Source organism: Haliotis rufescens, unplaced genomic scaffold (genome assembly GCF_023055435.1).
Source record: "Haliotis rufescens isolate VD_foot unplaced genomic scaffold, xgHalRufe1.0.p SCAF_1, whole genome shotgun sequence".
Classification (NCBI taxonomy): domain Eukaryota; kingdom Metazoa; phylum Mollusca; class Gastropoda; order Lepetellida; family Haliotidae; genus Haliotis; species Haliotis rufescens.
In genome coordinates this window covers 43,875,927-43,948,015 of record NW_025963779.1, presented here as the reverse complement: position 1 = coordinate 43,948,015, position 72,089 = coordinate 43,875,927, and the positions used below count along the sequence as shown (strand labels likewise).

At 39.9% G+C, this 72,089-nt stretch overlaps 1 long non-coding RNA gene across 1 annotated transcript; it reads left to right on the top strand.

Moving 5' to 3' along the window:
* Positions 1 to 51,515: 51,515 nt before the first annotated feature.
* Positions 51,516 to 65,454, top strand: LOC125372360. The gene is made up of 4 exons (XR_007218092.1): positions 51,516 to 51,652; positions 57,570 to 57,665; positions 63,544 to 64,009; positions 64,683 to 65,454. It is a non-coding gene; the product is annotated as an uncharacterized LOC125372360 (long non-coding RNA).
* The last annotated feature ends 6,635 nt before the right edge of the window (positions 65,455 to 72,089 follow it).

Genomic DNA, 72,089 nt, shown 5'->3' with positions numbered 1-72,089 from the left:
AAATGTACTTCAGACAATGGTAGTCGTAAATCAGTCGCTATGACAACTTCCCTCCGTTCCGTGAAGCTTGGACCCCAAGCTTATGTAGCAGGGCGTGGAGTTATCCCACAGATGACATCCTTACCTTGTCAGCTTGCTGACGGGGTTAACCTCTTTGGTCATGTGGACAAGGCGTCCGACCTCTGATCAGAAGCTCCGTGGTTTGAATCCCATCACGGGACTCGGAAATTTTATGGCCGCTACACTTACATGAGTCCAAATTGATATGTGTGACACGTTTTCACCAACGAAAACAACAGTGCAAAATGTTAACATAATCAGTTAGATGAGTTCAGGATATTGTTGAAATACGTGTGCACATATACCTATCCAATGACGGTATGAAAGTTATCATCTAGCCAGTTTGATTTAGTGCCAGTTTGAAAACTAACCAAGTATTGAGCACACAACGATATAACAAATATAACATTTGTTACATCAACCAAGTATTCTTTGTAATGTGCAATTTCTCTACGAGGTAATACAACTTTGCACAGATTCAATAAATATATCACCAAAGGTTCTTTGAATTCAGGAGTCTGGCTTGGAGGTGCTACTCAGTACCGAATAATGATAATGAGTAATGTCATTAAAGTACGAATTAAACATCTCAGCAAATATTTTGCATAAAGAAATTTGAAACCAGGAGTCTAACTTTACCGCGCGACTCAAACGGTACTTGTGGGTACGTTTGCCCGTTTCAGTACAATGGGTGCTCTTCCCGTGTCTTTAACGGAGCTTGCCCATATGTTATGGGTGCTATGCCCAAGGAAAATAATAATCCTTAATTCCGACATCAAAATTCTGAAATGCTGAATACCGCTGTGCTGTTAATTACTTAATACTGACATACAATATACATGTGTGTGGGTGGATAACCCAAGAAAATCCCTAATCTGAATTCAAAGTCCAAGACAATACATTCAATTTTGTACCAAACTGTGCACATTAAAAACTTGTAACGAATGACAAATTTGGTCGTTTAGATTTTTGAAATTACGAGTCTAACTTTCAGGTGTGACTCGATAACCCTGCAGCTTAGGTTTGTCTGGGCCCTAACTGTATCCATATGTCTGGCGTGGCCTAGAGACATTTCAAAGATTCCCTACACAATAACTTCAAAGATCTAGCTTGACTTAACATGGAATTGGAGTATATTGCACATATAAAAATTAATTTTGGAAAGACACATTTTGGCATTAATATACTGGCTTTGATTAAACATACCTGGTTGCACTTATCAACAGTCACACATCATATATCCTGGATTGAGTCCATGTAAGTAAACACAAATTAGTAAGTCCCAATGAGATATCTTGTACACAGTGTCCATCTTGTAGGTGCCCGTGAGGCGGTTTCTGTATGATCTGCATCATGATGGCTGTGGTCAGGATCACTGTGGGATAGGCGTTTATACTTCCTTGGTCCTGTGTATGAACGAAATCTTGAGAGATTCGGAGAGATTCCTGTTGTTTTCTTCAATCTTGTTTCTTCATGGCTGGCGTTGATGATTGTTCTTCAGGGTGGTAGGCATACAGAGAGGTTACTAGATCGGGAGTTAACTCAAGAGTTACTCCAGCCGGATTCTAACACCAGTTGTCAACGCGCATGTTGACGGGGAATTAGCTCTTGGGGGAATAAAGGACAAAATCGACATCACTGTCCCGGAACGCTTTATGCACAACATGTTAACAATAAACAACAACTGCACAATGAGCGGAATACCTGCTCTGACAACACAAACACAGCGATGAGCGGACCTTCCAGCTCAGGCGTACAAGAGGTGAGCGGAGCTCCAGCTCACCTCAGGGCGTTTCCTACGAGCGGCACATCCTGCTCGAGGTCGTCCCTATGCCAGCACTCGGAATACCGAGCCTGACTAACACCGTAGTAACTGTGTAATGGTAGCACATATATAGTAACGAACAACAATGGACAGACAAAGAGACAACGACGTTGCTTTGGACATTGGACATGTGGGCGTGATTAACCAACACAGTTCATGGGATGATCAATTAGGGCAATAAATGCCATACTATAAAAAGCAGTAGTTAAAGGGAAGTGATATGCTAGTCCAGGCCGACTGACAGTCAAAATACAATGAAATGTTGGTGAGGATTAACAACGGGGATTAGTGTCTTATAAATAATGACAATTAAGTTACGGAGACATATACATGTCATGGCTACAGGGTAATTAGCGTTTGCAATCAAATGTACTTCAGACAATGGTAGTCGTAAATCAGTCGCTATGACGACTTCCCTCCGTTCCGTGAAGCTTGGACCCCAAGCTTATGTAGCAGGGCGTGGAGTTATCCCACAGATGACATCCTTACCGTGTCAGCTTGCTGACGGGGTTAACCTCTTTGGTCATGTGGACAAGGCGTCCGACCTCTGATCAGAAGCTCCGTGGTTTGAATCCCATCACGGGACTCGGAAATTTTATGGCCGCTACACTTACATGAGTCCAAATTGATATGTGTGACACGTTTTCACCAACGAAAACAACAGTGCAAAATGTTAACATAATCAGTTAGATGAGTTCAGGATATTGTTGAAATACGTGTGCACATATACCTATCCAATGACGGTATGAAAGTTATCATCTAGCCAGTTTGATTTAGTGCCAGTTTGAAAACTAACCAAGTATTGAACACACAACGATATAACAAATATAACATTTGTTACATCAACCAAGTATTCTTTGTAATGTGCAATTTCTCTACGAGGTAATACAACTTTGCACAGATTCAATAAATATATCACCAAAGGTTCTTTGAATTCAGGAGTCTGGCTTGGAGGTGCTACTCAGTACCGAATAATGATAATGAGTAATGTCATAAAAGTACGAATTAAACATCTCAGCAAATATTTTGCATAAAGAAATTTGAAACCAGGAGTCTAACTTTACCGCGCGACTCAAACGGTACTTGTGGGTACGTTTGCCCGTTTCAGTACAATGGGTGCTCTTCCCGTGTCTTTAACGGAGCTTGCCCATATGTTATGGGTGCTATGCCCAAGGAAAAGAATAATCCTTAATTCCGACATCAAAATTCTGAAATGCTGAATACCGCTGTGCTGTTAATTACTTAATACTGACATACAATATACATGTGTGTGGGTGGATAACCCAAGAAAATCCCTAATCTGAATTCAAAGTCCAAGACAATACATTCAATTTTGTACCAAACTGTGCACATTAAAAACTTGTAACGAATGACAAATTTGGTCGTTTAGATTTTTGAAATTACGAGTCTAACTTTCAGGTGTGACTCGTTAACCCTGCAGCTTAGGTTTGTCTGGGCCCTAGCTGTATCTATATGTCTGGCGTGGCCTAGAGACATTTCAAAGATTCCCTACACAATAACTTCAAAGATCTAGCTTGACTAAACATGGAATTGGAGTATATTGCACATATAAAAATTAATTTTGGAAAGACACATTTTGGCATTAATATACTGGCTTTGATTAAACATACCTGGTTGCACTTATCAACAGTCACACATCATATATCCTGGATTGAGTCCATGTAAGTAAACACAAATTAGTAAGTCCCAATGAGATATCTTGTACACAGTGTCCATCTTGTAGGTGCCCGTGAGGCGGTTTCTGTATGATCTGCATCATGATGGCTGTGGTCAGGATCACTGTGGGATAGGCGTTTATACTTCCTTGGTCCTGTGTATGAACGAAATCTTGAGAGATTCGGAGAGATTCCTGTTGTTTTCTTCAATCTTGTTTCTTCATGGCTGGCGTTGATGATTGTTCTTCAGGGTGGTAGGCATACAGAGAGGTTACTAGATCGGGAGTTAACTCAAGAGTTACTCCAGCCGGATTCTAACACCAGTTGTCAACGCGCATGTTGACGGGGAATTAGCTCTTGGGGGAATAAAGGACAAAATCGACATCACTGTCCCGGAACGCTTTATGCACAACATGTTAACAATAAACAACAACTGCACAATGAGCGGAATACCTGCTCTGACAACACAAACACAGCGATGAGCGGACCTTCCAGCTCAGGCGTACAAGAGGTGAGCGGAGCTCCAGCTCACCTCAGGGCGTTTCCTACGAGCGGCACATCCTGCTCGAGGTCGTCCCTATGCCAGCACTCGGAATACCGAGCCTGACTAACACCGTAGTAACTGTGTAATGGTAGCACATATATAGTAATGAACAACAATGGACAGACAAAGAGACAACGACGTTGCTTTGGACATTGGACATGTGGGCGTGATTAACCAACACAGTTCATGGGATGATCAATTAGGGCAATAAATGCCATACTATAAAAAGCAGTAGTTAAAGGGAAGTGATATGCTAGTCCAGGCCGACTGACAGTCAAAATACAATGAAATGTTGGTGAGGATTAACAACGGGGATTAGTGTCTTATAAATAATGACAATTAAGTTACGGAGACATATACATGTCATGGCTACAGGGTAATTAGCGTTTGCAATCAAATGTACTTCAGACAATGGTAGTCGTAAATCAGTCGCTATGACGACTTCCCTCCGTTCCGTGAAGCTTGGACCCCAAGCTTATGTAGCAGGGCGTGGAGTTATCCCACAGATGACATCCTTACCGTGTCAGCTTGCTGACGGGGTTAACCTCTTTGGTCATGTGGACAAGGCGTCCGACCTCTGATCAGAAGCTCCGTGGTTTGAATCCCATCACGGGACTCGGAAATTTTATGGCCGCTACACTTACATGAGTCCAAATTGATATGTGTGACACGTTTTCACCAACGAAAACAACAGTGCAAAATGTTAACATAATCAGTTAGATGAGTTCAGGATATTGTTGAAATACGTGTGCACATATACCTATCCAATGACGGTATGAAAGTTATCATCTAGCCAGTTTGATTTAGTGCCAGTTTGAAAACTAACCAAGTATTGAACACACAACGATATAACAAATATAACATTTGTTACATCAACCAAGTATTCTTTGTAATGTGCAATTTCTCTACGAGGTAATACAACTTTGCACAGATTCAATAAATATATCACCAAAGGTTCTTTGAATTCAGGAGTCTGGCTTGGAGGTGCTACTCAGTACCGAATAATGATAATGAGTAATGTCATAAAAGTACGAATTAAACATCTCAGCAAATATTTTGCATAAAGAAATTTGAAACCAGGAGTCTAACTTTACCGCGCGACTCAAACGGTACTTGTGGGTACGTTTGCCCGTTTCAGTACAATGGGTGCTCTTCCCGTGTCTTTAACGGAGCTTGCCCATATGTTATGGGTGCTATGCCCAAGGAAAAGAATAATCCTTAATTCCGACATCAAAATTCTGAAATGCTGAATACCGCTGTGCTGTTAATTACTTAATACTGACATACAATATACATGTGTGTGGGTGGATAACCCAAGAAAATCCCTAATCTGAATTCAAAGTCCAAGACAATACATTCAATTTTGTACCAAACTGTGCACATTAAAAACTTGTAACGAATGACAAATTTGGTCGTTTAGATTTTTGAAATTACGAGTCTAACTTTCAGGTGTGACTCGTTAACCCTGCAGCTTAGGTTTGTCTGGGCCCTAGCTGTATCCATATGTCTGGCGTGGCCTAGAGACATTTCAAAGATTCCCTACACAATAACTTCAAAGATCTAGCTTGACTAAACATGGAATTGGAGTATATTGCACATATAAAAATTAATTTTGGAAAGACACATTTTGGCATTAATATACTGGCTTTGATTAAACATACCTGGTTGCACTTATCAACAGTCACACATCATATATCCTGGATTGAGTCCATGTAAGTAAACACAAATTAGTAAGTCCCAATGAGATATCTTGTACACAGTGTCCATCTTGTAGGTGCCCGTGAGGCGGTTTCTGTATGATCTGCATCATGATGGCTGTGGTCAGGATCACTGTGGGATAGGCGTTTATACTTCCTTGGTCCTGTGTATGAACGAAATCTTGAGAGATTCGGAGAGATTCCTGTTGTTTTCTTCAATCTTGTTTCTTCATGGCTGGCGTTGATGATTGTTCTTCAGGGTGGTAGGCATACAGAGAGGTTACTAGATCGGGAGTTAACTCAAGAGTTACTCCAGCCGGATTCTAACACCAGTTGTCAACGCGCATGTTGACGGGGAATTAGCTCTTGGGGGAATAAAGGACAAAATCGACATCACTGTCCCGGAACGCTTTATGCACAACATGTTAACAATAAACAACAACTGCACAATGAGCGGAATACCTGCTCTGACAACACAAACACAGCGATGAGCGGACCTTCCAGCTCAGGCGTACAAGAGGTGAGCGGAGCTCCAGCTCACCTCAGGGCGTTTCCTACGAGCGGCACATCCTGCTCGAGGTCGTCCCTATGCCAGCACTCGGAATACCAAGCCTGACTAACACCGTAGTAACTGTGTAATGGTAGCACATATATAGTAATGAACAACAATGGACAGACAAAGAGACAACGACGTTGCTTTGGACATTGGACATGTGGGCGTGATTAACCAACACAGTTCATGGGATGATCAATTAGGGCAATAAATGCCATACTATAAAAAGCAGTAGTTAAAGGGAAGTGATATGCTAGTCCAGGCCGACTGACAGTCAAAATACAATGAAATGTTGGTGAGGATTAACAACGGGGATTAGTGTCTTATAAATAATGACAATTAAGTTACGGAGACATATACATGTCATGGCTACAGGGTAATTAGCGTTTGCAATCAAATGTACTTCAGACAATGGTAGTCGTAAATCAGTCGCTATGACAACTTCCCTCCGTTCCGTGAAGCTTGGACCCCAAGCTTATGTAGCAGGGCGTGGAGTTATCCCACAGATGACATCCTTACCTTGTCAGCTTGCTGACGGGGTTAACCTCTTTGGTCATGTGGACAAGGCGTCCGACCTCTGATCAGAAGCTCCGTGGTTTGAATCCCATCACGGGACTCGGAAATTTTATGGCCGCTACACTTACATGAGTCCAAATTGATATGTGTGACACGTTTTCACCAACGAAAACAACAGTGCAAAATGTTAACATAATCAGTTAGATGAGTTCAGGATATTGTTGAAATACGTGTGCACATATACCTATCCAATGACGGTATGAAAGTTATCATCTAGCCAGTTTGATTTAGTGCCAGTTTGAAAACTAACCAAGTATTGAACACACAACGATATAACAAATATAACATTTGTTACATCAACCAAGTATTCTTTGTAATGTGCAATTTCTCTACGAGGTAATACAACTTTGCACAGATTCAATAAATATATCACCAAAGGTTCTTTGAATTCAGGAGTCTGGCTTGGAGGTGCTACTCAGTACCGAATAATGATAATGAGTAATGTCATAAAAGTACGAATTAAACATCTCAGCAAATATTTTGCATAAAGAAATTTGAAACCAGGAGTCTAACTTTACCGCGCGACTCAAACGGTACTTGTGGGTACGTTTGCCCGTTTCAGTACAATGGGTGCTCTTCCCGTGTCTTTAACGGAGCTTGCCCATATGTTATGGGTGCTATGCCCAAGGAAAAGAATAATCCTTAATTCCGACATCAAAATTCTGAAATGCTGAATACCGCTGTGCTGTTAATTACTTAATACTGACATACAATATACATGTGTGTGGGTGGATAACCCAAGAAAATCCCTAATCTGAATTCAAAGTCCAAGACAATACATTCAATTTTGTACCAAACTGTGCACATTAAAAACTTGTAACGAATGACAAATTTGGTCGTTTAGATTTTTGAAATTACGAGTCTAACTTTCAGGTGTGACTCGTTAACCCTGCAGCTTAGGTTTGTCTGGGCCCTAGCTGTATCCATATGTCTGGCGTGGCCTAGAGACATTTCAAAGATTCCCTACACAATAACTTCAAAGATCTAGCTTGACTAAACATGGAATTGGAGTATATTGCACATATAAAAATTAATTTTGGAAAGACACATTTTGGCATTAATATACTGGCTTTGATTAAACATACCTGGTTGCACTTATCAACAGTCACACATCATATATCCTGGATTGAGTCCATGTAAGTAAACACAAATTAGTAAGTCCCAATGAGATATCTTGTACACAGTGTCCATCTTGTAGGTGCCCGTGAGGCGGTTTCTGTATGATCTGCATCATGATGGCTGTGGTCAGGATCACTGTGGGATAGGCGTTTATACTTCCTTGGTCCTGTGTATGAACGAAATCTTGAGAGATTCGGAGAGATTCCTGTTGTTTTCTTCAATCTTGTTTCTTCATGGCTGGCGTTGATGATTGTTCTTCAGGGTGGTAGGCATACAGAGAGGTTACTAGATCGGGAGTTAACTCAAGAGTTACTCCAGCCGGATTCTAACACCAGTTGTCAACGCGCATGTTGACGGGGAATTAGCTCTTGGGGGAATAAAGGACAAAATCGACATCACTGTCCCGGAACGCTTTATGCACAACATGTTAACAATAAACAACAACTGCACAATGAGCGGAATACCTGCTCTGACAACACAAACACAGCGATGAGCGGACCTTCCAGCTCAGGCGTACAAGAGGTGAGCGGAGCTCCAGCTCACCTCAGGGCGTTTCCTACGAGCGGCACATCCTGCTCGAGGTCGTCCCTATGCCAGCACTCGGAATACCAAGCCTGACTAACACCGTAGTAACTGTGTAATGGTAGCACATATATAGTAATGAACAACAATGGACAGACAAAGAGACAACGACGTTGCTTTGGACATTGGACATGTGGGCGTGATTAACCAACACAGTTCATGGGATGATCAATTAGGGCAATAAATGCCATACTATAAAAAGCAGTAGTTAAAGGGAAGTGATATGCTAGTCCAGGCCGACTGACAGTCAAAATACAATGAAATGTTGGTGAGGATTAACAACGGGGATTAGTGTCTTATAAATAATGACAATTAAGTTACGGAGACATATACATGTCATGGCTACAGGGTAATTAGCGTTTGCAGTCAAATGTACTTCAGACAATGGTAGTCGTAAATCAGTCGCTATGACAACTTCCCTCCGTTCCGTGAAGCTTGGACCCCAAGCTTATGTAGCAGGGCGTGGAGTTATCCCACAGATGACATCCTTACCTTGTCAGCTTGCTGACGGGGTTAACCTCTTTGGTCATGTGGACAAGGCGTCCGACCTCTGATCAGAAGGTCCGTGGTTCGAATCCCATCACGGGACTCGGAAATTTTATGGCCGCTACACTTACATGAGTCCAAATTGATATGTGTGACACGTTTTCACCAACGAAAACAACAGTGCAAAATGTTAACATAATCAGTTAGATGAGTTCAGGATATTGTTGAAATACGTGTGCACATATACCTATCCAATGACGGTATGAAAGTTATCATCTAGCCAGTTTGATTTAGTGCCAGTTTGAAAACTAACCAAGTATTGAACACACAACGATATAACAAATATAACATTTGTTACATCAACCAAGTATTCTTTGTAATGTGCAATTTCTCTACGAGGTAATACAACTTTGCACAGATTCAATAAATATATCACCAAAGGTTCTTTGAATTCAGGAGTCTGGCTTGGAGGTGCTACTCAGTACCGAATAATGATAATGAGTAATGTCATTAAAGTACGAATTAAACATCTCAGCAAATATTTTGCATAAAGAAATTTGAAACCAGGAGTCTAACTTTACCGCGCGACTCAAACGGTACTTGTGGGTACGTTTGCCCGTTTCAGTACAATGGGTGCTCTTCCCGTGTCTTTAACGGAGCTTGCCCATATGTTATGGGTGCTATGCCCAAGGAAAATAATAATCCTTAATTCCGACATCAAAATTCTGAAATGCTGAATACCGCTGTGCTGTTAATTTCTTAATACTGACATACAATATACATGTGTGTGGGTGGATAACCCAAGAAAATCCCTAATCTGAATTCAAAGTCCAAGACAATACATTCAATTTTGTACCAAACTGTGCACATTAAAAACTTGTAACGAATGACAAATTTGGTCGTTTAGATTTTTGAAATTACGAGTCTAACTTTCAGGTGTGACTCGATAACCCTGCAGCTTAGGTTTGTCTGGGCCCTAACTGTATCCATATGTCTGGCGTGGCCTAGAGACATTTCAAAGATTCCCTACACAATAACTTCAAAGATCTAGCTTGACTAAACATGGAATTGGAGTATATTGCACATATAAAAATTAATTTTGGAAAGACACATTTTGGCATTAATATACTGGCTTTGATTAAACATACCTGGTTGCACTTATCAACAGTCACACATCATATATCCTGGATTGAGTCCATGTAAGTAAACACAAATTAGTAAGTCCCAATGAGATATCTTGTACACAGTGTCCATCTTGTAGGTGCCCGTGAGGCGGTTTTTGTATGATCTGCATCATGATGGCTGTGGTCAGGATCACTGTGGGATAGGCGTTTATACTTCCTTGGTCCTGTGTATGAACAAAAAATCTTGAGAGATTCGGAGAGATTCCTGTTGTTTTCTTCAATCTTGTTTCTTCATGGCTGGCGTTGATGATTGTTCTTCAGGGTGGTAGGCATACAGAGAGGTTACTAGATCGGGAGTTAACTCAAGAGTTACTCCAGCCGGATTCTAACACCAGTTGTCAACGCGCATGTTGACGGGGAATTAGCTCTTGGGGGAATAAAGGACAAAATCGACATCACTGTCCCGGAACGCTTTATGCACAACATGTTAACAATAAACAACAACTGCACAATGAGCGGAATACCTGCTCTGACAACACAAACACAGCGATGAGCGGACCTTCCAGCTCAGGCGTACAAGAGGTGAGCGGAGCTCCAGCTCACCTCAGGGCGTTTCCTACGAGCGGCACATCCTGCTCGAGGTCGTCCCTATGCCAGCACTCGGAATACCAAGCCTGACTAACACCGTAGTAACTGTGTAATGGTAGCACATATATAGTAATGAACAACAATGGACAGACAAAGAGACAACGACGTTGCTTTGGACATTGGACATGTGGGCGTGATTAACCAACACAGTTCATGGGATGATCAATTAGGGCAATAAATGCCATACTATAAAAAGCAGTAGTTAAAGGGAAGTGATATGCTAGTCCAGGCCGACTGACAGTCAAAATACAATGAAATGTTGGTGAGGATTAACAACGGGGATTAGTGTCTTATAAATAATGACAATTAAGTTACGGAGACATATACATGTCATGGCTACAGGGTAATTAGCGTTTGCAGTCAAATGTACTTCAGACAATGGTAGTCGTAAATCAGTCGCTATGACAACTTCCCTCCGTTCCGTGAAGCTTGGACCCCAAGCTTATGTAGCAGGGCGTGGAGTTATCCCACAGATGACATCCTTACCTTGTCAGCTTGCTGACGGGGTTAACCTCTTTGGTCATGTGGACAAGGCGTCCGACCTCTGATCAGAAGGTCCGTGGTTTGAATCCCATCACGGGACTCGGAAATTTTATGGCCGCTACACTTACATGAGTCCAAATTGATATGTGTGACACGTTTTCACCAACGAAAACAACAGTGCAAAATGTTAACATAATCAGTTAGATGAGTTCAGGATATTGTTGAAATACGTGTGCACATATACCTATCCAATGACGGTATGAAAGTTATCATCTAGCCAGTTTGATTTAGTGCCAGTTTGAAAACTAACCAAGTATTGAACACACAACGATATAACAAATATAACATTTGTTACATCAACCAAGTATTCTTTGTAATGTGCAATTTCTCTACGAGGTAATACAACTTTGCACAGATTCAATAAATATATCACCAAAGGTTCTTTGAATTCAGGAGTCTGGCTTGGAGGTGCTACTCAGTACCGAATAATGATAATGAGTAATGTCATTAAAGTACGAATTAAACATCTCAGCAAATATTTTGCATAAAGAAATTTGAAACCAGGAGTCTAACTTTACCGCGCGACTCAAACGGTACTTGTGGGTACGTTTGCCCGTTTCAGTACAATGGGTGCTCTTCCCGTGTCTTTAACGGAGCTTGCCCATATGTTATGGGTGCTATGCCCAAGGAAAATAATAATCCTTAATTCCGACATCAAAATTCTGAAATGCTGAATACCGCTGTGCTGTTAATTTCTTAATACTGACATACAATATACATGTGTGTGGGTGGATAACCCAAGAAAATCCCTAATCTGAATTCAAAGTCCAAGACAATACATTCAATTTTGTACCAAACTGTGCACATTAAAAACTTGTAACGAATGACAAATTTGGTCGTTTAGATTTTTGAAATTACGAGTCTAACTTTCAGGTGTGACTCGATAACCCTGCAGCTTAGGTTTGTCTGGGCCCTAACTGTATCCATATGTCTGGCGTGGCCTAGAGACATTTCAAAGATTCCCTACACAATAACTTCAAAGATCTAGCTTGACTAAACATGGAATTGGAGTATATTGCACATATAAAAATTAATTTTGGAAAGACACATTTTGGCATTAATATACTGGCTTTGATTAAACATACCTGGTTGCACTTATCAACAGTCACACATCATATATCCTGGATTGAGTCCATGTAAGTAAACACAAATTAGTAAGTCCCAATGAGATATCTTGTACACAGTGTCCATCTTGTAGGTGCCCGTGAGGCGGTTTTTGTATGATCTGCATCATGATGGCTGTGGTCAGGATCACTGTGGGATAGGCGTGTATACTTCCTTGGTCCTGTGTATGAACGAAATCTTGAGAGATTCGGAGAGATTCCTGTTGTTTTCTTCAATCTTGTTTCTTCATGGCTGGCGTTGATGATTGTTCTTCAGGGTGGTAGGCATACAGAGAGGTTACTAGATCGGGAGTTAACTCAAGAGTTACTCCAGCCGGATTCTAACACCAGTTGTCAACGCGCATGTTGACGGGGAATTAGCTCTTGGGGGAATAAAGGACAAAATCGACATCACTGTCCCGGAACGCTTTATGCACAACATGTTAACAATAAACAACAACTGCACAATGAGCGGAATACCTGCTCTGACAACACAAACACAGCGATGAGCGGACCTTCCAGCTCAGGCGTACAAGAGGTGAGCGGAGCTCCAGCTCACCTCAGGGCGTTTCCTACGAGCGGCACATCCTGCTCGAGGTCGTCCCTATGCCAGCACTCGGAATACCAAGCCTGACTAACACCGTAGTAACTGTGTAATGGTAGCACATATATAGTAATGAACAACAATGGACAGACAAAGAGACAACGACGTTGCTTTGGACATTGGACATATGGGCGTGATTAACCAACACAGTTCATGGGATGATCAATTAGGGCAATAAATGCCATACTATGAAAAGCAGTAGTTAAAGGGAAGTGATATGCTAGTCCAGGCCGACTGACAGTCAAAATACAATGAAATGTTGGTGAGGATTAACAACGGGGATTAGTGTCTTATAAATAATGACAATTAAGTTACGGAGACATATACATGTCATGGCTACAGGGTAATTAGCGTTTGCAATCAAATGTACTTCAGACAATGGTAGTCGTAAATCAGTCGCTATGACAACTTCCCTCCGTTCCGTGAAGCTTGGACCCCAAGCTTATGTAGCAGGGCGTGGAGTTATCCCACAGATGACATCCTTACCTTGTCAGCTTGCTGACGGGGTTAACCTCTTTGGTCATGTGGACAAGGCGTCCGACCTCTGATCAGAAGCTCCGTGGTTTGAATCCCATCACGGGACTCGGAAATTTTATGGCCGCTACACTTACATGAGTCCAAATTGATATGTGTGACACGTTTTCACCAACGAAAACAACAGTGCAAAATGTTAACATAATCAGTTAGATGAGTTCAGGATATTGTTGAAATACGTGTGCACATATACCTATCCAATGACGGTATGAAAGTTATCATCTAGCCAGTTTGATTTAGTGCCAGTTTGAAAACTAACCAAGTATTGAACACACAACGATATAACAAATATAACATTTGTTACATCAACCAAGTATTCTTTGTAATGTGCAATTTCTCTACGAGGTAATACAACTTTGCACAGATTCAATAAATATATCACCAAAGGTTCTTTGAATTCAGGAGTCTGGCTTGGAGGTGCTACTCAGTACCGAATAATGATAATGAGTAATGTCATTAAAGTACGAATTAAACATCTCAGCAAATATTTTGCATAAAGAAATTTGAAACCAGGAGTCTAACTTTACCGCGCGACTCAAACGGTACTTGTGGGTACGTTTGCCCGTTTCAGTACAATGGGTGCTCTTCCCGTGTCTTTAACGGAGCTTGCCCATATGTTATGGGTGCTATGCCCAAGGAAAATAATAATCCTTAATTCCGACATCAAAATTCTGAAATGCTGAATACCGCTGTGCTGTTAATTTCTTAATACTGACATACAATATACATGTGTGTGGGTGGATAACCCAAGAAAATCCCTAATCTGAATTCAAAGTCCAAGACAATACATTCAATTTTGTACCAAACTGTGCACATTAAAAACTTGTAACGAATGACAAATTTGGTCGTTTAGATTTTTGAAATTACGAGTCTAACTTTCAGGTGTGACTCGATAACCCTGCAGCTTAGGTTTGTCAGGGCCCTAACTGTATCCATATGTCTGGCGTGGCCTAGAGACATTTCAAAGATTCCCTACACAATAACTTCAAAGATCTAGCTTGACTAAACATGGAATTGGAGTATATTGCACATATAAAAATTAATTTTGGAAAGACACATTTTGGCATTAATATACTGGCTTTGATTAAACATACCTGGTTGCACTTATCAACAGTCACACATCATATATCCTGGATTGAGTCCATGTAAGTAAACACAAATTAGTAAGTCCCAATGAGATATCTTGTACACAGTGTCCATCTTGTAGGTGCCCGTGAGGCGGTTTTTGTATGATCTGCATCATGATGGCTGTGGTCAGGATCACTGTGGGATAGGCGTTTATACTTCCTTGGTCCTGTGTATGAACGAAATCTTGAGAGATTCGGAGAGATTCCTGTTGTTTTCTTCAATCTTGTTTCTTCATGGCTGGCGTTGATGATTGTTCTTCAGGGTGGTAGGCATACAGAGAGGTTACTAGATCGGGAGTTAACTCAAGAGTTACTCCAGCCGGATTCTAACACCAGTTGTCAACGCGCATGTTGACGGGGAATTAGCTCTTGGGGGAATAAAGGACAAAATCGACATCACTGTCCCGGAACGCTTTATGCACAACATGTTAACAATAAACAACAACTGCACAATGAGCGGAATACCTGCTCTGACAACACAAACACAGCGATGAGCGGACCTTCCAGCTCAGGCGTACAAGAGGTGAGCGGAGCTCCAGCTCACCTCAGGGCGTTTCCTACGAGCGGCACATCCTGCTCGAGGTCGTCCCTATGCCAGCACTCGGAATACCAAGCCTGACTAACACCGTAGTAACTGTGTAATGGTAGCACATATATAGTAATGAACAACAATGGACAGACAAAGAGACAACGACGTTGCTTTGGACATTGGACATATGGGCGTGATTAACCAACACAGTTCATGGGATGATCAATTAGGGCAATAAATGCCATACTATGAAAAGCAGTAGTTAAAGGGAAGTGATATGCTAGTCCAGGCCGACTGACAGTCAAAATACAATGAAATGTTGGTGAGGATTAACAACGGGGATTAGTGTCTTATAAATAATGACAATTAAGTTACGGAGACATATACATGTCATGGCTACAGGGTAATTAGCGTTTGCAATCAAATGTACTTCAGACAATGGTAGTCGTAAATCAGTCGCTATGACAACTTCCCTCCGTTCCGTGAAGCTTGGATCCAAAGCTTATGTAGCAGGGCGTGGAGTTATCCCACAGATGACATCCTTACCTTGTCAGCTTGCTGACGGGGTTAACCTCTTTGGTCATGTGGACAAGGCGTCCGACCTCTGATCAGAAGGTCCGTGGTTCGAATCCCATCACGGGACTCGGAAATTTTATGGCCGCTACATTGGCGCCCAACGTGGGGCTGAGCACGTTCATATTAAATTTGAGCAAAATAAGCCTCATTACCCTACTATGCGGCCCGGGACGTGCCTTCTGTTGACGGGGGAGTATGTAGCAGGGCGTGGAGTTATCCCACAGATGACATCCTTACCTTGTCAGCTTGCTGACGGGGTTAACCTCTTTGGTCATGTGGACAAGGCGTCCGACCTCTGATCAGAAGGTCCGTGGTTTGAATCCCATCACGGGACTCGGAAATTTTATGGCCGCTACACTTACATGAGTCCAAATTGATATGTGTGACACGTTTTCACCAACGAAAACAACAGTGCAAAATGTTAACATAATCAGTTAGATGAGTTCAGGATATTGTTGAAATACGTGTGCACATATACCTATCCAATGACGGTATGAAAGTTATCATCTAGCCAGTTTGATTTAGTACCAGTTTGAAAACTAACCAAGTATTGAACACACAACGATATAACAAATATAACATTTGTTACATCAACCAAGTATTCTTTGCAATGTGCAATTTCACTACGAGGTAATACAACTTTGCACAGATTCAATAAATATATCACCAAAGGTTCTTTGAATTCAGGAGTCTGGCTTGGAGGTGCTACTCAGTACCGAATAATGATAATGAGTAATGTCATTAAAGTACGAATTAAACATCTCAGCAAATATTTTGCATAAAGAAATTTGAAACCAGGAGTCTAACTTTACCGCGCGACTCAAACGGTACTTGTGGGTACGTTTGCCCGTTTCAGTACAATGGGTGCTCTTCCCGTGTCTTTAACGGAGCTTGCCCATATGTTATGGGTGCTATGCCCAAGGAAAATAATAATCCTTAATTCCGACATCAAAATTCTGAAATGCTGAATACCGCTGTGCTGTTAATTACTTAATACTGACATACAATATACATGTGTGTGGGTGGATAACCCAAGAAAATCCCTAATCTGAATTCAAAGTCCAAGACAATACATTCAATTTTGTACCAAACTGTGCACATTAAAAACTTGTAACGAATGACAAATTTGGTCGTTTAGATTTTTGAAATTACGAGTCTAACTTTCAGGTGTGACTCGATAACCCTGCAGCTTAGGTTTGTCAGGGCCCTAGCTGTATTCATATGTCTGGCGTGGCCTAGAGACATTTCAAAGATTCCCTACACAATAACTTCAAAGATCTAGCTTGACTAAACATGGAATTGGAGTATATTGCACATATAAAAATTAATTTTGGAAAGACACATTTTGGCATTAATATACTGGCTTTGATTAAAACATACCTGGTTGCACTTATCAACAGTCACACATCATATATCCTGGATTGAGTCCATGTAAGTAAACACAAATTAGTAAGTCCCAATGAGATATCTTTTACACAGTGTCCATCTTGTAGGTGCCCGTGAGGCGGTTTCTGTATGATCTGCATCATGATGGCTGTGGTCAGGATCACTGTGACGTTTATACTTCCTTGGTCCTGTGTATGAACGAAATCTTGAGAGATTCGGAGAGATTCCTGATGTTTTCTTCAATCTTGTTTCTTCATGGCTGGCGTTGATGATTGTTCTTCAGGGTGGTAGGCATACAGAGAGGTTACTAGATCGGGAGTTAACTCAAGAGTTACTCCAGCCGGATTCTAACACCAGTTGTCAACGCGCATGTTGACGGGGAATTAGCTCTTGGGGGAATAAAGGACAAAATCGACATCACTGTCCCGGAACGCTTAATGCACAACATGTTAACAATAAACAACAACTGCACAATGAGCGGAATACCTGCTCTGACAACACAAACACAGCGATGAGCGGACCTTCCAGCTCAGGCGTACAAGAGGTGAGCGGAGCTCCAGCTCACCTCAGGGCGTTTCCTACGAGCGGCACATCCTGCTCGAGGTCGTCCCTATGCCAGCACTCGGAATACCAAGCCTAACTAACACCGTAGTAACTGTGTAATGGTAGCACATATATAGTAATGAACAACAATGGACAGACAAAGAGACAACGACGTTGCTTTGGACATTGGACATGTGGGCGTGATTAACCAACACAGTTCATGGGATGATCAATTAGGGCAATAAATGCCATACTATAAAAAGCAGTAGTTAAAGGGAAGTGATATGCTAGTCCAGGCCGACTGACAGTCAAAATACAATGAAATGTTGGTGAGGATTAACAACGGGGATTAGTGTCTTATAAATAATGACAATTAAGTTACGGAGACATATACATGTCATGGCTACAGGGTAATTAGCGTTTGCAATCAAATGTACTTCAGACAATGGTAGTCGTAAATCAGTCGCTATGACAACTTCCCTCCGTTCCGTGAAGCTTGGACCCCAAGCTTATGTAGCAGGGCGTGGAGTTATCCCACAGATGACATCCTTACCTTGTCAGCTTGCTGACGGGGTTAACCTCTTTGGTCATGTGGACAAGGCGTCCGACCTCTGATCAGAAGCTCCGTGGTTTGAATCCCATCACGGGACTCGGAAATTTTATGGCCGCTACACTTACATGAGTCCAAATTGATATGTGTGACACGTTTTCACCAACGAAAACAACAGTGCAAAATGTTAACATAATCAGTTAGATGAGTTCAGGATATTGTTGAAATACGTGTGCACATATACCTATCCAATGACGGTATGAAAGTTATCATCTAGCCAGTTTGATTTAGTGCCAGTTTGAAAACTAACCAAGTATTGAACACACAACGATATAACAAATATAACATTTGTTACATCAACCAAGTATTCTTTGTAATGTGCAATTTCTCTACGAGGTAATACAACTTTGCACAGATTCAATAAATATATCACCAAAGGTTCTTTGAATTCAGGAGTCTGGCTTGGAGGTGCTACTCAGTACCGAATAATGATAATGAGTAATGTCATAAAAGTACGAATTAAACATCTCAACAAATATTTTGCATAAAGAAATTTGAAACCAGGAGTCTAACTTTACCGCGCGACTCAAACGGTACTTGTGGGTACGTTTGCCCGTTTCAGTACAATGGGTGCTCTTCCCGTGTCTTTAACGGAGCTTGCCCATATGTTATGGGTGCTATGCCCAAGGAAAAGAATAATCCTTAATTCCGACATCAAAATTCTGAAATGCTGAATACCGCTGTGCTGTTAATTACTTAATACTGACATACAATATACATGTGTGTGGGTGGATAACCCAAGAAAATCCCTAATCTAAATTCAAAGTCCAAGACAATACATTCAATTTTGTACCAAACTGTGCACATTAAAAACTTGTAACGAATGACAAATTTGGTCGTTTAGATTTTTGAAATTACGAGTCTAACTTTCAGGTGTGACTCGTTAACCCTGCAGCTTAGGTTTGTCTGGGCCCTAGCTGTATCCATATGTCTGGCGTGGCCTAGAGACATTTCAAAGATTCCCTACACAATAACTTCAAAGATCTAGCTTGACTAAACATGGAATTGGAGTATATTGCACATATAAAAATTAATTTTGGAAAGACACATTTTGGCATTAATATACTGGCTTTGATTAAACATACCTGGTTGCACTTATCAACAGTCACACATCATATATCCTGGATTGAGTCCATGTAAGTAAACACAAATTAGTAAGTCCCAATGAGATATCTTGTACACAGTGTCCATCTTGTAGGTGCCCGTGAGGCGGTTTTTGTATGATCTGCATCATGATGGCTGTGGTCAGGATCACTGTGGGATAGGCGTTTATACTTCCTTGGTCCTGTGTATGAACGAAATCTTGAGAGATTCGGAGAGATTCCTGTTGTTTTCTTCAATCTTGTTTCTTCATGGCTGGCGTTGATGATTGTTCTTCAGGGTGGTAGGCATACAGAGAGGTTACTAGATCGGGAGTTAACTCAAGAGTTACTCCAGCCGGATTCTAACACCAGTTGTCAACGCGCATGTTGACGGGGAATTAGCTCTTGGGGGAATAAAGGACAAAATCGACATCACTGTCCCGGAACGCTTTATGCACAACATGTTAACAATAAACAACAACTGCACAATGAGCGGAATACCTGCTCTGACAACACAAACACAGCGATGAGCGGACCTTCCAGCTCAGGCGTACAAGAGGTGAGCGGAGCTCCAGCTCACCTCAGGGCGTTTCCTACGAGCGGCACATCCTGCTCGAGGTCGTCCCTATGCCAGCACTCGGAATACCAAGCCTGACTAACACCGTAGTAACTGTGTAATGGTAGCACATATATAGTAATGAACAACAATGGACAGACAAAGAGACAACGACGTTGCTTTGGACATTGGACATATGGGCGTGATTAACCAACACAGTTCATGGGATGATCAATTAGGGCAATAAATGCCATACTATGAAAAGCAGTAGTTAAAGGGAAGTGATATGCTAGTCCAGGCCGACTGACAGTCAAAATACAATGAAATGTTGGTGAGGATTAACAACGGGGATTAGTGTCTTATAAATAATGACAATTAAGTTACGGAGACATATACATGTCATGGCTACAGGGTAATTAGCGTTTGCAATCAAATGTACTTCAGACAATGGTAGTCGTAAATCAGTCGCTATGACAACTTCCCTCCGTTCCGTGAAGCTTGGATCCAAAGCTTATGTAGCAGGGCGTGGAGTTATCCCACAGATGACATCCTTACCTTGTCAGCTTGCTGACGGGGTTAACCTCTTTGGTCATGTGGACAAGGCGTCCGACCTCTGATCAGAAGGTCCGTGGTTCGAATCCCATCACGGGACTCGGAAATTTTATGGCCGCTACATTGGCGCCCAACGTGGGGCTGAGCACGTTCATATTAAATTTGAGCAAAATAAGCCTCATTACCCTACTATGCGGCCCGGGACGTGCCTTCTGTTGACGGGGGAGTATGTAGCAGGGCGTGGAGTTATCCCACAGATGACATCCTTACCTTGTCAGTTTGCTGACGGGGTTAACCTCTTTGGTCATGTGGACAAGGCGTCCGACCTCTGATCAGAAGCTCCGTGGTTTGAATCCCATCACGGGACTCGGACATTTTATGGCCGCTACACTTACATGAGTCCAAATTGATATGTGTGACACGTTTTCACCAACGAAAACAACAGTGCAAAATGTTAACATAATCAGTTAGATGAGTTCAGGATATTGTTGAAATACGTGTGCACATATACCTATCCAATGACGGTATGAAAGTTATCATCTAGCCAGTTTGATTTAGTACCAGTTTGAAAACTAACCAAGTATTGAACACACAACGATATAACAAATATAACATTTGTTACATCAACCAAGTATTCTTTGTAATGTGCAATTTCTCTACGAGGTAATACAACTTTGCACAGATTCAATAAATATATCACCAAAGGTTCTTTGAATTCAGGAGTCTGGCTTGGAGGTGCTACTCAGTACCGAATAATGATAATGAGTAATGTCATAAAAGTACGAATTAAACATCTCAGCAAATATTTTGCATAAAGAAATTTGAAACCAGGAGTCTAACTTTACCGCGCGACTCAAACGGTACTTGTGGGTACGTTTGCCCGTTTCAGTACAATGGGTGCTCTTCCCGTGTCTTTAACGGAGCTTGCCCATATGTTATGGGTGCTATGCCCAAGGAAAATAATAATCCTTAATTCCGACATCAAAATTCTGAAATGCTGAATACCGCTGTGCTGTTAATTACTTAATACTGACATACAATATACATGTGTGTGGGTGGATAACCCAAGAAAATCCCTAATCTGAATTCAAAGTCCAAGACAATACATTCAATTTTGTACCAAACTGTGCACATTAAAAACTTGTAACGAATGACAAATTTGGTCGTTTAGATTTTTGAAATTACGAGTCTAACTTTCAGGTGTGACTCGATAACCCTGCAGCTTAGGTTTGTCTGGGCCCTAACTGTATCCATATGTCTGGCGTGGCCTAGAGACATTTCAAAGATTCCCTACACAATAACTTCAAAGATCTAGCTTGACTAAACATGGAATTGGAGTATATTGCACATATAAAAATTAATTTTGGAAAGACACATTTTGGCATTAATATACTGGCTTTGATTAAACATACCTGGTTGCACTTATCAACAGTCACACATCATATATCCTGGATTGAGTCCATGTAAGTAAACACACATTAGTAAGTCCCAATGAGATATCTTGTACACAGTGTCCATCTTGTAGGTGCCCGTGAGGCGGTTTTTGTATGATCTGCATCATGATGGCTGTGGTCAGGATCACTGTGGGATAGGCGTTTATACTTCCTTGGTCCTGTGTATGAACGAAATCTTGAGAGATTCGGAGAGATTCCTGTTGTTTTCTTCAATCTTGTTTCTCCATGGCTGGCGTTGATGATTGTTCTTCAGGGTGGTAGGCATACAGAGAGGTTACTAGATCGGGAGTTAACTCAAGAGTTACTCCAGCCGGATTCTAACACCAGTTGTCAACGCGCATGTTGACGGGGAATTAGCTCTTGGGGGAATAAAGGACAAAATCGACATCACTGTCCCGGAACGCTTTATGCACAACATGTTAACAATAAACAACAACTGCACAATGAGCGGAATACCTGCTCTGACAACACAAACACAGCGATGAGCGGACCTTCCAGCTCAGGCGTACAAGAGGTGAGCGGAGCTCCAGCTCACCTCAGGGCGTTTCCTACGAGCGGCACATCCTGCTCGAGGTCGTCCCTATGCCAGCACTCGGAATACCAAGCCTGACTAACACCGTAGTAACTGTGTTATGGTAGCACATATATAGTAATGAACAACAATGGACAGACAAAGAGACAACGACGTTGCTTTGGACATTGGACATGTGGGCGTGATTAACCAACACAGTTCATGGGATGATCAATTAGGGCAATAAATGCCATACTATAAAAAGCAGTAGTTAAAGGGAAGTGATATGCTAGTCCAGGCCGACTGACAGTCAAAATACAATGAAATGTTGGTGAGGATTAACAACGGGGATTAGTGTCTTATAAATAATGACAATTAAGTTACGGAGACATATACATGTCATGGCTACAGGGTAATTAGCCTTTGCAATCAAATGTACTTCAGACAATGGTAGTCGTAAATCAACTTCCCTCCGTTCCGTGAAGCTTGGACCCCAAGCTTATGTAGCAGGGCATGGAGTTATCCCACAGATGACATCCTTACCTTGTCAGCTTGCTGACGGGGTTAACCTCTTTGGTCATGTGGACAAGGCGTCCGACCTCTGATCAGAAGGTCCGTGGTTCGAATCCCATCACGGGACTCGGAAATTGTATGGCCGCTACATTGGCGCCCAACGTGGGGCTGAGCACGTTCATATTAAATTTGAGCAAAATAAGCCTCATTACCCTACTATGCGGCCCGGGACGTGCCTTCTGTTGACGGGGGAGTATGTAGCAGGGCGTGGAGTTATCCCACAGATGACATCCTTACCTTGTCATCTTGCTGACGGGGTTAACCTCTTTGGTCATGTGGACAAGGCGCCCGACCTCTGATCAGAAGGTCCGTGGTTTGAATCCCATCACGGGACTCGGAAATTTTATGGCCGCTACACTTACATGAGTCCAAATTGATATGTGTGACACGTTTTCACCAACGAAAACAACAGTGCAAAATGTTAACATAATCAGTTAGATGAGTTCAGGATATTGTTGAAATACGTGTGCACATATACCTATCCAATGACGGTATGAAAGTTATCATCTAGCTAGTTGGATTTAGTGCCAGTTTGAAAACTAACATTTGTTACATCAACCAAGTATTCTTTGTAATGTGCATTTTCACTACGAGGTAATACAACTTTGCACAGATTCAATAAATATATCACCAAAGGTTCTTTGAATTCAGGAGTCTGGCTTGGAGGTGCTACTCAGTACCGAATAATGATAATGAGTAATGTCATAAAAGTACGAATTAAACATCTCAGCAAATATTTTGCATAAAGAAATTTGAAACCAGGAGTCTAACTTTACCGCGCGACTCAAACGGTACTTGTGGGTACGTTTGCCCGTTTCAGTACAATGGGTGCTCTTCCCGTGTCTTTAACGGAGCTTGCCCATATGTTATGGGTGCTATGCCCAAGGAAAATAATAATCCTTAATTCCGACATCAAAATTCTGAAATGCTGAATACCGCTGTGCTGTTAATTACTTAATACTGACATACAATATACATGTGTGTGGGTGGATAACCCAAGAAAATCCCTAATCTGAATTCAAAGTCCAAGACAATACATTCAATTTTGTACCAAACTGTGCACATTAAAAACTTGTAACGAATGACAAATTTGGTCGTTTAGATTTTTGAAATTACGAGTCTAACTTTCAGGTGTGACTCGATAACCCTGCAGCTTAGGTTTGTCTGGGCCCTAGCTGTATCCATATGTCTGGCGTGGCCTAGAGACATTTCAAAGATTCCCTACACAATAACTTCAAAGATCTAGCTTGACTTAACATGGAATTGGAGTATATTGCACATATAAAAAATAATTTTGGAAAGACACATTTTGGCATTAATATACTGGCTTTGATTAAACATACCTGGTTGCACTTATCAACAGTCACACATCATATATCCTGGATTGAGTCCATGTAAGTAAACACACATTAGTAAGTCCCAATGAGATATCTTGTACACAGTGTCCATCTTGTAGGTGCCCGTGAGGCGGTTTCTGTATGATCTGCATCATGATGGCTGTGGTCAGGATCACTGTGGGATAGGCGTTTATACTTCATTGGTCCTGTGTATGAACGAAATCTTGAGAGATTCGGAGAGATTCCTGTTGTTTTCTTCAATCTTGTTTCTTCATGGCTGGCGTTGATGATTGTTCTTCAGGGTGGTAGGCATACAGAGAGGTTACTAGATCGGGAGTTAACTCAAGAGTTACTCCAGCCGGATTCTAACACCAGTTGTCAACGCGCATGTTGACGGGGAATTAGCTCTTGGGGGAATAAAGGACAAAATCGACATCACTGTCCCGGAACGCTTTATGCACAACATGTTAACAATAAACAACAACTGCACAATGAGCGGAATACCTGCTCTGACAACACAAACACAGCGATGAGCGGACCTTCCAGCTCAGGCGTACAAGAGGTGAGCGGAGCTCCAGCTCACCTCAGGGCGTTTCCTACGAGCGGCACATCCTGCTCGAGGTCGTCCCTATGCCAGCACTCGGAATACCAAGCCTGACTAACACCGTAGTAACTGTGTTATGGTAGCACATATATAGTAATGAACAACAATGGACAGACAAAGAGACAACGACGTTGCTTTGGACATTGGACATGTGGGCGTGATTAACCAACACAGTTCATGGGATGATCAATTAGGGCAATAAATGCCATACTATAAAAAGCAGTAGTTAAAGGGAAGTGATATGCTAGTCCAGGCCGACTGACAGTCAAAATACAATGAAATGTTGGTGAGGATTAACAACGGGGATTAGTGTCTTATAAATAATGACAATTAAGTTACGGAGACATATACATGTCATGGCTACAGGGTAATTAGCCTTTGCAATCAAATGTACTTCAGACAATGGTAGTCGTAAATCAACTTCCCTCCGTTCCGTGAAGCTTGGACCCCAAGCTTATGTAGCAGGGCATGGAGTTATCCCACAGATGACATCCTTACCTTGTCAGCTTGCTGACGGGGTTAACCTCTTTGGTCATGTGGACAAGGCGTCCGACCTCTGATCAGAAGGTCCGTGGTTCGAATCCCATCACGGGACTCGGAAATTGTATGGCCGCTACATTGGCGCCCAACGTGGGGCTGAGCACGTTCATATTAAATTTGAGCAAAATAAGCCTCATTACCCTACTATGCGGCCCGGGAGGTGCCTTCTGTTGACGGGGGAGTATGTAGCAGGGCGTGGAGTTATCCCACAGATGACATCCTTACCTTGTCAACTTGCTGACGGGGTTAACCTCTTTGGTCATGTGGACAAGGCGCCCGACCTCTGATCAGAAGGTCCGTGGTTTGAATCCCATCACGGGACTCGGAAATTTTATGGCCGCTACACTTACATGAGTCCAAATTGATATGTGTGACACGTTTTCACCAACGAAAACAACAGTGCAAAATGTTAACATAATCAGTTAGATGAGTTCAGGATATTGTTGAAATACGTGTGCACATATACCTATCCAATGACGGTATGAAAGTTATCATCTAGCTAGTTGGATTTAGTGCCAGTTTGAAAACTAACATTTGTTACATCAACCAAGTATTCTTTGTAATGTGCATTTTCACTACGAGGTAATACAACTTTGCACAGATTCAATAAATATATCACCAAAGGTTCTTTGAATTCAGGAGTCTGGCTTGGAGGTGCTACTCAGTACCGAATAATGATAATGAGTAATGTCATAAAAGTACGAATTAAACATCTCAGCAAATATTTTGCATAAAGAAATTTGAAACCAGGAGTCTAACTTTACCGCGCGACTCAAACGGTACTTGTGGGTACGTTTGCCCGTTTCAGTACAATGGGTGCTCTTCCCGTGTCTTTAACGGAGCTTGCCCATATGTTATGGGTGCTATGCCCAAGGAAAATAATAATCCTTAATTCCGACATCAAAATTCTGAAATGCTGAATACCGCTGTGCTGTTAATTACTTAATACTGACATACAATATACATGTGTGTGGGTGGATAACCCAAGAAAATCCCTAATCTGAATTCAAAGTCCAAGACAATACATTCAATTTTGTACCAAACTGTGCACATTAAAAACTTGTAACGAATGACAAATTTGGTCGTTTAGATTTTTGAAATTACGAGTCTAACTTTCAGGTGTGACTCGATAACCCTGCAGCTTAGGTTTGTCTGGGCCCTAGCTGTATCCATATGTCTGGCGTGGCCTAGAGACATTTCAAAGATTCCCTACACAATAACTTCAAAGATCTAGCTTGACTTAACATGGAATTGGAGTATATTGCACATATAAAAAATAATTTTGGAAAGACACATTTTGGCATTAATATACTGGCTTTGATTAAACATACCTGGTTGCACTTATCAACAGTCACACATCATATATCCTGGATTGAGTCCATGTAAGTAAACACACATTAGTAAGTCCCAATGAGATATCTTGTACACAGTGTCCATCTTGTAGGTGCCCGTGAGGCGGTTTCTGTATGATCTGCATCATGATGGCTGTGGTCAGGATCACTGTGGGATAGGCGTTTATACTTCCTTGGTCCTGTGTATGAACGAAATCTTGAGAGATTCGGAGAGATTCCTGTTGTTTTCTTCAATCTTGTTTCTTCATGGCTGGCGTTGATGATTGTTCTTCAGGGTGGTAGGCATACAGAGAGGTTACTAGATCGGGAGTTAACTCAAGAGTTACTCCAGCCGGATTCTAACACCAGTTGTCAACGCGCATGTTGACGGGGAATTAGCTCTTGGGGGAATAAAGGACAAAATCGACATCACTGTCCCGGAACGCTTTATGCACAACATGTTAACAATAAACAACAACTGCACAATGAGCGGAATACCTGCTCTGACAACACAAACACAGCGATGAGCGGACCTTCCAGCTCAGGCGTACAAGAGGTGAGCGGAGCTCCAGCTCACCTCAGGGCGTTTCCTACGAGCGGCACATCCTGCTCGAGGTCGTCCCTATGCCAGCACTCGGAATACCAAGCCTGACTAACACCGTAGTAACTGTGTTATGGTAGCACATATATAGTAATGAACAACAATGGACAGACAAAGAGACAACGACGTTGCTTTGGACATTGGACATGTGGGCGTGATTAACCAACACAGTTCATGGGATGATCAATTAGGGCAATAAATGCCATACTATAAAAAGCAGTAGTTAAAGGGAAGTGATATGCTAGTCCAGGCCGACTGACAGTCAAAATACAATGAAATGTTGGTGAGGATTAACAACGGGGATTAGTGTCTTATAAATAATGACAATTAAGTTACGGAGACATATACATGTCATGGCTACAGGGTAATTAGCCTTTGCAATCAAATGTACTTCAGACAATGGTAGTCGTAAATCAACTTCCCTCCGTTCCGTGAAGCTTGGACCCCAAGCTTATGTAGCAGGGCATGGAGTTATCCCACAGATGACATCCTTACCTTGTCAGCTTGCTGACGGGGTTAACCTCTTTGGTCATGTGGACAAGGCGTCCGACCTCTGATCAGAAGGTCCGTGGTTCGAATCCCATCACGGGACTCGGAAATTGTATGGCCGCTACATTGGCGCCCAACGTGGGGCTGAGCACGTTCATATTAAATTTGAGCAAAATAAGCCTCATTACCCTACTATGCGGCCCGGGAGGTGCCTTCTGTTGACGGGGGAGTATGTAGCAGGGCGTGGAGTTATCCCACAGATGACATCCTTACCTTGTCAACTTGCTGACGGGGTTAACCTCTTTGGTCATGTGGACAAGGCGCCCGACCTCTGATCAGAAGGTCCGTGGTTTGAATCCCATCACGGGACTCGGAAATTTTATGGCCGCTACACTTACATGAGTCCAAATTGATATGTGTGACACGTTTTCACCAACGAAAACAACAGTGCAAAATGTTAACATAATCAGTTAGATGAGTTCAGGATATTGTTGAAATACGTGTGCACATATACCTATCCAATGACGGTATGAAAGTTATCATCTAGCTAGTTGGATTTAGTGCCAGTTTGAAAACTAACATTTGTTACATCAACCAAGTATTCTTTGTAATGTGCATTTTCACTACGAGGTAATACAACTTTGCACAGATTCAATAAATATATCACCAAAGGTTCTTTGAATTCAGGAGTCTGGCTTGGAGGTGCTACTCAGTACCGAATAATGATAATGAGTAATGTCATAAAAGTACGAATTAAACATCTCAGCAAATATTTTGCATAAAGAAATTTGAAACCAGGAGTCTAACTTTACCGCGCGACTCAAACGGTACTTGTGGGTACGTTTGCCCGTTTCAGTACAATGGGTGCTCTTCCCGTGTCTTTAACGGAGCTTGCCCATATGTTATGGGTGCTATGCCCAAGGAAAATAATAATCCTTAATTCCGACATCAAAATTCTGAAATGCTGAATACCGCTGTGCTGTTAATTACTTAATACTGACATACAATATACATGTGTGTGGGTGGATAACCCAAGAAAATCCCTAATCTGAATTCAAAGTCCAAGACAATACATTCAATTTTTGTACCAAACTGTGCACATTAAAAACTTGTAACGAATGACAAATTTGGTCGTTTAGATTTTTGAAATTACGAGTCTAACTTTCAGGTGTGACTCGATAACCCTGCAGCTTAGGTTTGTCTGGGCCCTAGCTGTATCCATATGTCTGGCGTGGCCTAGAGACATTTCAAAGATTCCCTACACAATAACTTCAAAGATCTAGCTTGACTAAACATGGAATTGGAGTATATTGCACATATAAAAATTAATTTTGGAAAGACACATTTTGGCATTAATAATATACTGGCTTTGATTAAACATACCTGGTTGCACTTATCAACAGTCACACATCATATATCCTGCTTTGGACATTGGACATGTGGGCGTGATTAACCAACACAGTTTATGGGATGATTAATTAGGGCAATAAATGCCATACTATAAAAAGCAGTAGTTAAAGAGAAGTGGTAAGTGATATGGTAGTCTAGGCTGACTGACAGTCAAAATACAATGAAATGTTGGTGAGGATTAACAACGGGGATTAGTGTCTTATAAATAATGACAATTAAGTTACGGAGACATATACATGTCATGGCTACAGGGTAATTAGCCTTTGCAATCAAATGTACTTCAGACAATGGTATTTGTAAATCAGTCGCTATGACACATGCAAGATGGCCGAAAAGCTTATGTGACGTATTGCCATCCGTCTTTGTACGGCGTGCGTCATCCGTCATGCGAAACCTATTCATAATCCAATACGATTTATTCATAAAAAAATGTCGAAAAAATAGCATTCATAGTTAGTCTGGTACGAAGTGAGCTTATTTCAGCTCCCTCAAAAGATTGAATGGTCGGCACCTAACTGACAGGAAATACTCTACAGGTCGTATGCCTAATGTTCTGCAGAGCTCCAGATAAGCTGCGTATCTGCGTATAAATACGCATTAGACATGCAGAAATACGCAGTAAAATATAATCCAAGCGTATCAAATACGCAACGAACATTACAGATACGCTACAAAAATAAAACTTGTGCATATCATCAAAATATTGTGAAGTAACCCTGCGTATTCGATTAGCAAATCAGCAACTTATTTTGAAATTATTACCGGGCATTCCGTCAACCTTGCCAAACTCCACGATGACAGTTACATCATGATCATTTGCCATCACACTTTCTTGTGGAAGTATCGTGGTATTTTTTAGTCCTATAAAGCTCTCGAAACCACACGACACCAGTTTGCAGGGACTTGATGAATCGTGTTTTTAAATATTTAACTTAAATACCCACATGTGTAAAAACTAGTGGGTAACAGAAATTTGAATACCCAGATAGAATTACTGATACCCAATGATTTTAAAATGCATGGGTAAAATACCCACAACACCAAAAGCTTAACTGGAGCTCTGACTGTTCTTTTCCCGCTGTTTTCAATCAGCAATGGTTTGATTACAGGATATGCTAAACTGCTACAGAAAAGATATGGACTTCATATCCGAAAAATATATAACTTTTCGTGGCTATTTTTGACTCGACACGGTACTTGTGAAACCGATGGGATGTTTATTTTTAACAAAAACATTATTGCATTAGGATTCCTATCGTTTGTAATATCATATGGTTCTGGTGTATGCTCAACTGTCATATGCGTAATACTGCTTCAAAATGTCCATTATTTCTTGCCTAAGACTCTGTTAGCGGATCATTCTAACCCACCTACATCTACGATCTAGAAATCGGTTAAAAGGGTGAGGGGCCATACACTCCTTTTATAGAACCAGCAGAGATAAGGGATCTAAAAATGATTTGTCATTTGCACATCTTAACAAAGTAACGATCAATTAAAACTGCGAAGTTTCATAAATGTTAAATTAAGTATTATTGCATAGTGATAACCCTTAATGTAAAACATATATTAACTGTCACTTCAACCCTTAACGTATTTTTTTTCTACATTAAGAGTATTTTTACATTAGGAGTTGTAACAAGGATTACCCACAACCCTTAATGTAAAATATTTTTACATTAAAAGTAAGTTTTACATTAAGGGTTGTAACATTGGTCCCAAGTATGGTAATCTCCTTAGGCAGTAATGGGCTTCTGTGACAAGACAGACAGATCGGTAGTTACCTCATAACACCTCTATACACAAATCCCCCTTTCACTTGCTGACCGAGATGACATGAAGGGCAAGACCTTGTCCGGCCAAGCCGCGCATACCCCGGACACTGTTCTCGTAATTGCAATCCGTATTAGATTCTCACTACCACTTCTACAATTACCAGGCAAATCAGCCTACAGAGTTGGATGTGGCTTTTGTTGGGGCAAATTACGTCCAGTTCGCTGACCCTGACCATTCCGTGGTGAACCTGACGTAAGGTCTCCAGTGCAATAGTCAACGCTGACCACCATATGGCATGTTGTACCATATTTCAGACCCTACACGGAGTCGGCCCTGACCTGCTAACAAATGCACGTGCGAAACTGCGGTCACCCAAGAGCTAATCTTTTCAGCTAGGCTTACACACGCAACTATAACGTTCCCCGGCCATATGGATGTTTGTTTAGGGTGCCATTGTTTGCTGCTATTATTATCACTCGCTACTGATTGAAAATGATTCCTTAGTCGTTATCAAAGGTATAAAAATGACGAATGTGTGACAATACCACTTTGATATCCATGACTAACTTGTTAATCACAGAAACAAATTTCAATGAAAATAACTTTACACTGCATGAAAAGACCATGAACAATTGGACGTTTTTAAGATTGACTCTTCTACAGTTTCAGGTCAAATTTCAAGGGTAAATCCGGTTAGAAGTGATTGGAGAAGACCACATTGACGATGTCTACGTCTTGAATACCCCTCCATACCATTCCTCTGTGCGCGCACTACTGGCTAGTTGTTGTTTCACCTGTCACCCAGTGTCCTGGGGACATCATCATCACCATCATTTTATTTCAATAAGACCGTTCACAGCGGTGCATGGTGTATAATTTCAAAATAGTAATAGCAAGTGTAATAGAGTAACTGTCCTTTCAATGCAAATGACAACTTTAAGGCCACACTGAATAAATTTACATAGCTTTCTGACAGTTAAAAGCTTTGTACAAGTCATTAACGTTGCATCTTATAATCACTTGTACAGTTATACTAATGGTCTATGAGGTATAATTTTTCCGTGCGTTACTAAAATATTGACATTGGAGAAAATATTCATCTCCTACAAAAAAAATACAAAAATAAAATGGGGTCATTAATGGGGATGTTGTTCCTCCTCCCCTCTTCTGTGGGTAATGAATGATTAGTTGTGCGAAGTTTATGCAAGGGAACATTATTGTTATCAGATAAATATTTTTCTAAACCAAAGTTTCTAAACACTGTAAAATACACCTTTTTGATGTGTTCTGGATCATTCTTTACTACCTATTAATTGATTACGTCTCACATAGCTTAAACCACATGCATCCAAAATAGTTTTGATATATTAACCACGGTGAATGGATTCTGGATTCTGTTTATTCTCAGAAACAACCACCGTTGATGGAAAAATGAGTATACATTACAATGAATACAGTTCATATACATAACATACGAGTGCAGAATAGGTCTTCAGAAACCCATGCTTGCTGTAAAAGGCGACTATGCTTGTCGTAAGAGGCGACAAACGTTATCGGGTGGTCAGGCTCGCTGACGTATCCAAATTGCGTTGATCGATGTTCAAGATATCAATCACTGGATTGTCTAGTCTAGACTCGAATATTTACAGACCACCGTCATATAGCTGGAATATTGCCGAGTGCAGCGTTAAACAAGAAACGAACAAACAACGTGTCTGTTTACAAATGTTATATCATTAAGTGCTTTGACAAAATACATTTGGAAGGTAAGTGACAATTCTTGACAGATGTTTAATAAGCTAATACATTTGATAGAGTCATTGATCTGTAGAATGTTAAAATATTTGGCCGTTCGTGATATTTAATTCGTTTAAGTCGTTGTGGCTTGAGGGCTTGACACCTCATCAGATAACGAAGAAACGCCCTCTTTCTATTGGTAGATTATGGTGAGACGTTCTGAATATTAGGATAGGTAAATTAATGATTTTGGAAAATTATATGCTTTTCAAAGTAAGGTTTGAATTTAAGGTTTGATGATATAGTATTTTGATAATTTGTCTGCCCTCCGTGATCTCTATGTATGTGTTTTGACATTTGAGGATGGCCATGTTGTTGAGAATGAAGAAGGTTATAAATATATTTCAGATAATCGTAATGTATCAAGTAAATTCTCCAAAAAATGTAGCCATGGGTAGAGGGTATACTTGGCCATTTTGTTCACCTCAGTAGTAGTAAATATTCAGTTAAATTTGACTGAAAAATCTGTCCATTTATTTTATTAGGATAACGAATTTCAAACATTTTGATGTTAATTTCATCATGCGAAAACATGGTTGCGGGGTACAGGCAAGGTGTTGGCGGTTGAGCTGATATTTTCCAAACACAGTGAGCATATTTATTACAACTCGTTATCTATCATATAGGATTTGTGTGTAAGACTACTACAATCATGTGTGTGGACATTGGAACGTGGAGAATGAGAATTGCAACCTTTACACAGCCTTTGTCGTTACGAGGCGTGATTGTGGAGAGATATGACCCAAGGTCATATATGTATATCGACGCACAGTGAACACAACTCCATTAGGCATGTACCAAACGTGTTTAACTTGTGATTGGAGGGCAATCTTGGTTTTCAAAGGCGTTGAACCGACACGAAAAAGATCCTCCCCCTTAACATACCACATCTGTGACGTAACCGTCGACGTCGTCTCTCCTAGTTCTGCCGTTTAAGTCTCCAAACACCAAAACGGATACCGCTGTATACTATTCGAGCACACTAAGTAATAACTTCAATTATAGTTCCAATCCATTTCGACAGTCTTTGACGTCATACCAAGATGAGCATTCTGGTTTGATTTAACTGAATCTACATAAAATATCCATATTATAACCAAAGAGAGCATTACCAAACATCACAAGAATAGCATTTTCGCCAAGTCTAAAATCAGTTATATATACCCACCGCCAAAAGAAACGCGACCTATAGAAACATATGGAGAAGTATGTAAGTTAAGATGAGATGTTTCCAAAGTATACCAATTAATGCCCAAACTAACAATCAGTCAAATGTTACCACAGAGTGTCTTTATTCTTATCAAATCTTTACACGCTAATCCGACGCAAGACAAATGGTGCATCTCGAGCATCTCGAGTCGAGCGTCGGTTCACATAACAGTATGTTCGTTTGTGCATCGAACCAATCCAATATATCTTGAAAATGAGTAATTCTTAATATATTAACCAACATGTATGGCATTGGCGTTTCTTTTGTCGGTGAGTATACTCTGTTAAATAGTTACTGATTAGAACTAATATTCCCCTGAATAACGTTCGAAGTTAGATTGTCCAAAGTTACTGAGGAAAGCGGGCGTAAATGTAAATGGTAAAATGTACAGAACGATACAAATGTGCTGTGCGTGTCTAGGGTAAGATGACCCCTTTCTTTGATGCGTCTGAAAGTGTGAAGCAGGGCTGTTTACTGTCACCCACGTTATTAACTCTCTGTATAAATGACCTAGGGACTGATATCAACGACCTGAGGGAGGGTGTCATTATGGACGACCTACACGTTTCTGTATTGCTTTACGTTGACGGTGTGTTCCTTCTGGCCCCGACAAAATAGACAGTTATACAGGTGTTGCTGTGGGCAAATACCTTGCACAACAACACCTGTATAACGTTTTATTCATGCTTGGTGTGGTAGATTGTAATTGAACGAGAGCAGGTATTGTAGAATCACCTGTAAATAAGGCCGACACTGTAATCAGATACAACGTACTAATGAGAATATGAGAATTATCATAAGAAGGTTGTTGTTTTTCTGAACTGTTCACATTTTCATACCAAAAGTGGCAATGCATTTAAAAGTTGCTTTTGTGTCATAACATTCACTCAAAACTTGAGTTTATATATATATTGTGGATAACTGTATTACATACTTTCGTTAATTTGTAGATATATATATTAACCACAAAGACAACAGGTTTATGACAGATGAATTGGTGCCTTGATATATTCAATGGGAACGAATCTTGTATTTTATCCGCGATCCTGATGTGTATCATCGTTTAATTTGTCATTCATTAAAAGTATGTTGTGAGGCGATATCAAAGGCGCCACCCAATATACACAGTGTCGCCCGGTGAACTACCACCCCACCCTGTCCGTTAGACATATGTAATCGGTACACAAATATCTTTGATGCGGCGTCTGAGTGGAAGGAGTTTGAATTACGTCCGCCACTGGCCACAGAAATCCTCAAAGTATAGCAACAATCAACAAGGCCAATGTCGCACTTATATAACATAGTGACGCACGTAACAAGGGCTGTCAATCTGTCTGCTACAACTACTATACCATCATCCCTGTCACAACTGGCGTATTAACGGCTTACTGTGACACCACTTCTTATCCCATATAGTGATAATAAACCTACAATTAGATCTTACATCCGTCATCTGATGCAAAAGAAGTGGGACACCCAAGTAGGTATCAATAAAATACATGAAATTAAACCAAATATCGGTTACACCTACTTGGGTTGTCGGTCCAGTTTTGAAGAGGTCATTTTACGACGATGTCGTATTGGCCATAGTAGATATACACTCGAATATCTATTAAAAGGTGAGGATCCTCCATATTGTATCCCTTGTGATGAAAGAATCACCGTCAAGCATGTCCTGCTTGATTGTGTTGATTTTTCCATCACAAGGGATAAATATTTCAAGGTTTCATCTATAAGGGATCTTTTTACTACGATTAGTTCTCATTTAATTATTGCCTTTTTAAAAGAAATAGAATTGTACCATAAATTTTGTTAATATGTTTTGTATAAAGAAATAGCTTTTTAGAATTAGTAGAATTAAATTATATCGGAGATTGTTAGTGGCAGTATTCTCGAAGGGGGTTAAAGTACTGTAAAATCATTGTCCCCCTGAGAGGATATCGTAAGTCCCTGTCATTCAAAGAATATTTACTTCTACTACGTTTTTAAACGTAGAATTTTTGTCATTTTAATTGTAGTTAAAACTTACGTACAATCGCCAATGACTGAAGGGATGGTGTAAATCCTGCTGGGGTCCATGCAGGTAGCAAAGGCATTGTAAGTCCCCATTTACCCTAGTATGGTGATCTACCTTCAGTGGCTGGCGATCTATAGCTCATTTGTATCTTGTATTGTTGCATGTGGAGTTATATTTTTATGGTTATCTGCTAGTTTGACATACAATCTGTGATAAATCTAGTTATTTTACTGTCCTTCGACGACAGGTTTTTATAGTCTAAGTATATCTAATTTGAATATAGTACTTTTTCTCGTCACGATATGGCTGAAATAATGCCGATGTGACGTTCTATTTTAACTCACTCACTCACTCACTCTATATTATTGGCTTATTCAAAATATAAATTGTAAAAAGTTCGTTAACAGACTAACGTATGTCGTATACAGTCCTCAACTGGATGTAACATTCCTGTGGCGAAAATATGCACTAGACATAAGATTTAAAGACTAATAAAATCAATTTTAAGACCGCATAGACCATAAAACCGAATACAAAATGTCTTGGTATGATCTCTTGTGTATTAGATGATAATAATGACCTGAAATGTTATAACGTTAGATTAGGAAGAAAGAAACATTTAAGTGTATTATAATACTTGGGAACATGAGCAATAAGATGTACCAATATAAACATGCATGGAATGAAATAGGGAAAATTGTGAAAACAAATTGAAATAGATTTTAATAAAACATTATTGTACTAAACAGCTTGCCTTGAACACAAGCGATACCCAAACTTGTTTGACAGTTTTTAGTGTGTTGTAGACTGTGGAATGGGACTCATGTGCGTGCGTAGGCTACGCATATCTATTGCGAGTTTTATGATTCATGCACTTTCTCTTTTTGTGCTGATATGATTTCTATTTTCGTACATGATATGATTTCATTTTAAGGCCGGGTTCATTAAAGATCGTTACAATATGTAAAACAGGTGAAATTTTTAAAACTTCAATGAGGGAAACATCCAACTAAAGACCCTTTTTTAAATAGTAATGAAATGATATACTATAAAGTATATTTTACATGATACAATATACTTTGCACACAATTAGTTAATGCTTTGAAGGGACTGACGAAAACATGAGCGAAATATTCTAATAACGCCACAAATTAGTTGAATTAAGTTAAAATGAGTTGAATCATGTGTCATGCTTGTAGACACACCTTCATGTATTTGCGAAACTAAAACTGTTGTGCAAAGGAAAATATTCTCGCCCATGGGTCAAATTGTCTCGTGCAGGGCGAAATATTTCAATAACGCTATAAAATGGTTGAATTAAGTTAAAATGAGAACTGCAACAGTCAGATTGTAACGAACCGGAAGAAATATGCCCAGGAGAAGGCGGCTGTTTCAAATGACATGGTCAGTTACCGCCAGATTCAAACATTACTTCCCTGTAAACGTGAAAACACAGTTGGAAAAATGCTAGTTAGAAATGAAACAAGAAGACATGAAAGTTGAACCGAGGCGAGCGGGAAAAAACAGGCGAGTGAGCCTGCACGTTTGCTGTTACGGTATCATTCATCCTCGGCCTTCGGTTTCAAAGGGTAGTTTGGACAATGAAATATGCATAAATGTCGCTAAATGGCACGTGCATGACGATACGCGTGATCAGAAAGGGAATTCCCTCGACTGTAATATTCGGATTCCGTGACATTCTGCAGTAATAAAATTAGTGCACCTCGGTGGGCGTGGCTTCTTTTTTAACATTCACTGGGAAGTGAATGCAATAACACGTGACCAATTCAGCTAATCAGAATGCAGGAATTTCAATGAACACAACGAAAATTTAATTTTACATAATTTTACGGAGAGCGGAAGGTCCGGGGTTCGATCCCCGACCGCGTCATACCAAAAGACGTTAAAAGATGGTACTTGTTGTTACCCTGTCTGGCGCTCGGCATTAAGGGACTAAAACAAGGACTGGTCGGTACTGGTTAGTATACTGTGTCTGAGTGGGGTATTTATCTTAAAGGCAGTCGTGAAGAGCAACCTCCCCTTGGTGAGTGCTGGATAACGCTAATAGCTCTTCCCCCGTGTGGAACCGGGGCTGAATGTTTCCACAGCACCCCATTGCTGGTCGTAAAAGGCGACCAAATTGGGCAACCTGTTTGCCGTTGGTTGCGCCCCTGTGTCGGTGGAGGACGGGATTCTGGTGGTTGAGGGCACTGGAGCCAGGAACAGTGTTCCTTTTGCCCAACACACCACTTACTTCACCTGGACGGGTGGTAGAATTGGCCCGATTCTATCATGCCCTGTGCATGGTATATTTGAATATTTCGAAATATAAAACTATTTTTGATCAGGATATGACATACCCTTGATTGTGGAAATTTTAATTTTGCCTAGAGTCCTATGCCAGAAGGCGGTGGCTCATGGGCCAATCTGGTGACACGGACCGCTGAATTCTGTGTTTTTATAAGAAAATGCCATGGGCGGAACCAGCCTTACATTTCTCTTTTATTAACGACAGCTATTCACGTCTTTATTTCTGGAGTATAACATCCTTGTAGCCCTGATGTTGCGGACTGGCTTCCACTGCACCATGGCGGGTGATGAGCAGGGATGTCGAAACCTTTTCTTACACCATGGCTCTTCCCATTCCATCTGGTTCATCGAAAAATAAACGTAGACTTGTGGAATCTTTATCATCTGATGAAGGCTCTCCTGACATTGTTGACTCGTGGCCAAGGTTAATTGTTATCTCATCTGCTGATGACAATCCCTTGAAACTAAACCCATTTGCCATCTCCTTGGGCATTAAAGGCGTCTGTGGAGAAGTCAAGAACGTTACACGCCTCCGTAGCGGTTCACTGTTAGTGGAATGTGCAATGAGACAACAATCTGACAATCTTTTGAAATTGAAGCAGTTTGTGAATACACAAGTTGTTGTCTCAGTGCACAGTACACTGAACTCCTGTCGAGGCATAGTTAGAGACCGGGCTCGTTGTCTTTCCGATATGAGTGAGGAGGAAATTACAGCTGAGCCTAAAAAATCAAGGTATAATTGCTGTGAAGCGATTTACCAAAAAGAAAGTAGATGGCAGTATTACTAAGTTACATACTTATCTGTTTACATTTGCCCTTGCATCTGCTCAGAATATGAAAGCTGGATACTTTAACATCGGAGTGGAGGTATACGTACCAAATCCACTCCGTTGCTTCAAATGTCAACAGTTTGGTCATGGGGCCAAGTTCTGTCGTAACAACAAGGCGTGTTCCCGTTGTGGTGGAGCTCATGAGGGCTCTGAGTGCAGCAATACCATCAAGTGTGCTAACTGCAACGGAGAACACTTGGCCTCATCCAAGTCCTGCCCCAGATATGAACGTGAAACAAAAATTCAAAAAATAAAACACACCAACAACATCTCTTACTTTGAAGCTAAAAAGTTGGTCCCTGCTCAAAATCATTCTACTATTACGTACTCATCTGCAGTTTCCTCTCAATCCTCAATTTCCTCTGCGGCCCCTGTTGTCAGACCTTCTATGATCTCGACTTCATGCCAAACTTCACTATCTTGGGTGAATAAACAGCTCATCCTTGATGAACAAACTCAGATCTCTCGTTAACTTTAACTACATCGGCCACTCAGACGGACGTTTTAACATCACATCCAACATCAGAACCAGCCTCAGACCCATCATCTGAGCCAGAAACTGTCAAAGAAATAGTACACGGTGAAGCCCCTCTTTAAAACCAAACAAACAAAGAAGCAATTGAAAAAAAAGCCAGGGCCCTCCAGCACTTGGAGGTGCCTGACACTCAATCATCCCTTGTAAAGGTTCACAATCAGTTTGAACCTTTGGAGATGGAGGTTAGTCCTTCACTCCTAGTCGATGGGAGCGGGCCACCATCCCGGTCCCGATCTCCAATTGAGCCACCATGACCAGCTCACATACCCTTATTCGGTGGAATTGTAGAGGACTAAAGAATAATTTTAATGATTTACAGTTGTTGATGATACAAGATTTTAAACCATCAACATTTTGTTTACAGGAAACCTATTTTAAAGATACCGATCAACTTGATATACGACAATATAATTCGTATAATTTCTTTTCTCCTCCAGGGTCTAAAGCCACTGGAGGGTTTTCAATCTTGGTGAAGCAGGGTGTCATCCACAGCCCTGTTTCTCTGAATACCCCACTACAGGCTGTTGCTGTCCGTGTGACATTGCACATTGTTATAACATTGTGCTCTCTCTATGTTCCTCCGTCTTCATCTCTACATCAGGTTGATCTCAAGGCACTTTATGACCAGCTACCTAAGCCCTGCATCATCATGGTGATTTGAATGGACACAACCCCCTATGGGGAAGTGCACATTCTAGCAATAAAGGTAAAGTATTGGAAGATTTTATTTCCAACAACAATTTATGTATTTTTAACGATAATTCAAACACTTATTTACATCCTGGTACAGGTACATACTCTTCCCTGGATTTGTCAATTACGGACTCTGATCTGCTGAATGAGTTTGAATGGTCAGTCCATGATGACCTGTGTGGAAGTGACCATTTTCCAACCATTCTCAAAGCTGTACTTCCATTCGATGTCCCTCCATCACCACGATGGAACTTCACTAAAGCCAACTGGCCTTTATTTGAAATTCTTTCATCTGACAAGTTAAAACCAGATCTGTTTATCAATGTTTCTGACCCTGTACAACTGTTCTCTGCTGAACTATACAAAATAGCTGATGCGTGTATCCCTAAGTCCTCTACGGTTACACACATACGTAAACCATGGTTTACTGCTGACTGCAAACAAGCTAGGAAGGCTCGGAAAAAGTCTGAACATTATTTCCGTCGCCATCCTATGGTACATAATTTGAATACTTTCAAAATTTTAAATGCTAAAGCCAGGCGCATCTTTAAGCAAAGCAAACGCCAATCTTGGCGGGCTTATGTTTCAAAGATAAACTCACGTACGCCTATGTCGAAAGTATGGAACATGATCCAAAAAATTAAAGGTAAGGGTTCTAAATCTAGCATTCAACATCTTAAAAATGGGGATGAATTATTGACGGATACTTAAGATATTGCAAATAAACTTGGTGAAACTTTGGCTAAACATTCTTCCTCATCTAACAATGTACCCCAATTTCAAAAGTATCAAAAACAGCAAGAAAAGAAATCTATTAATTTTCAGTCTGATAATGGGGAAGATTATAATGAAATATTTTCAATCCATGAGCTTCATACTGCCCTTGGGCAACCTCATGATACTGCTACATGAGCTGATAATATACATTATCAACTTCTGAAGCACTTACCAGTAACATGTTTAGAAACCCTTCTATTAATATTTGACGACATTTGGACATCTGGAAACTTTCCATCATCATGGCATGATGCCATAGTTGTTCCCATACCCAACCCCTTCGTCGGGATCATAATGATCCCTCAAATTATAGACCTATTTCATTGACCAGCTGCGTTTGCAAAACCATGGAACGCATGGTCAACAATAGATTAACATGGTACTTGGAATCTAATAATCTAATTACTAATATTCAGTGTGGATTTCGGAAAAATCGAAGTACTGTTGACCATTTGGTTAGATTGGAGTCATTCGTTAAGAATGCCATTATTAACAAGTAGCATGCAGTGTCTATTTTTTTCGATCTAGAAAAAGCATACGACACTACATGGAAACATGGTATTTTAAAAGATTTACATCATTTGGATTGAGAGGCCGTTTGCCTCAATTTATATCGAAGTGTTTATCAGACAGACAATTTCAAGTTCGTGTGGGTTCTACCCTGTCTGGTCATTATAATAAGGATCAGGGTGTTCCACAAGGCAGTATTTTGTCAGTCACGTTGTTTAGTATTAAAATAAATAGCTTATCTAAGGTTTTAAACGATTCAGTTGATGGATCTCTATTCGTGGATGATTTTAATATTTCATGCCGTGGTAAAGGCAACTACAATTGTGTCCCAATAAAATCCATAAATGGTCATTAGAAAATGGTTTTAAATTTTCAAAATCTAAAACGAACTGTATCCACTTTTGCAGAAAATACAAACCACATAAAGACCCAGAACTAGTTTTAGATGACACTCCTATTAAAGTTGTAAAGGAGGCCAAGTTTTGGGGCATCATTTTGGATCATCATTTGACCTTCTTACCGCACATCAAGGATTTGAAAAATAAATGTCTGAAAGCACATGACTTGCTTAAAGTTGTTTCAAATTCCAAGTGGGGAGGAGATCAGAAAACCCTCCTCCAACTTTACAGAGCACTTATCCGATCTAAACTGGATTATGGCTCCATCATCTATGGTGGAGCCTGTTAAAGTAATTTAAAATTACTGGATACAATTCATCATCAAGGTCTGAGGCTTTGCCTTGGTGCCTTCAGAACTTCACCCATTAATAGTCTGTATGTGGAGGCTGACGAGCCATCCCTAAAACACCGTCGCATTAAATTGTCTTTACAATATATCTCGAAATTACATTCTAATAACGCGAATCCAGCATATGACTGTGTTTTTAATCCCCTTTACGAAAATCTCTACAATAACAAATCATCTCTTATCCCACCACTTGGAATAAGAATACAATCTCATATTTCTGCTGCTATAATAAATCTTGAAAATATAGCCCTCACTCAGTTTTTGTCTTCTCCGCCATGGCAGTTAGTGAAACCAGAGGGAGAACTAACCTTAACTAAACTAAAGAAATCTGAAACAAACCAACTGATTTATCAACAACAATATACTGAATTCAGAAACTCTTATGATACTTACAAATCAATCTTTACAGATGGACCTAAGGATGGTGACGCTTATGCCAGCGCCAATGTCACTGGATCCAGGACTATCTCATCCAGATTACTTGATAATTGTTCTATTTTTACAGCTGAAGCCAATGCCATTCTAGTAGCTCTCAAATATATCAGTAGACAGTCAAAATATCAGAAGTTTATCATTTTTTCTGATTCTCTTTCGTGCCTGCAGGCTATTCATAACATGTCATATAAACATCCACTTTTGATCGAAATAATTGAATTGTTTAATGTTCTTGCTACTGGACAATACGACATCGTTTTTTGTTGGTTACCCAGCCATGTCGGAATAATTGGTAACACTATGGCTGATGCAGCTGCAAAAGCAGCGCTCAACAAATCTGTGACACCACTTCCAATCCCATACAGTGATATTAAACCTGTTATTAGATGTTACATCAAAGATCTCATGCAACAGAAGTGGGACACCCAAGTAGGTATCAATAAAATACATGAAATTAAACCAAATATTGGTTATACCTACTTGGGTTGTCAGTCCAGATTTGATGAGGTCATTATGCGACGATGTCGTATTGGCCATTCAAGGTATACTAATGAATATATATTGAAAGGTGAGGATCCTCCATTCTGTATCCGTTGTGATGAAAGAATCACAGTCAAGCATGTACTGCTTGACTGTATTGATTTTTCTATCACAAGGGATACATATTTCAGTGCAACATCAATTATGGATCTTTTTAACAATGTTTCGTCTCATTTAAGTTTTTTAAAAGAAATTGAACCGTTTGATAAATTTTGAATATGTGTACATGGTTAATATTTAACTGTATCAGTAGTGTTTAACTTGTAACTGAGATTGTTAGTGGCTATATCCTCAAAGGGGGTTAAAGTACTGTAAAATTATTGTCCCCCCGAGAGTGTATGTAAGACCACATCATTCGAAGTAAGTTTATTCCTACTACCGTTTTAGTCGTAGCATACTTGTTTGTTTTAATTTGGCTAAACTTGATGATAATCGCCAGCAGCTAAGGGATGGCGTAAATCCTGCTGGGGAACCGTGTACAGGTAGCAGAAGTATTGTAAATCCCCACGGTTCCTAGTATGGTGGCCTACCTTTAATTGCTGGCGATCCCTAGCCCCGTTTTTATACTGTATTGTTATTTATTGTGATATCTTTTTTATGGTTCAATACTAGTTTTAAAATATACATCTGTGATAATCTAGTTATTTTACTGTCCTTTGACGACAGGTTTTATAATAACATTGTATGTATTATTACTGTCTAACTTGATTTAGTCACGATATGGCTGAAATATTGCCGATGTGACTATAAATATTCACTCACTCACTATTCATGTTAAACTGCGGATTGGTATCTCAGTGAGCTAGCACTATAAATCGGCATCAGTCCGGACTAGTACAAGCAGCCACACAAACACACACACGTACATGCACGTCGCTATATAAGTGCAATAATCTTGGACGCGACATTAAACCCCAATTCACCTCACCTCACCTCACCTCAGCTTGGCTTTTTATTGTGTACATAAAAGACCTCATAACTGAGCTTCGGCAGTTAGATACAGGAAATGTTAGTTTACCATGCGTGTTACATGCTGATGATACTGCTCTCATCAGTTACAGCCCTAAAGGTCTGCAAACAGCCTTAGATACAGTTGTTAATTACGCATCCAAATGGCGATTAACTTATAATGCATCGAAAAGTAAAATTGTTGTGTTTCATAAAAAGAAGCAATTATTGTGGGGATTATGACATACCTATGTTTGATAATGTAAAATATGCGGATGTTGTTCTACAAAGTAATCTTTCTTTCAAATTATATATTGAAGAGAGCTGCACAAAAGCAAGGTGTACTATTAAATCCTCTCTGTTGGTCTAAATAGTAGTGACTTACATCAGTATGCAAGTATTGAGATATGGAAAAGAATGATCTTAACAACACGTTTTTATGGATGTGAATTACTACCTCCTCTGCATGGTAAAGATCTTGAATTAGCTGAAAGCAACCAGCGTTACTTTGCAAGGATTGTACAAGGTTTTGACAAACGTTCCCCCACTGTGCCACTATTGCTAATCTAAGACTTTGGAGCATGGTTGGCTATATAGATAAATGTAGACTACAGCTGCTGGGGCGTCTCTGCAACAACTCATGTGTCTCAATTTGTAAAGACCGCCTCCGCCCGGAGAGCAGAAGGTCCGGGGTTCGATCCCCGGCCGCGTCATACCAAAAGACGTTAAAGATGGTACTTGTTGTTACCCTGTCTGGCGCTCGACATTAAGAGGCTAAAACAAGGACTGGTCGGCTCGGAGTCGATATACTGTGTCTGAGTAGGGTATTTATGTTCAACTGCGGTTTGGCTAGCACTATAAATCGGCATCAGTCCGGACTAGTACAAGCAGCCACACACACACACACGTGCATGCACGTCGCTATATAAGTGCAATAATCTTGGACGCGACGTTAAACCCAATTTCACCTCACCTCACCTCAATTTGTAAAACTTTTTTCTGCGCATCAACTTCACTCTATTTCTTTCACAACATAATAATTTACACAGTTTATGTGGAGTGTTGCTTTCAACAGCCAAGAAATATAAGCTATTATACTTCATTATGTATTTCACTACGTCCGCACAGGGGGATTTCCTGCGAAGACAAAATTGAGAAAGATTGTACTAAATGATATAACTACCCACGAAGAAGAAGTATGGAAATATAAACTATCATGTAGAGCTGACCTATCTCGATATTCTAAAATTCACACAACATTTATTCCTCAGGTGTTATAGAGCATTGTAATGTTATATCCAGAATTGAGAGAAGAAATACAGTATGCAATAAGGATTGGATCCAGAAGCAAAATATCAAAAGGATGTACAAAATGTAATACTTTTGCTCATGATTATTATCACCATGTCATCTTAAACTGTGAATGTCTACCTTAGAGTGAGATGTATTCTTTTCCACTCTAATTGATAATCTTGATGTTGAAATGTAAGTTAAAATAGACATGATGGAAGACCATGATTCTTTCTTGGTGCAGATAACAATGACATTGATGAAATAACGTGGCATTTCACTATTGTTCAATTCTCAAAGAATTTATATCAAATTAAACATATCCTAAACAACGTGTGGTAACCTTACCAATATTTCACACTGTTTATAGCCTGTAAATATTTGGGACATTGATATATATATATATTTTGAGAATCTTCGGAATTATCTTGAGGAAATAAAGATATTCATTCATTCATTCATTCATTCATTCATTCATTCATTAAAAGCTTTCATAGCATTTAGTTGGGAAATTATGCATGACCAGATTCTTTGTGTGTAATATTTGGTTTTATATTTGGAGCTATATTTCCAAACAAGACGGTTTTAAGATCAAAACTCTTTGTATAAAAGAAACAACTTGATCTGATCGTATATTTTTTTACATTAAATGGATAATGAGGATTATCTTCGTAACAATTACCACAACTACAATTAATATCATTAACAATAAAACGATCAAACTCAACTGAGTCTCATTCTACAGTGTATGTCCTAAGAACCATTTTGTGCAAAAAGATGTATATTGCTAATAAAATATATTCAACATATACCAATCATTCACTGATGATGGCAAAATGATTTCTGTATGTTTCAATGGGACATAAAGGTACTTGAAGTATATTAGATGACCTTCCTGCATATGTGGAAGTGGAAGAAATGTTAAAATGAAATGAACTTGATCATTATACGGGCGTTTCATTATAGCACAGTTTGTGAAATACACCCTTTTTGTGGCTTTCCCGGCGATCACTTATATCCCGTGGCATTTTACATTATTCTGTGACTCACCCCTCTTTACTGCAAAATATGTATTTGATCCTAAACACAAACTTAAACACGTTCTTTGTCCCATAATTTTGACATGTCTAGGATTGTGTTTTAACAGCTAAACGTGTTTAGTGTCTAAATGCGTATACCTTAAGACTGTTGAAATGAATACAGAAAAGAAAAGAAAATCTGCAGTCACAAAAAATTACAGTTTTGCAGGATGTTTTTCTTTAAAATATTGTTTTAAACAATCAGGCTCAATGTCTGGTTTTGTAGCTGTGGATGAACACATATCATCTAAGCTCGACACCTGTCAGTTTTCCTAGTCACCATTAGCCGCGTTTGATTAAGTTGTACATATTTATGATAATATTGTACCAAGTTCGTTGTAAGTCCTGGTGGTATATGTGTTATTCAAGTGCTTGTGAATCTGATTTGTACATCTTTTTTTAATATATTTTATACATCTGATCTATATTTGACTTATTGTCTAATGGTATGCGCTTTATTGAAACATGTTTAAATTCTAAAAATGTTTAAATTTGAAACATGTTCAAACGGGTTTAAATTCTGAACATGTTAAGATAAGGGGGATGTTGTGTTTAGGTGGCGTTGAGGGTGTGAGACGACAGCTCATTTCATGTGTTTAGACCTAAATGTGTTTAGAGAACACACGCCAAATGTGTGTTCCGTTTATGAATTGAACACATTCCTAATCGTGTTTAGGTATAAACATGTCTTGTCTGTGTTTATATTTTAAATAAAACATATTTATAGTGTAACAGATCAACATATGATACTTAAGGCATCTAATTGTAGTTTTTCAAATAAGAGTTCTTGGCCCTTAGTACATTTGTTCCAGATGAAATCACAATAATCGAATATTGGTAATATAAAACAGTTATACAACGTATGTAGGCTGTTTCTATTTAAACGATATTTGAAAGTTCTAAAGCAATTAACCGTGGGCTTACTTTGGGCATAATTTCGTTAATGTACAATTGTCACTGACCATCTATTTGCAAAGTAAGTCAAAGTTGTTTACGAGAATCTACAGATTGAATCTTATTGATTTCTTCCTTGTAAACAATACAGATTCTGTTTTGTTAGGATTAATCATCACACGCGAGTGCAAGTACAGATTAATTATTGAATTTTATCGAAAGAAATACATTGTCCCCGAGCATTCTTGGAAAAATAATTATGCTTCAGACAGTTGGAAAAAAATGAATTGCCTGCCACAAAAATTATATTGCTGGAAGATTTATTTCTTAAAAATATTGTTTTAAAAATTCAGGCCCAGTATTGTAGCTGTAGCTGAAAACATACCTAATGACGATATGTATGGAGCAATGTTGAAGAACCCACACAACAGTCGTGCATCTCACCTGATATCCCACAATTTCATAAATCCTGCAAATATAAGTCAATGTTATAAATGTTCAGTGTTATAAAAAAATTAAAAGTTCAAGAAAATTGACAACATACATGGATAAAACAGTGAGTCTTTGATGGAAATCTGTCGATGTGCCTGCTGCCTGTATACGATCGATCGATATGAGAGTCAAGCTTCTCTGGTCGCATTGGATAATAATTATGCAAATAAAAATGTCATCCAATCAACAGTTTGTACCTGCTGGGTCAGTGTTTGCGTAAAAAGAGAAACACATGTAGTGATAGTAAAGATACAGATGGATTATATCGGTGAAGCTAAACACGTGCTCTTAACGCTTTATTAATCATCACTGTTATCATCATCGATGTATTAAGCAGTCTGATTCTGCTCCTGTGACAATCGGAACTTATTCTTCAATTTTAGAGATTTAATTACTCATCAAACGATTTGTGATGAGTGAAACCGTGTCGTCCAGTTTCTTGTACAATCTCTTGGATATCTGCGGGATTCCGAGCCTTGGCAGCAATTTTGGCTCGTTCTTTGGTAAGATTGTCGTGAAGGAAGGTATTCTGCATCATCTCGCGCTTCTTCCAGTAGAATAGGAACTTGACAAGAATAGGATGGGGCTTCTCCTTCGAGTATTTGGTCGGATCACCTGTTTTCTGACTTCGGTCTGCATGTCGCGCGATGCAAATAAGTACCAATAGTAGATGTCATCGATTTGAACATCTTTAGATCGGAGTTTCTCATTCAGTTTTTCGACTTTATACGCCAAAGATATATTTTCGCCGTGCTGTCAAAAATGACCGTGTTCGTTTAGATAACGATAATGAAGTGCGTGTGACATGTGTACTCTAATTTATGGTTGCATGTGATGACTTGTGTGCAGTAGGGTGTGATTCGTACACTAATGTGCGGTAGGGTGTGATGTGCACACCAGGGGCGGAGGGTGTGATCTGAACACTTGTGTGCGATAGCTAGTGATGAGTACACTAGTGTGCGCTGGATGTGGTGTTTTGTTTGTTTGTTTAATGCCACACTCGGCAATATTTCAGCTATATGATGGCGGTCTGTAAATAATCGAGTCTGGACAAGACAATCCAGTGATTGACATCATGAGCATCTATCCACGCAAATGGGATTGATGACATGCATCAACCAAGTCACCGAGCCTGAACATCCGATACCGTTGGTCGCCTTTTACGACAAACAGAGTCGCCTTTTACGGCAAGCATGGGTTGCTGAAGACCTTCACGGGTCGGATGTGATGTGAACACTAGTGGACGGTAAGGTGAGTATGGTTTTACGCCGCTTTTAGCAATATTCAAGCAATATCAAGGCGGGGGACACCAGAAATGGGCTTCACACATTGTATCCATGTTAGGAATCGAACCCGGGTCTTAAACCACTAGGCTACCCGACCGCCCCTGGACGGTAGGGTGTGATGTGTACACTAGTGTGAGGTAGGGTGTCATTTGTACACTAGTGTGCGGTTGGGTGTGATGTGTACGCAAGTGTGAGGTAGGGTGTGATCTATACACTAATGTATGGTAGTGTGTGATATGTACACTGGCGAAAGTGATTTTGATAGAATAGCTCCCAGCAAGTTGTCGACGTGACATCATGCAAACCCCCGACCCCTAGTCGATAATTTATCTTTTTGTCAGGAGATACATCCTACAAAATGCTTCACATCTGTAGGTAAATGACATTCAGTTTCTGAAAGGCATTTCTATGTTATGACTGAAATGAAGGGATGAAAGGTGCACAGTCTGGGCTATTTTTAAGGTGAGGTCACGATATTTCCCGTCCGTCCAAGTCATGCACGACACTCAGGGTCCAACATTCTTTCAACATGGTCATTCACGGGGTTTCGCCTTTAACCCTTGCTACAACAACCTATCGGAGGGCACAACAAATTTTATCTGCCCCATGCAACCACCCGACCCGAGAAATGCAGCTATGTTATTTTTTGAGAAGGGTATAATACGTTTATGGCCACAATCTAACCGCATGGGGTAGTGGTGGTTCTGAAGGGAAAGTAGCGAAGGTGAAGATCCGTAACATTACTCAAACGTCTTGCCAATTTGAAAAGGGATCATTTCATTGCGACATAATCCTATCACTGATCCCTTTAGATGTGTTAATATTAGCCAGTCATTATGCCGTATCTGTTCGGTACATGACGTGTCAAGATGCCACCATTGTTTGCCTCTATCAAGTAGTCTTCCAGTAGTGTATTGTGACTACAAACAGCATGGGGTATACTACTAAACTAAATACATAATGCCCCCTAAACCAGAAACTGAAAATAAGGCAAGAAAACAGAAAGCAAAACGGAAAAAGAAATCATCATCATCGGCGAACGACTTTGACACGACTTTAGGTGACACCCCCCAGCGGAAACCTCAATCGACAACCGTAGACACAGGTAACCTAGTGACCAAGCTTAAAAAAATAGATTCGAAACTAACAAAGCTTCATGTCATTGAGAATGATGTTGCAGAGTTAAAAAACAATGTAGCAGGGCTAGGACCAAAGGATCAAAGATCTGGATACGCCGCGTGGATGATATTGAACAGAGTGTGCAGTTTGTTAGTGCTAGCTATGACGATTTTAAAGCTGACATATCAAAGATAGAGAAAGAAATCAATATGATGAAGGCCCAACTTGATAAGCACAGTCCAGTCTTTGAAAAGCTCAAACTTTACAATGTCAACCTTCGGGAGTCTGTCGTTGACTAATGATGTATGTCCATGCGTGACAATCTTGTGTTTGCAAACTCCCTCTGGAAGAGTGAGAAAAGGCCCTGATGGACCGTATTAAGCATGAACTCCATATGGACAGTGATTCTATCAAATTTAATCGGGTACACAGGATCGGTCGTAAAAACTATTAAGCAGGACCTGATGAACGGGCCCGCCCACTCATAGCCAAGTTTCAGAACACCCATAAGAGAGATGCAGTTAGTGAGCGGCTTAAAGGTTGAAGGGTACTAATTAGAGTTTCAACGAACAGTTCCCGGACGAGGTGGGTAAACACAGAAGAGAAGTATTAATGTCACTACTGAGGGAAGCAAGGAGTTCTGGCAAGAAAGCGCACATATCTGTAGATTGATAATGTACCGCAGAAACCTGCTATACCAACCCCGTAGCAGAGTTCATCTGCACAACCCAAGCCCAGTCGCGCGTAGGAATACGTTGGTGGACAGAAGGCGATCACGACATGTCACCAGCCTGTCACCAAATATGCCAAACCACATACAGCCAGTGTGACTGCCTCTGACAGCGACGTGTACAGCCATAACCATTACTGCAGGATATTCCGGTGAGGCAATTTCATTCTGTATGCTGTAGAGTATCAAATACTGTTGGTAACCGCGATAGCGGTCAAGTGTGGACCACATGGTGTGTGACCCTGTGAACATAGTGCACAGGGAGGAAACTTATATGTTTTTATGTCATATCCCAATTGGGATCACTAAGACACTCCCTGACTCTGCTGTGTCAGCTGATGACTGTTTGTATGAGGTGGGTTGGAGGTGTTACTGGAAACGAAACCCCACATTATCACCATACCGCAAAACATGACGCTGTCGGTTGCGCTACACTCAGTCGCAATGTTGAACAGGGACTGAGAACAACGGAACATTATGCCATAAATATGAAAAGTGTTTGCAACTCTAGTTTTAACACTTCCAACAATGGGACTCCTAAACTGCCCAAACAAACACCATTATACTGTAAATACATGTACGCCACCACTAAGCATTAATAAGGATAATATCCAAGCTTCTAACAATCGCCCTACCTTTTTGCACTTTTTAAATTGGAATGTATGTGGAATAAGGAGGCGATTAGAATACCCCGGATTCATGGATCTAATTGATAACAATGAGGCTTCCAGGAAACCAAAACTGATATATTGGATGATATCCTTATTGAGGGTTACTATGTCTATCTCCATCATAGGAGCAGTGCTTTAAGATCAGGAGGTGTCGGTTTTGCAATAAAAGAAAATATGCCAACCCCATTGAGGAAATGTGTGAGTATATTCTCTGGGTTAAAATTTCTAAGGAGCTATTTGATACCGAGCAAGACCTGTATTTAGGAGCAGTATATATTCCACCCGAAAACTCTAAATATTTTAATGAAGGTGAATACTATAAACCCGAACAATCCATATTACATACTCTATCCTTGAGTGATTATGTTGTACTGATGGGCGATTTCAGTGCTAATACTAGTAACCTGTGTGAGTATTGTACCATAGAAAAACACATACTCGATGAGTTGGATATAGACATAAATGGTTTATGATCTGAACTCGAACCTGAAGCAGCACTCAATGATCTTTTCCTTCAAAGGGTTTGGTCGTCAAAAGATAAATTACGAGTTAATAACTCAGGTGCAAAATTGGTAGAACTATGCAAGAATCAAAACTTATTTATATGCAATGGGCGTATGGGACAAGATAAAAATGGTTGGGAACACTACGTGTCTAGACAAGAGTGTGGTCGATTATGCAGTCTCTTCGACAATGTATCTTCCTTTATTTAAAGATTCTGAAATTAAAAGTTACTGTCCACCGTTTTCTGATGTACGTTGCCCAATAAGGTCTTCTCTAGATAAATCAAAATGTTCAGAAAGTCAAAACCGCACTACAAAAACAATGAAAACTAGAAAGTGTTTTTACTCGTAAAAACATATGTCTCCCCCCACTCCCCTAACCCCCATTCATTCGTTTACTTCACGTTAAACCCCATCTCTTCATTCCCACCCTCCATTACTAAATAACAAAGACAAAAATAGAACTCCTAGAAATTTCAAACAACTAATGGGCACCACTTCAGGACTTTGTTAATATGTTACAACTTCATGAAATAATATTGAACAGTTTTTGAGTTATGGTCCGGAAACAAAGCTTACCCCCATTCAGAGTCTATGTTCAAGTTATCTCCATGGAAACGAGAAAAAATAAAAATGTCAAAAATCTCTAAATAGCAAAAGGCACCACTTCAGTGCTGGGTTAATGTGTATACAAAGTTTCGCGAAAAATATTAAACGGTTTCCGAGTTATGGTCCGGAAACCAAGCTTACCCCCATTCAGAGTCTATGTTCAAGTTATCTCCATGGAAACGAGAAAAAATAAAAATGTCAAAAATCTCTAAATAGCAAAAGGCACCACTTCAGTGCTGGGCTAATGTGTATACAAAGTTTCGCGAAAAAATATTAAACGGTTTCTGAGTTATGGTCCGGAAACGGTGGGAACGCCGACGCCGACGCCGACGCCGACGCCGACGCCGACGGGAACCGTGCCAAAAACAATATGTCTCCCTCCATTCTGGGGGAGACATAATAAAGACGGACTGTGAACCTAACCCCAAAAGATTTGAGAATACTAAAAGCCAGATATATTTTGATAATATTGATAGAGACCGGATTGATTGTCTTATCAAATTAGCAAAGTCATCGCGTTTGGGAGTCGCTGACCCGTGCACTATGAATGATATAGCAAACGAAATCGCACATGTCCTAGTCGACGCTGCACGTGCAACATTCGGGGTGAGACCGGCCTGATGCGGACGCAAAACTCAGAGAAAGCAAAAACCTTGGCTCGGTCACGAATGTAAAAAACAAAGTAACTACTTCGGTTAGGCTATTTTTTTAAAGAAAACCAACACTATTGAAAATAGAAAGGTTTTCCGAGAGCAATCGAAGGCATATAAGAAATGCTTAGACAAACATATCAAGAAACATAGAAACGATTTACGTAATTTATTCAGACCCAATCGAAAGCATAGTCCACGTGAATTCTGGAACGCTCTGAACAAAAATAAGAGTAAGGTAAATAACACTGAGTCTGATATCGAAACATTTTATGAATTCTATAAAGATATAAATAAAGACATGAATACAGACACAATTATTGATGAAGAATATCCAAATACTACTGTGCATGATGATGAAATGCTCAATAGTGATATCACAATAGAAGAAATACGCAAAGCTGTAAAAAGCCTGTAAAATAACAAAGCTTTTGGTATAGATCTCATTGTAAATGAGTATACAGTAAACTCATTAGAATTATTAGCACCCGTATATCTTGATTACTTTAATGCCGTGTTCACTACCGGAACCATACTAGATGCATGGCTAACCGGTGTGATCAAGCCAGAATTTAAAAAGAAAGGTAACCCACCAGATCCAAACTCTTACAGACAAATCACAATTTCGAGTTTCTTGGGGAAATGTTTTACGAGTATACTAAATACACGATTGTCATCTTTCACTGATAACAATGACACCCGGTCTCCCGCACAAGCTGGATTTAGGAAAAACTACTCAACAGTAGTCAACGTGTTTATCATCCATATGTTAATGCAGAGCCTTAAGTATAGCAAACAAAAGTTGTATTGTGAATTTATAGATTTCACCAAGGCTTTGGACAAAGTGTGGAAAAAAGTTTTTTTGCACATACTGTTGAAAAGTGGCTTCAGAGGTAATTTCTCATCCTAATTAAAAACTTGTACAGCAATATTAAATCGTGTGCTGTTGTAAACAATGGAATATCAGCTTTTCCCCAAGCCTATCCGGAGTTAGACAAGGGGAACATTTATCCCCATTACTATTTTCATTGTACATCAATGACCTCAAGCAATCTCTATTGGAACATAATTGTCACGGTGTAAATGTTGATTATATTCTTGGTGATGACGCAAACGTATTATTACAATTTATAATTTTACTGTATATTGATGATACAGTCTTATTTAGTAGATGCCCCGCCGATTTACAGAAAACCCTTGACTCGTTTAGAATATACTGCACTAAATGGAAACTAGATGTTAACATTTCAAAAACAAAACATATTATATTTGGCAGTGGCCCTGCTAAACGAAGTAAAGTTCATGGTTGGTGGAAAACACCTCGAGATAGTGGATAGCTGTGTTAACCTTGGCATAACATTCCATAGAAATCGAAGGATGATAAGCGCAATCAAAACTATTGCCTCTGATGCAAAGAAAGCTATGTTCTGTCTCCTTATCTCGGCTTTTGATTCTATGGTATCATCTATCTTGTTATATGGTTCAGAAATATAGGGATACGAAAGATTACAAACTTATTGAGCGTGTTCATTTGACATTTTTAAAATTTGCTACTGGATAAAGAGCATCAACTCCAAACTTTATGGTTTATGGCGAATAACCCCTACGCATAACTATCTCAAAACGTGTAATTAAATTCTGGCATAACATCGCAACACTTATGTGTGAAAAGAAACTTTCACAAATGATTTATCACTTTGTTGAAAGGAATCTTGATGAAAGTAATCCCTGGATAGAATGGATTAAAAATATATTAAATAACTGTGGACTAACACACACACACATTCTATAACCCTAATACCTGTAATACCACATTTGCTTAGGTAGGGCAGGTAAAGTCCTACAAGAATGGAGATGCAATATGGCATTGAGCAGTAAAGGTTACTGTTATCAGTATCTGACAGAAAAGCCAAAATTTGAAAAATACCTTTCAATGACAAAAAATATGTATATTCCAATCTTAAAATTGAGAACATGTAACCATAATCTACCAATTGAAACCGACCGTTGGAATAGAGTAAAGAAAGAGGATCGTGTATGTGAACTGTACAACTCTCCTTCAGTTGCAAACGAATTTCATTATCTTTTTAGATGCCAGGCTCTGTCAAAACATAGATTTGTATACCCACCAACTGCTTACCAGAATAAATGGCCTAATTTGTATACATTTAAGAAGTTATTGTCTAGTGAAAACACTAGAGATCTTAAGAACCTATCGAGATTTATTGATGAAATATTTAAAGCAGGAAAACCCCAGAAAAGATCAAGGCATGACATACTGTCATCTTGTCACATATTAATACTTTATGTTTACATGCTTGCTCTTTTGTACCACCGCCGGTGGTTTGGAGACAATAAACTGTTCTGTTCTGTTCGGGATAGCCAATGAAATATTACGAGCGAGGTTATTGTTAGTGAAATCTGGTGATCCCCAAACCTCAACCTCCCAGTGAAGTGAGCGGTTTGTATCGTCAAAGGTGACAATCGGGACTCAAGGTCATGCGCAATTTGTACCAATTATGACGACACCAGAAGGCGATCATATTGTTTGCCTCTGATGAAGAACAAAGTCCGGGAGATGTCTGGTTTCTGCAGCTACGTAATGCACTTCCTTCTGATAACAACGAGGGTGAGGTGTGTGCCACCTTGATGTTCTGACGTAACGAGTGACATGCTCACTACTATCGAGTGTCCTGGTGGTGGCGCGAGACATCTTTCCTGAATACTTCCTGATTTATCTTCAGGCAACGGAGAGTGATTACAGACAATGTGATAATGTCGATCCTCGCTAGACTGAGAGTGCTAATAAATTGGACAAATTAATCGCTGGTACGAACAGACTGCTCACAAACCAACAACCACTGGTGGCCGTCGTTAATGACGTAACGCTACTGACAACCCTGGCAGCCAGTGTGTTTACTCGTGGTTTCAAGTGTTGACTTTCACAACTATCTAAATTGTAAGCCCGCCGAACGTATGTTATTTTTGTCGGAGATACACTACCCGACGCGTCTTTGTAAACAAGCCATTGGTCATACTTGGTTAACCACGCTCGCCGCTAAATCGCCAAAAACCGATTGCGTATGACTAAACATTGGCTAATCAGCATCAGTGAAACAAAATGTATGTTTTATCGACATGAATACACACTATCTACAAATTCAGGTTTCTTTGTACCACGAACACGAGAACTGTCATTGATAGTCTTGGGCAGTCTTACTTCATCTTTATGTTTTAGGGCTCGACAAATCGTTTTGCAGTGGGGTTGGGAGAAGTCAGTTTGAAGTTTGCTCATTCATATAATCGATTTATGTGTTATTATTTATGTTTTGATCAAAATGCTTAGTTGAAATGAGTTATTTTGTTGAGACATATATATTTCCCTCGCAGGTATCCAATTTCAAATAGGAAAAAGCAGCTCATTATCAGTTCATAATGATTAACGCAATTTTTTACTTTGCTTTTATAGCTCCTTTTTTCAAACATTGACAGTGTTGCGATGACGCCAGGAACTCGTCGATGGGCGATATTGAACTACACGTAGGTATGTAGGGACAATATATTCCAACAAAGGCATTTAAAACTTTCAAATATGATAGGCGTTAAAAATGATTATATTCGTTTCTTGCTTTTCAGCACACGACCAGATGGCTGTTTCCTGTGACATATCACATGCACGTGAGCATTGTCCCGTGCGGCACGTGCAGCAAAATGTCAGGCTAATCACAAACGGTACGCGTGGTGTTAATTTCAATTCCGAACAACCTTGTCGTCCATCAAAGTACATTCATGATGGTGATGTTAATACGAACTTCATTGTGACCAAAGTAACACTTTTCGAACATATTAGGGTCTAACTATGTAAACTCAAAGTATAACATGGTACTAATAAACAGAGGAAAACACAGAGCAATGTTCCTCCTCAAACATATAATATAAACATGATTTAAAAACAGTTTAAGAATTACTTATTCAAAAGAGTTGTTATAAGTCATTGTTTATATATATAAGCACAGTAAAGTTCTAACTCTCAGGCACAATATAGTAATAATTAAATAAGTGGAGTAAGATTGAACACAGTTTTAATTGGCTAGCGCTTTCAACTCGTACCACGTGCGAGTCTCATCAGGCCATAACGGACATATAGAATACTAAACAAGCTCCCGTGTAATACCAATTTTATGAAACGAGTGAATAGTTCTGGTATCTGACGAGCGAAAACGATTCAGATACCATAACTATTCACGAGTTTCATAAAATTGGTTTTACACGGGAGCGAGTTTAGTATTTTATTTATTACTGGCCATTTATAACGTTTTTAGAATTATACTGTTGAGTGTGAATAGGCTGACACCTACACGATCCACGGCATAATCCAACTGAGTTTAACACAGTAATACTTCAGTAACACTTCAAATACGTCAAAAGTTGAAAAGTATGAATTTAATACCATCCAACGGTCCACCTTTAGAATGCAGGCGTCCGTTCCACAAAATTATCGTAGCGTTAAGGTTATCGCAACTCATATACTTTAACTTTGACCAACGACTGTCGTCGCGCTACCGTACGATGGCCTTGTGGAACGGGGCCTTGCACCTCAAAGTTTACAATCACGTCACAATACCCAATGACGTAATTTGTGGAATTTTGTTGCCAGATCCTTCGGCGAAACAATGCCATGTGACGTCAACCTAGCAACAAGGTTGCTGGGGTCATCCAGTGTGCATAAGCTCCTCTCAGTGATCTATCATCTCCACAAGCAATGTCGTTGAATAAGCCAAGGGATGTTGAGAGCTTTCAATATTTGTTCGTGAAACGTGTTCCGAGAGTACATAAGCACGCGTTTTGGTATTACACAATGTGTAATACAGCTGTATGTTTATTAAACGGGTGATCTCTTCACGTGCAAGTAATAAATGAAGTTGTAACATATAGTTACGTGACGTCATAACATTTATGAGAACTATGACGTCACAATACCAAGGTGACAATGGACAAATAACTTACGCCTTTACATTAATTAGGTGCGTATTTATGAATGAAATGTTGCTCTTTTTGAAACAATGTAGGTTCATGATCAAAATTTAGCTGATATAGCGGGGAAACTAAAAAGTTGCCGCTTCCACATGTATCTATATGTTCACTGAGTGGAATCGTGTGGTTTATGTGGCTGCTTTATTTGTGCCACATAACCGCACGATTCCATGATTATATATATGAAGTAAAATATGTAGGTATTAACTTTTAGTGTTTCTTACTGCTTCGAATTTGAAGACATACATTAAATCCAATGCACGCAGGATAGAAATGACACATTACCCCATGTGTTTCAGTTTAGTCGAATTATTAGCATATCGTTCATTTTTCGTTTTGTAACAAATCATCATTAGTGTTCTAGTGAGATAACCGCCCGTGAACAGGGTTCTTTGTGTTGGGTGGGAGGCGGGTCAATCAGAGGAGCGAGGAAGCGTTGTGATTTCTCACTCGGGGCCAACAGAGAGATGATTTGATCAATAACGACCTGATCATCTGACAAAAAAGCTGTCGCTTGGGACACTTTTAACCATTAACTGGCGTTATTTCTCTCTTGGAAAAGACATTTATTTCAATAAAAAAGGAACTAATTAATTTTCATTGACCTTACCTTGATCTTCATAGTTTTGTTTATATCTATGTTTGTGTACTATTCTTATGTTCACTTTGGTCAACTCAAAGACTGAATGAATAAACGCTGAATATATGGATGGTCGTATCGTCCTGTCCGCGTTACAGGATTACAATTTCCTCATCGTCACTTTGTACAATACAGTATAATACGTTCGTATCCGTATTGTTCAATTGAAACGGTTCATGTCATACACTTTGACAGCCGGTTCATTGGATGCACGCGCCATCCATATAGCTAGTAAATATGCATTGCCGGGGCTGATGCAGGCTCCAGTTTACGGAGGTCAAGGCCAAAATTGCTAAGGTAGAGTTAACTTAATCATAAATGTTGCATTCAACTTCGAGATCAAATTCTTCGCATAGGTGACCATGCAGGGACGATCGCGGCAGCAATTAAATCACATACATGTACAAAGAAGCATATCGTTGTGTCATTCAGTTATTGAAGCATTACAGTTAAACCCACGTACAAAAGTTGATTTGCGTATGCTTTATGCCTACGTTACTTTCCACACGGGAAGCAAACCTGTGTCCCGCCAGAGCCGGATTTGTGTCAACATGTATGCCGTCTCTTTTACTGTTACACGTTAGCCCAGGTCGGTATTGTCACCGCAGTGGCATTGTTTAGTAAAGAAAGCAGGCTGAAACCCAATGAGAGGCCAGGTGTTGTTGGAGCGAGCTGGCGATTATAAGCCCTCCTCAGACCCCCGACCCTCAGACACGATGCCCCCTAATTGCGCCTGTACCGTCGTCCGCGGCGCGTGCGCATACCGTCGGTCGTGTGCGCGGGCACGCGGCCACTACATTCTGGATTTCTTCATAGCATTTGTCTGAATTAGTTAAGGAGCGTTTTTCTCGGAGAGCAGAGTCCAAATTAACTCCCTACGAAGATTGTTAATGGGATAAGCCAGTCGCGCACGGACGTTGCTGGTTAAAAGCGGGACAAATAAAAATAAGAGGCGGGAACTAAGCGGGCATAGCTGCGCACGTGCGTAGTAGAACCCCATCACGGTGACGTGACGGAGAGGGCTATTCCACATGAACAGGCAAATATTAGTTAACATAAAAGATATCTATCAATTATGCCTCCAGTTTGAAAATTAAGAACAATATTCATTGAAACGGGAGAGCAGTTATATTTTTTGTCACCGTGAGCTCGTTCTTGCGCACGCGTCGTACGCACGACCGACGGTCGTTCCTGCATCTGTCGTCTAGATGAGAGACAAAGATGGGGCTGAAGGACGGCCATACTCTATCGTACTAGTGTTGTTTGACGCAGTGAACTGCTCCAGGCTCTTGAATGCAATAACTTGCCTATTTTCACAGAGAAACGAGTCAACTTGCTTTAAGAAGCGCACTCAGGTTCGCTTTCCATTCCGAAGGGACTTGTATGTATCTAATTTGTGTTTCACATACCTTTCACAAGTTACTAATGCGTATCTGGCGCGATAATATTAAAAAATATTTCCTCAAATTTCTGTAAGATCAGTTTTCCTAGCCCCCTTTAACAGGCCAATACTATATCTGAAATGCTGAGCGATAAATATACACACGAAAATATGAATTCCTTTTACATGAATTCGATATAGAGAACTATACTATAACTCACTGTTTTATTTCTCTTAGAGCAGCTTGGGAGCTGTTATAGATAGACAAGTCTGTTAAGCGTAGCGCAGACATGTCAAATTGAAATATTTTTATATTGTCTTAAATCTTTCCTATGTAGTGTCAGTGTCAAGTACCATTGTGTGAACATATTGTGCAGATTTGCATCTTAAATGAAATTGGGCAAGATTGCAACAACTGTTATTTACTGAGTTTATCAACAATTTCTGTTAATCCTTAGTTCTAAGGCCAGGTGCGCTGAGAGATGCGAGTTGCACAGGGGAGGTAAATTGCTTTTCTGCTTCCTGAGTGGCGCTCTGGCACGCACGCGGCACACGGTTCATGACAGATATATTCTTCCGTTTTTATAAATACGGGGAACCCTCACCAACAAAGCCTTTCTTGGGGACGAAGTCCAATACAACAAAGATTTTTGATGAAAACATTCATCAAACGAAAAATTCAAAATAATTTTTCTTCTCTGTTATTGACGTTTCTCTAGGTTTAAATTACAATGAGATAAACTGTGCCGGTCACGTGCAGCACGTTTCATTTCACGATCAGGTAATACTTGATGGATGTTGGTCATCCTATTATCTTTGAACATTTTAAAAAGATGACGCATGGTGGCTATGTGAGAAGCAATACGCATATAGCATATTTGTGTAGGAAGGAAGGAAACCATTGTTGGTCAAATTTAGTGTCTGACTATCCAATTTGCTAGACACACAGGCTCGTTAACACGAACTGCCCGTGAAGATCCGGGGTGGAATAGGTCTTCAGCAACCCATGCTTGCCGTAAAAGGCGACTATGATTGTCGTAAGATGCGACTAACAGGATCGTGTGGTCAGGCTCGCAGACTTGGTTGATGCATGTCATCGATCCCAATTGCGTGGATCGATGCTCATGTTGTCAATCACTGGATTGTCTGGTCCAGACTCGATTACTTACAGACCACCGTCATATAGCTGGAGAATTGCGGCGTTAAACAACAAACAAATAACACGAACTATTAAGTACTACGTGCATTATGGACATTAATCAGTGCCGCTTACAACTGCCATTGCTTCAAAGTGATCAACATATAGACTTAAATATGATTTACGGTTTGAACCTGAACCTTACAAATACATGATCACAAATCGAGATCCCTTTACTACTTTTGGAGGTCATGTGACCTAGCAAGGAGCAGGGAGCACTGGGGAGGGAATACTGGAGAAATCTAGTGCATGTTAATGAATTAATCGGCCCATTTCGCCTTTATCCGTAAGCATAGCGATACTGACAAGACAACCTTCGGCTATTTCCATCAAGCCGTAAGTGTATGATATGAAGCATGGTGTTCAGTTTAACACTTTATACAAAGTATCAGATATGTGGCAGCGCCTACGTGCATGCACATATGGGGTGTTTCAGCAAATCTCGAAAACATGAACCATTTAATAGACAGCAAAACAGCACACCCTCAACCCCTCCCCCAACCCTACTCCCTGTACCCCCTGAACCAAATGTAGATAAAATGCATGAACTATCTCAGAAAAGCAATCAGCCTTTACTGGTAGATGAACATGGTACACTAGGAGAAAATTGTCATTTGGCAGCTTCATTGGTATTGATGATGAATTAAAAGCTAAGAGTGATAGAATTAGGCCATTTTGTAGTCTCAATGAAAACAGTTATTGTGGGAGTATTGAAGATCAACATCTGTTTGGGAAAAGAAGAAAACATAGTCGATACAAAATACAGGGGATTCATCCTATACATATGGAACATTTTGCAAGCACTGAGCAACAACTAGATTTCAATTTTTTCACAGGTATTCTTGGCAATGAAACTGTAACTAGTGTTATCAGTTTTGCTAATGTATCTTCTAGAGCTAATCCCAAATGTGTGTAGAATTACTTACCTCATATTCTTGATCGTCCTTCCATATCTTGTGCCTTATGTGATAGATTTTTGTTTACGAAATAACCAATAAACTTACAATTCTTTATTTGCAGAAACAATAAACACCATGTCGGCAGAAACATTGTGCCATTATTGTTATTCACAAATCTAGTCTGACGAAATCTCCTGTATAAATATCTTTCTTAATAATTTACATACTGGTGATTTACCTGATATGTTTTAACCTTATCTATCATTAAAATCATGTTTAAGTATTACATGTCTTACAACAAAAATTGTCAGAAAACAAAGTCCGTTGTAGCATTAGACCAGAAAATTAGCATGTACTTGTGATTAATAAACCATTTCCTTCTTGAAACACATTTGCAACCACATGTACATCATATTCCTGTCATAATGTTTATCATTTTCCACTTCTGTCTTCCACAGAATCACCGATGATGACCTCATGAATGTAGAGGCCTAAACTCCAGAGGAAAATAGACTGTTATCAGCAGAAATCCAGATTACTGAAACAGGAACCCTCGTTGCCTTCATGCTTGTGGATGTATACAGAGCTTGTCACAAGACACGCTGTCGAGAGGCCATGGCAAAACAATCAAAGATGATGAAGCTGATACAGACTTCAGTGCCATGATTGTCTCTCCCCGTTTCCTGCCAGCATCAGTATACCTTGCTACAAGGCCAAATGTATGGTTGATAACAGAAATTGCCATTCCACAGGGATTATTTCCTTCAAGCTCCAACAATGTGAACTGGAATCTCATATTGGCATGGATTTCACTGATTCCATGCAGGATATGAAAGGCCTGTGACGTTCACTGCTCTAAGCCCTTCAAACTACCATGACTTATACCACAACACGCTCGAGGGTAGTGACACCTGTCAGCAGGGAGTGAGTGATTTTCAATTTGTGTCAAGAATTGCACAAACCCCACGTTACTTCGTATACTTAATAAATAAATAATTTCTTTCCTACCAGCTTAAAGCTCCTATAGCTCCCGTCATTTATTCCCCCCCCCCCCCATCCCACACACACACACACAACCTGCAAAACCAAGCTTAAGAATCGTTGATCGACAACCAACTTGCAGAATTTTGTCTCAGTGACTTCATATTAATAAATTATGGGACTTCCAATCATCTTGGCACTAAGGCAACTTCTATCCTATTGTTTCAGCATTATATTAAGAATATTACTTTCACCCGGACTGCACTTCATCTATCTTGCCGGTATGCCTATTTGGCCTCGTACACGTAACTTCTACATTATTTACATATACTAACTTTCCAGGAATGGCACCTTCAAATTGAGTGTTTTTTTATAGCAGCCAGCTTATTAGAATATCACATCATTGTCTCCCTACAGAGAAAGGTAGTTCTTGATTTCGATTTAACATTTAATTAAATTGATGTGATGTTATTTTTACTACTTTATTTTGTTTTGGTATTGTATTCTTACATAACCAAAACCTGTCTTAGAAAGCCAAATTGGAGAATGAAATACAAACTCCCAGCACACCACCCCCCTAGAATATCTAATAAGAGTAGGTTTTGCCTTTTTACAGCCGATTTTCGCCAAAGTGATTACAGAAGTCAAGGTAAACGCACAACGCCGAACTGTGTCCAGGAATTTCAGGCATAGTCCTGGGACCCGAACACAAAGTTAGTTATCATGCGAGGCAACCTTAATGCACAGAGGTATCCAGATGATGTTTCGAGACCCGACCTAGTGCCACTGCTTCAAACAACTCCCTGTTTACCCTTCCAACAAGACCACGCTAGATCTCATGCAATTCTGACGTAAGACTTCCACAACATTCCTGTTTTGCCATGGCCTTCAATTTTCTCCTGACATGAACCCCGTTGAACTTTTATGGGATCATCTTGACAGGTAAATCAGAAGGCGACCAGTACCTCCAGTCAACCGTCCGGAAACGGAACGATCTTTTCTGTATAAATGGCAGTGGGTTTCCGATAATGTCATCTGGGGCTTGAAGCCATCGTTGCGGCAATCTCTTGTGGATTACATTGATGCACAAGATATTAATCTAGTGTTTACTGACTTTCCAGAGACTATAGAACTGTTGTTGAACAAGTGTTTTTAACTGTGACATCGTCACATTTTGGACCAAAAGTCCAACTCGAACAGTTTCTCCCTTTTTGGAATGTATTTTTCACAACATGCCAAATACTAAAATTGCGTGTGAATCCAATACTAATGAATGTTGCTTGTGAAGACTGCGCGTAAATACAATACGACTACTGCGTTTGAATCCATTACGAATGCTACGTGTCAATCCAATATACTGGGGGTGAATCCAATACTGATGGCGTGTGAATCAATTACAACTGCGTGTTGATCCTGTACTAATACTGCGTGTGAGTCCAATACTGATACTGCTTATAAATCCATTACGATTACTGCGTGTTGATCCTATACTAATATTGCTTGTGAATCCAATACTGATACTGCATGTGAATCCAATACTGATACTGCATGTGAATGCAATACTAATACTGCATGTCGATCCAATACTAGTACTGCATGCGAGCCAATACAAATATTTCGCGTGAATCCAATACAGATACTGCGTATGAATTCATTACGACTAGTGCGTGTAAATCCAATACTGATACTGCGTGTGAATCCAATACTGATACTGCATGTGATTCCAATACTGATACTGCATGTGGATCCAATACTAGAACTGCATGTGAGCCAATACAAATATTGCGTGTGAATCCAATACAGATACTGCGTATGAATTCATTACGACTAGTGCGTGTAAAATGCAATATTGATACTGCGTGTAAATCCAATACTGATACTGCATGTGATTCCAATACTGATACTGCATGTGGATCCAATACTAGAACTGCATGTGAGCCAATACAAATATTGCGTGTGAATCCAATACAGATACTGCGTATGAATTCATTACGACTAGTGCGTGTAAAATGCAATATTGATACTGCGTGTAAATCCAATACTGATACTGCATGTGATTCCAATACTGATACTGCATGTGGATCCAATACTAGAACTGCATGTGAGCCAATACAAATATTGCGTGTGAATCCAATACAGATACTGCGTATGAATTCATTACGACTAGTGCGTGTGAATCCAATACTGATACTGCGTGTGAATCCAATACTGATACTGCATGTGATTCCAATACTGATACTGCATGTGGATCCAATACTAGAACTGCATGTGAGCCAATACAAATATTGCGTGTGAATCCAATACAGATACTGCGTGTGAATCCATTACGACTAGTGCGTGTTGATCCTATACTAATATTACGTGTGAATCCAATACTGATACTGCATGTGAATCCAATTCTAATACTGCATGTGGATCCAATACTAGTACTGCATGTGAGCCAATACAAATATTGCGTGTGAATCCAATACAGTGAGAAGATAGTAAGAACTTTTATGGAAAATGAGCTGAGAATGCCTGAGGAAATGGCAGCGGAGATACATATTGAAAGAGCACATAGATTACCCACTAAGCGGACTCCACGTCCGATTATCGTAAAGTTCTCCTTTTACAAAGAAAACGTGTATGAGTCGAGCCAGAAACACACTGCAGCGACATGGAAAGTTCCGTGTCTCTCCGGATTACACACAGAGTGTGAGAGATGTGAGGCGGGTGCTTGGTGAGTACGTGAAAGAACATCCAGACAAAGGTGATGATTGCTATCTTACATACGACAAGCTTGTGGTAAATAATGTGACTTACAAAAACGATTGGGAAAAGAAAACCATCATCCCGATGGAAAAGCAACGATACACCCGCCAGCAAGCCATCCCCGTCGCCAACCCGACGAAGCATCCCACATCCGGGACTTCAGAGCTAGCAGACGACGTGGTGACAGCCACCCCGAGAGACAATCTGGCAGAGAGACATCGTAACAGTAGCAAGGGGCAATCCAGATAGGAATGTGGTCGAGGCCAGTGTCATTGTGGAGATACGTGCAGATCCACTACTAAATCCAAACATGAAGATAGATATATTACGGAAATAAAATTATCATTCATAACATGGAATGTAAATGGGCTTTATTCAAAACTCAAAAAATTATTTTTTTCTAAAACCTTCGATGTCAATACCTTTATAGAAACTTGGGCCAAACATACCACAGATTTTGAACATATCTTCCCAGACGATCACTGTCATCAGTGTGTTCGAGAACGCACATGTAATCTGGGCAGATATAGCGGTGGAATCGCCGTATATATAAGGAAGTCTGTCAACCAGGTGTTCACCCGATTACACAACGAATGGACAGATTGTGTTTTCTTCCTAACAAACGTACTGCCCAGGCCTCCCATTATACTGGAATTTGTATATGTGACTGATGCAACAACAGTAGCAGCTAATATGCGAGACTGCACTGGTGTTGAACTGTTAGAGACAAAACTGTACATACACTGTGTAATGAATACCCAGGTACTGCAATAACTAATTTTGGTGATATGAATGCTCATATAGGATTAGGATAAGGTTTCATAGAAGATGCCTCTGTCGATTATCTCCCGATTGATGAGTTAAACTATGAATATGATGACTTTGCTATTCCAAGAAAGTCCAAAGACAGTATTATTAATACCCAAGGTAAACAGTTACTCGATCTGTGTGTAAACATGAACATGCATGTACTGAACGGCAGAGCGGGTTCAGACGTAGAGGGGGATTTTACGTTTATTGGCCATTAAGGTAATAAGTTCGAAGATTATTGTATTGTGCCCTCTTCTATGTATGAATGCTTTAAAACTTTAACAAAGTAACTAGAACAGAATTTGATCATCTTCCCTTGATTATCGACTTAGCCTTATCACATGATGTATCACGTGAACAAGCACACCCCGCAGGCGCTCGTGCTGGCTGCATGCGCATCTCACAGCATGGATAGATTTCGGTGGGACCAAGCACGTGGGGATGAGTTTGCAAACTTTATGAATAATTGCATTGACCGCTTTTCACCATCATTTGATAATAGATTAAACTCAAATTTAGACTCTGCTGTGGAGATGTTACAAGACCTATTCAAAAATAGCTTTATATCCATTATGGGACACCATGAAGCACGACGACCAAAACCAAAATCTACAATCAAAACCAGACGCATTGGTTTGACAGAGAAGGCGAGATACTGAAATGTACCAAATATGTCCTTCTAGATAGGTTTAGGATTACGAATGATAGTGAACATTGCAGTGAGTATGTAAACGCCACGAAACGTTTTAAAGAAACTTGTAAAAGAAAAAAAGGTTGATAACGAAATGTCTGTCTCTGAAGAAGTTGTAAAAGCTGCAAAAAGTATAGATTGTAAATTATTTTGCAAAACAATTAAGAAATATTGCTATAGACGTGAGTTGGGATCGTCATCCATTACTGCTGATGATTGGTATGTCTACTTCAGAGAACTTTTGAATCGCAAGTAACACCAAATCACTATTTTGATAAAGATGTCGCAGATTTCCTAGAAAACCATTCTAATGTAGACTGTGATGACTGTAGAAACTGCGATGAACTGGTCAGTGGGGAAATATCAGACCGTGAAATAATATATGCTATACAGCATTTGAAAACTGGAAAATCAGCGGGACATGACGGAATCCCAACAGAAGCTGTGAAGGAAACCTGTTCCCTGTTGTTATCCTTCTATAAACGTCTTTTAAACCAAATTCTTGAGACAGGTCAATTCCCGGAATCATGGAATCACATAAATCCGTCTCGAAGGATAACGCAAACAAGAGTTTGCCACTAGCGTGGCTGTATCCCCCGCCCCTGTTGCAGAATTTATGACATAATTAAATCTAAACAAATCCTAACCTTTTTTAACCTAGGTGGAACTTGTCATAGAAATTGTAAAAAAAAGGAGTTTGGAGCCTAAGCCCATCTTGCTGCCATGGAAACGTAAAAAAATAAAAATGTCAAAACTTTCTAAATAGTAAAAGGCACCAGTTCAGCATGTACCTGACAGACCTGCAAAGTTTGATGACAAAATATTGAACGGTTTATGAGTTATGCTCCGGAAACGAACCCTACCCTCACAGAACCTTAGTCCATCTTGTTGCCATGGAAACGTAAAAAATAAAAACTTCTAAAATTTCTAAATAGCAAAAGGCACCAGCTCAGCATGTACCTGACAGACCTACAAAGTTTGATGAAAAAATATTGAACGGTTTATGAGTTATGCTCCGGGAACGAAACGTGACGGACGGACGGACGGAGCCCGTTTCTATATCCCCTGCCAACTCTGTTGGGCGGGAGATAATAACTACAGAGGCATTGCCATGTTAGACATCATAAGTAAAATATTCATATCAATTATTGAATCTCGAATAAACTTTTGGGTCTCCACACAACAGATACTATCAGAATGCGAAGCAGGGTTTAGAGAAGATTACTCAACGATTGACACATAAATATATTAGAAAGAAGCGTGGAAAATTTTACTGTATTTTTGTTGACTTCAAAAAAGCATTTGACACCATGGATCGAAATAAACTTCTATATACGTTGCTCGCTAAAGATATACATGGTAAGATAAGTACACTACCAAGAAGTATATATGGAAATGTAAAAGCAGCTGTAAGATGTAGTAAAAATACTATGACTGATGTATTCAATACAAGTGCAGGTGTAAGACAGGGATGTATATTATCACCGCTCCTCTTTATCTTGTACATTGACGAACTTATGAAGGATATCGTGAACACTGATTGTAGTGGAATTTTTGTAGACGAAGTTGTACAGGCATTATCGATTTTACTATTTGCGGATGATGTTGTAATATTTGCAGATAGTGTTCTAAATTTACAGAAAAAGATAGATGTTCTTTATAAATATTATGCTAAGTGGGGAGTATCTGTAAATACTAACAAAACTAAAGTTGTTGTTTTCAAGAAAGGGGGAAAGATATGTGAACACGAGAAATGGTTCTTTGGTCCAGAAAAACTAGAAGTAGTATCATACCACAAATATCTTGGCTTAACAATTACGTGTCGAAATTTGTTTACAAAAGCATGTGAAGTACTTTCAAGGCAAGCAGATAAAGCCATGTATTCAAGGAAGAAGTTTATCAGTAAATTTAGAAATATACCTGTTGAATCGCTGTTTGGGATATTTGATGGTAAAATACAGTCAATACTGACGTACGGCTCGGAACTTTGGGGAACCTTATATCGCCACAGTATTGAGAAAATTCATACAAAATTTTGTAAGTTTGCTCTTGGCGTCGGCTACCGATCACCAAAAAAGGCAATTTTAGCAGAATGCGGAAGGCTTCCGATATATCGACACTATCACTGTAGGGTTATCTCATACTGGATACGTTTGCTCAGACAGCCAGATACATGATACTCTAGACGATGCTATTACATGCTCACGCGCCTTGATGACTTTGGGGATATAAACTGGGCTTCAGCTGTTAGAGAAACTCTTTTTTCGCATGGATTTGAATACGCGTAGATATACCAGGATGTTGGAAATAAAATAATGTTCTTAACAATGTTTAAACAACGATGTAAAGATATGTATTGTCAAGGCTGGTCAACTGATATAAGATGTTCAAAATCGCTACATGCCCATTCAGTGTTTAAGATGGAAATAATACCAGAAATGTATTTAAGAACAATTCGATCTTTATCTTTACGCAGATGTTTAACGAAGTTCAGGTGTGGTATACATACCCTCAATATTCAATTATACAGACACTCCATAGATTATGATGTTTTAACATCGATGTGTCCTTTCTGCAAATATTACCAAGAAGATGAATACCATGTTTTATTGATATGTCCAGTATGTGAAGATATAAGAATCAAATACCTGCCTAACTATTATTATACGTATACATCACAATGAAAAATTTGTACAGTTAATGAACAGCAAAAATAGCCATATTCTTCTCAGACTTGCAGTATGTGTTTATAAGATATTTTAAAGAAGGATAATTCATTGAATATAAATACAACTGTGTACACCATATTTAGCTACAATCTGATCAGTATACAAGTGGGTCGGTCGGGTAGCCTAGTGGTTAAAGCGTTCGCTCGTCACGCCGAAGACCCGGGCTCGATTCCCAAATGGGTACAATGTGTGAAGCCCATTTCTGGTGTCCCCCGCCGTGATATTGCTGGAATATTGCTAAAAGCGGCGTAAAATAGAACTCACTCACTCACTCAGTATACAAGTGGTGCTTCACATGGAAATTTCTTACAACAAAATGGCATTGTACTATTGGCCTCATGGCTACACATACGAAATAAATCTGTCTGTCTGTTGATCCTATACTACTAATGTTGCGTGTGAATCCAATACTGATACTGCGTATGAATCTATTACTAATACTGTATGGGAGCCAATACTAATGTTGCGTGTGGATTTAATACAAATATTGCGTGTGGATCCAATGCTTATGCAGCATGTGGCCCAAATGCTGATACTGAGTGTTGATCCAATACTAATACTGCGTGTGGATCCAATACTAATATTGCTTGTGGATCCAATACTGATACTGCGTGTGAATCCAATACTGATAATGTATGTAAACTCAATACCGATGCCGAGTTTGACAGAATTCTAATACTGCGTGTGGATCCAATACTAATATTGCTTGTGGATCCAATACTGATAATGTATGTAAACTCAATACTGATGCCGAGTTTGAATAGAATTCTAATACTGCGTGTGATCCCAAAACTAATACTGCGTATGAATCCATTACTAATACTGCATGGGAGCCAATACTAATGTTGCGTGTGGATTCAATACAAATATTGCGTTAGGATCCAATCCTTATGCAGCGTGTGGCCCCAATACTGATACTGAGTGTTGATCCAATACTAATACTGCGTGTTGATCCAATACTAATATTGCTTGTGGATCCAATACTGATACTGCGTGTGAATCCAATACTGATAATGTATGTAAACTCAATACCGATGCCGAG